The 72,089-nt window shown below is 32.0% G+C and overlaps 1 protein-coding gene across 1 annotated transcript; it reads right to left on the bottom strand.

Moving 5' to 3' along the window:
• Positions 1 to 36,019: 36,019 nt before the first annotated feature.
• On the bottom strand, positions 36,020 to 55,533 carry MS3_00007934 (uncharacterized protein; the record flags this gene model as incomplete). The annotated part of the gene is made up of 2 exons (XM_051216270.1): positions 36,020 to 36,225; positions 50,425 to 55,533. The coding sequence occupies 2 exons, from the start codon at positions 55,531 to 55,533 to the stop codon at positions 36,208 to 36,210; spliced, it is 5,127 nt and encodes a 1,708-aa protein (XP_051066847.1). The 3' UTR covers positions 36,020 to 36,207.
• Between the last annotated feature and the right edge of the window lie 16,556 nt (positions 55,534 to 72,089).

Genomic DNA, 72,089 nt, shown 5'->3' with positions numbered 1-72,089 from the left:
TATAACTATTGTTGTATGGATGAAGGTGGATGAGAAAGACAAGAGTCAAAGACAATAATACAGTTTTAAAAATATATCAAAAATTTGGAATAGTTCAATTAGACACGAAGTATTATTATTAAGTGTATAGTTAAGTAAACTTAATTACGCATGTTAATCCTCATGGAGGAGCATAGACCGCTCACCACCACTCTCCATTCAACCCTGTTCTGGGCAATCCTTTTCATATCTGCTTCTATTTCCCGACGTAATATGCCCTTTGGTCTTCCTCTTTTCAGCTTCCCTTCAGGATTCCAAGTTAGGGATTGGTTTGTGATGCAGTTTGATTTGTGTAATGTATGTCCTATACATTTCTATCGTCTTTTTCTAATTTCCTCTTCAGTTGGAAACTGGTTTGTTCTCTCCCACAGAAGGCGGTTGCTGATGGCATCCGGTAAACTGAAGAATCTTAATTTATATCCTGAAGGCGAAAACTGAATGATAATAATAATAGTGGTATTTATCATTATAATTATTCAGCTATATTGGTTGATGTAAATTTTTTTACTAACTTCTATTAAACACATACTTATAGAAGTTTATATATCAAAATCTAACGGCTTTACTATACTTACATACTCACGCCTGTTACTCCTGATGGAGCATAGGCCGCTGACCAGCATTTTCCAAACCACACTGTCCTGGGTCTTCCTCTGTAGTTCTATACAATTTTTGTTCATTCTTCTCATATCTGTCTCCATTTCCCGGCGTAATGTGTTGTTTGGTCTTCGTCTTCTCCTCTGGCCTTGAGGATCCCATGTGAGGGCTTGTCTTGTGTGACGCAGTTGGGTGCTTTAACGGCTTTAATATAATGGAGTATATATCTGTATCTATCTGATATAATTGAAGAGATGATTGTTTGTATATTTCTAAATGTTTCCTTTTAAGATAAACTAGAATCCAGAAGTAATAATGTCATACTTATGAGATGATCTGATAATGTAACTTATTTACAAAGTATACATTTATGTACTTGAGTTTGTGTCATATTGATATTAGGTGATTAAAAATAGTTAAAGAGAAATTCAGTAGTAGGTTAGTTAGTTAGCTAGTTAGTTGCCACTTATCACCAAAGTTCATCCTGCAAATTTCAAGGAAATCATTGTCCTTATAGGACTTGAACACAGGTCACTCAGTTTTACAGACTGAAACGCTACAGGTGATTTATTTGGACCGATATTGACTTATAGAAGGACCAAAATATTTAAACTAACCATCCACTGTATAGTAACCAGTAACATATATGTTCAGTCGTTTAGTGCTGGTAAGTTAATCGATTAGTTTGTAGTGTAACCAGGTAACAAAATATCTAAGTCAAATAGAGATTCCTGTCCATTAACTTCAACCACCTAATATCAGAATGCAGTACACGTAATATCATCTCATTTAACCTAGTGATCACTTTGAAGCTTAACCTATAACATTCAATCATCACTAAATAATTTGACGAACATACCATTGGTCACTACTCGGTGAATTACCAGTACCTGTATCGTAATATCCATGTAAAAGTTGATGATCTTAACCTACTTATTAAATTAGACTATAAAATGTGTGGTTCGAACCAAATACTCAGCTATATATGTATATATATTTCCTGGAGTTCTAATGAGAAGCAGTGACCCGTGGAGTTCAACCTGGTTTGTTGTGATATACTAACTCACTGATGACAATGGTGTGCGGTGGCTCGATTTCATGGATTAGTTGAAGTTAGACATTAACACCGTAGGATACCGGCTCAGTGGTCTGGAGGTTAAGCGCTCGCATGTGAGACTGATAGGTCCTGGGTTCGAATCTCGAGGGGAGCTGGATCGTGGATGCGCACTGCTGAGGAGCCCTATACTAGGACGAAACGGCCGCCCAGTGCTTTCAGGTTTTCGATGATGGTTTAGCTTCAATTGACTCATGATTCCAATCGTTTGAATTTTCTAAAATCTCCACAAAACCCCTTCTAATATATATTTAAAATTAAGTGAATGGCTTTTTAAGTTATAAATTTGCCTTAGAGCAAAATTGTCAGTAAATATGTCTACTACTTAATTCATGAGAATTAAATAATATTAAATACCAGTTGTGTCTAATTTAGTTGATTCTCTATTCAATGATGATCGTTGAGTTTGTGTTTATGTGTGCATAAGAGTAATAAAGTAAATAATAAACAAACAAGTGAACTTATTTACTTACTTCATTATTATTATTTTCTCTTGATTGTGATATTAGTAGGTTTAATATGAAATGATATGTTTTGTAATTCATATTAATTCACTCAAGGGAATTGTAGATTTCCATCCATGTATGTGTTTGAGTGAATGAGCATATCTGTACTCATCAAAAATTATTAGTATGGAAAGATACGTGGAAATACTCGAATGTTTATAGATTATATCACAAACTAGAAAACAATAAACAACTGTTTCATACTAGACGAGAAAAAGCAGTACACACCCATGATTCAATCCGGGATTGAATCTAGGGTTTAACATCTCATGGTAAGCGTCACTGAACTTCATTTTTGTATTCTAGAGGTTATGCTCTCATCACAAAACCTAAAAGTTGCGAATACGATCACCAAGGGAGTGAAGTCTTCTGATAATTCTCAAACTATGACAAAATAGCTGTCTAATGCTTTCTGGTTTCAAATAACATTCGAATGACGATCGGTCTGCGATGTAAACTAGTAAAACATTGAAAAATAATTCACCGAAGAATATTAGGATAAATACTGCTTTGATAACACTAATTTATTTTGGGGTTAGAGTTAGGGGGCACAGTTCATTCAATTTTGAACCTGTCAGTAGAATGTACCTTCATCTCTGTGATGGTATTCACATTCAGATTTCAATTTGGTAACTAATGATTGAAACGCTAACACATCACTTATCAGTCACTTACACTAGAATCACTTAGTGATCTACCTAGACGCTAATCATTGATGAATACATGATTATTGCTTAGTGGAGTCGCTTGTAATGTTATAAATACAACCAAATGAACACCAACTCAATAATCTTTTGTAAAATATGTATATTTATGATTTGATCTTTAGTGAAAAGAGTAGTGTGTATGCAATGTTCACAAGTTCATAACCAAAATGTAATAGCTATTTAAAACTTTATAGTTTTCAATACCTTTCCAGTTAATAATACAATAACAGACTATTGTTTTTTCTTTAATATTTAAAAATATATTTCCATGGAGAACCTGGAAGCACTGGATGGCCGTTTCGTCCTATTGTGGGAATTCTCAACAGTGCGCAGCCACGACCTCGCCCCCTGCGAGATTCGAACCCAGGACCTACTGGTTTCGCGTGCGAGCACTTAACCACTAAACCACTCAGCCGGTCGGCACCCAACGGTGTTAATGTCTAACTTCAAAAAATCCCCGAAATTGAGCCACCGTACACTATTGTCTTCAGTGAGTTACTATCTCACAACAGACCTGGTTGAACTCCACTGGTCACTACTTCTCACTAGAACTCCAGGATATACCTCGTGAAGCCAGTCACTAGTGAGCATCCAGGTTTTCCATGGTGGTCTAGCTTCAACTGACTCATGATCTTAACCATTGAAATTACTATAATATCCACAAAACCCATCCGATATAAATATATTTCCGTTTCCCATTATATATAAGAAAGACACATGTATATTAAATGTTCAACAAAACGTATGTTGATTATATAAATCATGAAATGATAAAACAATTTAGCATCTGTTTACAACTGGAAAAATAAAACGACAACTTAACACAAAGAGAAAAAAAACAATTGGACAAGTATATTTGTAATATCATACTATTGTAAACATTAAGAAGCATTTTAGTATAATTACAGTTATATAGATCATTATTTCTTAAGTAGAATGAAAATATCAAAGTCGAACAGTCAAAATACAAAAACATAAAACAGGTATCAACAGAATTATCAACATAAAAAAGAAGGAAACAGGAATCTTAATAATAATAATAAGAAGAAGAATAAATACACTAACGCGGTGGCGTTTGAAGCGAACAGTACTGGGTTCGAGTCTAAGAGTGAATATCAATTCCGAGATGCAGATACATCCAGCTGACGAGTCCAAAATAAGACGAAACGCTTTCCCTGTATTCCACTACTAGCCACTATCCATATTCGCTTATAATGCTTGTGAATTAAGACAATATCAAGACAATAAACACAGTATGCACATATGTCAATAACAGACTGATTAATTGCAATCCTAAACATTAATGGGAAGATTCAGGTAAACAATACCAAGTGAAATGTGAAAATATGATTAAAACCATGAAGTAGATGTAGGAGTGAATAAAATAATCAATAATATAAAAACTAATTAAAAACTGAAATCTTTTCTTTTTATCAGTATGGGGTTGTGGAGTATAAAAAGTTTGTGGTTGAGATCATGAACCGATTGATGTTAGACCACCACTGCAAACATGCAAGCAATGGATGACCGTTCCGTCCTATTGTAAGACTCCTCATCAGCGCGCATCTACGATCCCGCCTCGCAAGATTCAAACCCAGGGTCCTCGGTCTCGCACGCGAACGCTTAACCTTTATACCACTAAGCTGTCTGGCATCCAACAGTTTTAATGTCTAACTTCGACCAATCCACGAAAATGCACGATCATCTTCTATTGTACTGAGGTAGATAGCTGTCTCTACTCGACACAGATTGGCTCCACTGGCTACTGCTTCTCACTATAACTCCGAGAATTCTCTTATGAATCTAGTCACTAGTGTGTGCATATCCAAGAAGAAACTTTGTCATATGTCATAAATTTATATCAAAATAATAAATTCTTACATTTTATTCCATTCCATTGATTTTTTTCTTCAAACCTATTTATTCATAAACAGTCCTTTTCTCTTTCTATGTTTGATGTAATTGGATGAAAGTTGGATTACATATTGTTAATGTTAGTATTCATCTTATGTTACGCTTGTTATTGTTATTGTGGCCAATTGTTTTTGACAGTGTGATGAAGATGGTAGCTTATTTCTATTGTTTAAGTTTTGATTTCTCTAATATTCAAATAAATAAATAAATATGTTTATGTGTAAATTTTTGTTATACTACTGATTATCATTGTATGCATAATCTCATCAAATGCTTATAACAGTGATGTTATATCTATGTATATATCATGGTTGATTAGAAAAGGCTACCTCAGAATGGATTTAAATCAGTGATAAGATAATCTTTTTACATTTATTTATATGTCTGCATTTAGATGACTTACTTACTTGTATAACAAACATATAGTTGTATAGTTTTTATTCTAAAATGAAATAAATGTGAACTTTTCTATTTTTCTTTGTGTCTCTCTTTAAGAAATCATATTAAATACAAACTTGTTGCGAGTTATGTCATAGATTATCGTTGATAAATGTGACTAAGTAAATTAAAGAGTCATGAGCAATGTAGAACCTGGAATATATGTCCATCAGTTCAAACACAATATAACATCAGCATAGCCTGATGAAATTATCAATAAGAATTATAGATTAGTAAGAATAGTAATATTAGTCATAGAAAATACTCTGTATAGACAACATGACTGGAGAAGAAATAATGAACCATTGGAATAAAAACTCATGTTCTAAGAGATGATCAAGAGTGAACACAGCTACGCTATCGCAATCAATCGAAAACAATGTCAAGTAGTCTCTCCAACAACTAGTCACTATAAATACGTCGACAGAAACCAGTTAGTTTGCACGTAGAATAAGGTCCAGTCCAACAATTGATGACTCCATGAACTGGTGCAACGCTTTGGTTTGGAAAACACGTAAATAATGATACCATTGAGTTAAAAAAAACTTTATCGCTGGAAAATTCCCATTATATTAAAAAAAATTTTCGTTTCTGTGAACTTTGCACTTAAACACTCCAGGTGTAGAACAGTACAAGTTTACAAATAATTTTTTTACAAAAAGTTGACAAACTTCTCCATGTTTAAAATACCCTATTCACTAAAACAACATTAAAGAATCACCCAAGAATTACATCTCTGTTTAATTAAGATATATTAAACTTGACAACTCGGATATACCAGTGAATTTCATATCTCATAGTTCTTTACTCATTATTTTAAATTTACCAGACACATCAGTACAATTACTGTGAAAAATTCATCCAATGTTGTCATATAATCAATAATCAAGAACGTAGGGTAACACACAGTTTAGCTATTAGTAGTGAACTTTAATTTAAAATTTTCACATTCAATTATTACTAGTTGGAGAACTATTCAAAATCTAAATTAGTGTTTTAGTCGAATACTACGGTTTTTTTTTAGTAACTTGGACTGTTCTGTTGAATAAAATTGAGGCGAGATGTTTCTAGATTATAACAGATAGGTAAAATCTGAAATATTTTCATTTCTCAATAATCAAGCTATTCATGTATTAGTTAGTTGTCATACTTTATTCATTAGAAACTGTATAATCATACGCTTGAGTATTTATTAGGGTTTCAATAAATCTGTCACTAAACCAGTCATCAGTATGAGACAAATGATTATCTAAGTAGATAGTTTTTTAGCACCTAATTTATTCCATGTAAGTTTTGAATTACCCATATTCGATCATTTCGATCATGAGAATTGTGAATCTCACCAACTTTATAAGCCATAATATTCAGAATGTCTAGCTCTGTGTTTTATTTTTCTCATTTTGTGATTTTTTTTTATTGAGGTTGATTATATCCTGACTGACAAATCATTTGTGTGACCAATAAAATCTCTTAAAAGAACTATTTAAAGTAGTTATGATTCCAAAACTCTACAAATCAACTTAAAGATATACAACATGCTGCATAGTTTCTAACTTTCAACTAATCTAAGAGGAATATAAATCGTCGTGGGTATACAAAGTGTAATGTAGTCCAATGGGTCGGATAAAAAAAACATGCTTGTCTTAAGGATAACGATCTAAAATAAAATAATTATTAAACAGTTATGTAATGCACCCTATTTATCAACCAAATGAACAAAAAGTGTCAAATATGATACGATTTTCTTATCGGACAACCTCAGTAGTCTGTAGTTAGTAGCAATTATATCCACCATTTAATAAGTATGAATCAACATTGCTTCCGTAGTTACACTGAACACCAGTAACTAAATGTTAGTCTTTTTTATCATAAATATAACTGAAAACAATTACTCTACACATTCATATATGCAAATATATTAGGTACGACATTTTCTTAAACCTTAACTAATATCATGCATGAAAAGTTTATAGTTAGCCTATTTTGATTTTCAGGACTATAATTAATTACTCATTGTTTTTATAGGTGCATTCCGTGAAGATTATTCCAATATAGTTTTTTATCACAAGCATACTATAAACACTATGATTATTTTAAACAGTCGGGATCATGAGTCAACTGAAGCTAGACCACCATGGGAAACCTGGAAGCATTGAATGGCCGTTTCGTCCTACTGTGGGACTCCTCAGCAGTGCGCACCCACGACTCCGCCTCGCGGGATTCGTACCCAAGACCTATCAGTCTTGCGCCAGGCGCTTAACCAACTAGACCACTCAGGCGGTCGACATCTAACGGTGTTAATGTCTAACTTCAACTAATCCACGAAATTGAGCGACAAATCCATTGTTATTATTAATCCTGTGGATCAAGTTATATTGGCAGTTGTTCTAGGAATTTATACATTCAGGCTCGTGATCACCTCCCAATGTGATTAAGCAAAGATATAGTTAAAACGGTGAACAGCTCCATTTCAACAATATTATTGATCTATCACAAAATATGAATCTACTTACTGGAAATCAGTAGTATCAATATTTATCATAAAATAATCAACATGACATCATCATCATCATCGACATAATGGTGAAATCAGTAATAAACATACATTTTTATAACTACATTCGGAATTCCAGCTGGCTATAATTTACTTATTAAATTATATAATTCTATAAAAAAATGCTACAGATGTTAATTATGAAATTAGTGAATTTTTATTACTGAATATTCTGAGTATAATTTTATTTTATATTTTACAATTATGCAGAATATATATATACATCAGTATACATATACTATATATATGTTGTTATTCTTCAATTGTATCTTATTCTTCAGTATTACCTTTCCATAGATGCTTATATTGTTATTGTTATTATCGTTGTTGTTGTTGTTATCGTCGTTGTTGTTGTTGTTGTTGTTGTTGTTGGAAATATGGCGCTTAAATCGGCGTCATGAATTCATAACAATTTCGATTTGAAATTAAAAAGAAAACAAAAAAAGATGTATGAATCTAATTTAATTAATATACATGCATAGATACATAGATAATCTTTCTATGAGAAAATCGTCAAATTGAACAATGTAATAGTGATTACCTTATTTATCTACCAAATAATTAATATAACGCTATGAATATCTCATTATTATTATTAAATATGAATAGAAGTATCTTATAATTTATCATGTTAAATAGAAAACTTGAATAATGCATAAATCTCAATGGATATAACGATAAATTGATCGTTTGAGGTTTGTGGAAACCGTTGAACCTTACAGTTTACATGATTGATTGATCTTGATTAGTTAAATATTGAAAACCAAAAAGAATCGGATAGCTGTTTTATCCAAATACGAAACCAATCTAGATGTATAAAGGTTAAGTGTTAATCTCGAGGCTTGAAAGTTCTTGATTTGGTCATCGCTGGGATCGTCCATACTAACTACTGAGGAGTTATACTAGGATAAAATAGGCGTTTAGGTCCATCCTTAGTTTCCAACGATACCGCGATAGCTATCAATCTCTGATAAATACAAGTTAACAATCAAAATTAGTCTCTACAAACAGAACGGAATCTCAAATATCGTTTCTAGAATGTAGTTATATATTAATTAGTGTGCAACACAGGCTGAAATTTAAAACATAAACAATCGAAATCAGTTTCAGTGTTTTCTTTGTTAACATGTGTATTGACAACTAATTTCAGTATGTACAAAACTAAATTAATTTATGTCACAAATATAACATAAAAATTGATAAGAAAGAGGTTCAATTTTCAGTTTACTTTAGATAATTTACATAATGGTACAATTAATATATCATAGAAATTTAGTGTTACGTGTATATTTTAGTGAAACAGTAGTGTAGGGATTGAAGCATTCTGATTAACTTTCAGAGCTGAATCCCGCTTTCATCAACTCTTAGATGAGTAGTTAAGTAAGTATCAATTAACCCTCATACATGAAAAGTGCAACTGGAAAAGATAAATCCTTTACTTGATATATATATATATATATATATATATATAGTGACCAGTGGAGTTCAACCAGGTCTGTTGTGAGATAGTAACTCATTGATGACAATGGTGAATGTGTCGCTCAATTTGATGGATTAGTTGAAGTTAGACATTGACACCGATGGATGCCGATTGGCTGAGTGGTCTAGTGGTTAAGTGCTCGTGCGCGAAACCAGTAGGTCCTGGGTTCGAATCTCGCAGGGGGCGAGGTCGTGGCTGCGCACTGCTGAGGATTCCCACAATAGGACGGAACGGCCATTCAGTGCTTCCAGGTTCCCCATGTTGGTCTAGCTTCAACTGACTGATGATCTTAACCAATGATATATATATATATATATATATATGTAGAGAGAGAGAGAGAGGGAGAATGGGTGAAAACTGTTTGACAGCGCATTACAATGAAATCATTTAATTTACAGTACATTACATTACGATTTTTTCAACTGTGTAAAGTAATTTATACGAATATTCGTCAAGATTAGAACGAATAGTTTGTCAGAAGTAATTCTTTGAATTCTTAGTTGTAATGAATATGTATATAAAAGAAAGAACAACTATATTTAATGGAAATTCATTGCCCCCAAGTGGTTTGTTTACTTAAAGCCATATGTATATATGTATGCTGTGTTTATTCATCTCCTAAAATACATTCATTACCCTTTAATCCATTTATGGTCATTTATCAATTAACCATAGACAAACATACATTGAAAAGACAATATTTTAATTCTTATATAAAAGTGTATATTATAGAGGTGTATATATAAAGGTGTATATATAGAGTTTTCCAACTTTGAATTACTTAACATTCAAAGTATTATCAATGTTTATTCTATGAAAATGAAATATGAACTAAGCAATGAAATCAACTAGATTTCAATGTTTCACTAAGAAAAAAAAGTTCGATTTTTATTACTTAAGTAATTAGTTCATTGTTTTCTGCCACCCGCAGCCTCTTCCTTCTGTCACTCTCCCTCTCTCCCTTTCTCTCTCTCTATCTCTCTCTACCGCCAACTACATATGCATTCATTTTCATACTGATAACAATAATCAGATAAATAGTGTTCATTGTTTTGATATTTACCTTTTTTTGTTTTCAAAATGAAATCTATTTATTTATTTATTGATATGAAGGAAGTGATAAAAGAAAAACAAACAAAAGAAAAAAAATGATTTTTACACTAGGAATCATTATAAGGTAACCGGATTTTTGTTATTGTTGATAACTCGGTGTGATTTATATCAATACATGGCAATATTGTGTTATCTTGTGATGTTGTCACCTTTTTGTATTTACTAGTAAACATTCACTTAAATACTGCTGGTATATTTTCTCCACATTCTTCAGTTGACGTTGTCAAATAATAATAATAATAATAATAATAATAATAATAATGATAACAGGTAGTAATTTGTTCAAACCAGAAATGGAAGGGTCTGCAAAACTCAATTTTAATCTTTACAATAGAAAACAAAACAATTCATTAAGATGTGAAGTATCGATAACTGTGAATAGAAACAAAATTCATATTCAAGCAAAGGTGGATAGTGGTTAACAGTGGAAACCAGGACACGCGTTTCGTCCTATTTTTGGACTCATCAGCTGAATATACCTGCATCTTAGAGTTGATGTTCATTCCGGAACTCGAGCCACTACCTAACTTTACTTAAAAAGCTTGTAACTTAAGACTATATCGAGGCAATCCGCACAGGATGCACATATGCCAATAACAGACTGATCAATTGCAGTCCCAAATAACAATGGGAAGATAGAAGTAAAACAACACCAAGTGAATTTAAAATTCATATTCATTGTCTTTGAAAAGGTTATTGTAATTATTAACACTACATTTACATTAACTGATAAACTGTCTGTTATTATTATATACATTGGGCATTTAATTTTATTCATAAACCGAATTTTTTTAATATGTTGTTTTTGTTAAATTAACGGTTTATTTATTTTATAGAAATGTATATTTTTTTGAAAGGTCTATATTATCAGAATGCATGGTTATTACAGAACGATGGTAAATCAGTTGATGTGGCTGTGAATCTTCGTCGACTGAAATAGTTTGGCCACGTGTTACGTATGCTTGAACATCGATTACCACGACGCGCAACGCTGACTAGTGTTGAGGATGGTTGGAAGGAATTTAGGAGCGGCCAAACCGAAAAGCGGCATCAGTGCTTGAAGTCACTAACTTCTAGTCTTAGCCATGTTGGTAGATGCAGACTACTTGGTTGGAGTCCGCATGACTATCGTAACCAATGTTTGGAGACTCTGAGTGACATGGCTCAGAATCGATCACAATGGCATAGGTGTATACACTCTCTGTCTGCCCTTAAACTGTTAGATTAAAATCGCTTCATATCTTTATTTTTATGAACTAATTCTTTCTTCTTGTACTATGTCCATATATGCAATCTTTCTTTTATATATTACTACCACTGAATTAACTACTTCTATGAATCCGTTGTTCATCTTGTTGTGCTAATGAATGAGATGTGGCAATTTGGACCGATGCATATATGTACATGGTCCTACGTTGTAGCCGACTGACTGTCTAAATGGTTATGAATAAATTAAACAGTAACTAGAGTTATATATAACATGGTATTCTTCTTATATTTTAAAAAAGAAGACAAGCAATTACAGATTTATGACGGATATGTAAGAAATTCAACTACTGAATTTATTTTCACAACATAATTGAATAATAATAATAATCTACAATCTCATTTTTCACTCTATACAAGTGTATTCAGCATAGAAACTATAGTATAAGCTGAATGATTATCTTTTCAACAGAATTAAGTGATTAATTGAAAACATAGAAAATTTGTCTAATTTGTTAATCAATACTTTATGAAAATAATTTTCATTGAATATTGGATGACAACTGATATAGATTCAGAAGGGGTTTTGTGGAAATTTCAATAGTTGAAATCTCGCGGAGAGCGGGATCGTGGATGCGCACTGCTGAGGAGTCCCATACTAGGACGAAACGGCCGTCCAGTGCTTCCATGTCTTCTATGGTGGTCTAGCTTCAATTGACTCATGATTTCAACTATTGATATAGATTCATTCCTTGAATTCTTCTGACTAAGAAATTATCAACAGATGAGATGATAACTCCTTCAAAAGATGATAAAATGATCATCAACTCAGTGACCTATAAACTTATGATTACTGATTCTTATGTTTGATAAATAATTTCCTCATATTTTTTTCCTTATAAAAGTAGACTTGATCAGATCAAGGACTAGTTAAATTATCAAGAATAATTAAATGTTTGATTTGTTAGAATCTACTGTTACTTATAGGTGAGAAACTTCAATTCAAACTATTTGAACTTCAAGTTATTCAGGCTTCTTTACTTATATAAATATACAATGAAAATAAAACTTAAATGAGCTAGATTCATTTGTAAATTTCCAGGCGTTTCAGTGATAGATAAGTAAGTCAATAACAACAGTTGGTTATCATCATTTTATGTGGGAACGTAAATAGGATTGAAAATTTTGAACGACTACTGTGCAACTTAGATGATGAACACAAGCCTTCTCTTCTCTATATCTGAAGGGCATAGCCTCTAATTTTTTCTTAGCAGGAGGCTTAATGGTAGAGTTTGAAAAAAGGACAAATCATTCTTTTAGCCATTTCTACTGTTGGATAAAGTTTTAGCTTGGATATACAGATCTGTTATAATTTCAAACAAGTAGAATTTCGAATATCTTCTTCTGTTGCTGTTCTAGAGTTATTGCCGCTCCCAAGCCCGGATAAAGGAGGAGGGTTAGACATGAGGTCGGCAATCCCATTTCGTAGAAAATACCTCTAACCAGATTAAATAAATTAAACCATTTAAACTGTGACCTCCGAGTTGAAGGATGAATTATGATGCCTCATGATGAAAGCCGAGATTCTTCGGTGGTCAAAAGGCCGATGCCTTTTCTAACAATCAGTGCAACAACTATCTAGGATTTCGAGTAGGTAACAATCACTTTATTAGTAAATGATTAAATTAACCAAATATCTATGATCACGTACCGATACAAGTCCTATAATCATTGAATACCTGAAACGACAGGATAACTGTTTTGTTATCCTTCTCCTCACCAGTTCAAAAACAGCATTGGAACCAGGACCTTTGGATGCACATATAAAAGGTTAATCTCTGGACCACTGAGTTGGAACCCAGTAATATACAAGTCAAATTTCAATCAATTCATTACACAATCTATAAGTTACAAGCTTACTAATAAAGTGTGTAGAGTAATTTTTCTGTTGAGTATTCAATTTTACAGTACGAATTCTGTTTAGTTACATTGAGAAATGAATGATCTCATTTAATTTCATCTGTTAGCTATTTAAAATGAATCATCACTATAATTTACTGTATAAGTCAAGTGTTCCTACATAATTAGCAATCCCAGCCTAATGAAATGGTTTAACCAATTTGTTGTATAAAATGTTAGTTATTATTACTAATACTTCCTTGTTAATTTGTTATTACCCTTATGTTCAAAGAATGAGTATTGGGCAAAAAAAAGAGGGAAAATAAGTATAAAGATTGTGTTTACTTTTTCGAGCAATAAAACATAATTATATTGAGATGGTGGAGAAGTGATTTGTAGCTCAGGTGGATAATTTTAGTGAAATTTTGTTCTTCATCCAACTATCCAGCTCAGAGAACAAAACTCCACCAAAAACATAATTATATACTGAAAGATTAAAATTTCAGTATTATAATAATAGTCATGATTATGTTGACATGAATAAGGGTTATTTTTGATCTGATCGTGTGTTGCTAAGTGTGCTGAAGTTTTTGTTTTCACATTTTCATTACTTTCAATAAAATCATTATCAATGACTTTATTATTAAAAGCTGTTATTTTGTTATCTCAAATTACATGAATTCCTTTGTTTGTTCTTTTGTGTTTATAGTTTAATTGTAAAGAATACTGGTAGGAATAGAATAACATAAGTATATAGATGTACATTAGTGGTTTATTGAATTATAACAGAATTTCTATAGGCTAAGAGTTCTATTAATGAGGTTAGAACAAGTGAAGAAATATGTTGTTTTTTTTCTAAGTTAGATAGTTGAAGATATTCGGCAGAAAAGACTGAACTTAGATTTCATGCTAGTTGATACTGGTCAATAAGGTAATATTGATGGATTTGGTACTCCTTACTAGATTCCAATCCTGAACAAGTAGCTTCAAAGATTAAAATGAGCCATGTATTATTGTGAATAATAAATACACAGAAATATAAATAACTATTATACACACAAAGAATGTAAGTATAAAGATAGATAATCCTAGAGCGAATACTTTTATATGAGAAGAAGCTATTTCCATATCATTATGAATAAAAGAACTGTTATCATTGATATAGTGTTTCCTTCTATAATTGGGGAACTTTACCATATGATATTTTCTGATTTATTGATTAAAGAAAATCATTAAGAAATCTTATCTAGGCACTTTTCTCCTCCTACCCTAATCACTCATTCTTTTAATAAATAAAAACACTTAAAGTTATATCATTCAAGTCATATATACTTTAAGCAACCTATTTTATCTTCAAAATATTCAACTTCCAATGAAGACAAGAAGGTTAATCCATCAATAGATATAATAACGAAATTCGTTTGTCTAATCCTACTTAATTCCATAGAGTGATGCACTACAATGGTGATCACCGATAATATTGAGATGATATTTCTTTTTCGAACGAAAATTTACAATTATTTCCTTTATGTCCATCTATTCTATCTTATTTTTAACCACTTTCTTGCCAGTTCACCTACAGAGTACTAGTACTGACGTTTTGTCAAGATTTTAGGTTATATAATTTACAGTTACTTGTCTAAATAATTTATACAGTTAAATTGTGGGATAACTTTGACTATACTAAATCTATCTTTAATCTGTATGAAATGTTCTTTGGAGTATGTACTGAATTAAATTACAACTTTTAATTTGCTATTAGTTAATACAATCATAATATAATACAATCTAGTAATCAAGCGAAAATTCATACATGAAACTAATCAAAGTAAGTGAATTGAAGTCAGAACTTATAATAAAATGGCTACTGCCGGTCCCAAGCCCGGAGAAAGGAGGAGGGTTGGGCATGGGGTTAGCGTCCCCATCCCGTAGAAAACTAACTCGCTAAAAAAACGCTAACCAGAAAAAATTATTCAAACCTTTTAAACTCTGCCCTGGGAGTCAGAAGATCTTCATTTAGAAGAATTATGACGCCTCATGATGAAAGCCGAATCCCTTCGGAAGTTACGAGGCCGATGCCCCTTCTGACAACCAGAGCGACCATTTATTTAGGTACATGGAATGTTCGTACAGTGTGGGACACCGGAAGAGCCTTCCAGATTGCTGCAGAAATGAGAAGATACAACCTAGAGGTACTTGGGATCAGTGAAACACATTGGACACAAGTTGGACAACAACGACTAACTACAGGAGAGCTCCTGTTATACTCCGGCCATGAAGAAGAAAATGCACCACATACACAAGGAGTTGCATTGATGCTGTCCAAACAAGCGCAAAATGCACTTATAGGATGGGAATCTCATGGACCAAGGATCATCAAAGCCTCGTTTAAAACAAAGAAAGAGGGCATTTCAATGAACATCATCCAATGCTATGCGCCTACCAACGACTACAATGAAGACGCTAAAGATCAATTCTACAATAGGCTGCAGTCAATAGTCGAGAAGTGCCCAACAAAGGACCTGGCCATTCTGATGGGAGATTTCAACGCCAAGGTTAGAACGGACAACACTGGATATGAAGACATCATGGGACGACACGGACTGGGAGAAAGAAACGAAAATGGTGAGAGATTTGCAAATCTATGTGCCTTCAATAAGCTGGTCATAGGCGACACCATATTCCCACATAAACGCATACACAAAACCACATGGACTTCACCTGATCACTCTACACAAAACCAAATCGACCATATTTGCATCAACAAAATGTTCAGGAGGACTATAGAGGACGTGAGAACCAAGAGAGGAGCTGATATAGCATCAGATCATCACTTACTGGTCGCCAAGATGAAATTGAAACTCAAGAAGCACTGGACAACGGGGCAGACAGTATCACAAAAGTTCAATACGGCCTTTCTCCAGGATACTAACAAACTCAACAAATTCAAGATAGTCCTCAGCAACAAGTTCCAGGCCTTTCATGATCTACTCAATGGAGAAGGAACTACTGTGGAGAGCAACTGGAAGGGGATCAAAGAGGCAATCACTTCAACATGTCATGAGGTCCTGGGTCACAAGAAGCACCACCACAAGGAATGGATCACTGTTGGTACACTGGATAAGATTCAAGAAAGGAGGAACAAGAAGGCAGCGATCAATACCAGCCGAACAAGAGCAGAAAAAGCCAAGGCACAAGCTGAATACACGGAAATAAACAAACAAGTGAAGAGGAGCATCAGAACCGACAAACGTAAATATGTGGAAGATTTAGCAACGACGGCGGAAAAGGCTGCAAGAGAAGGAAACGTGAGACAATTGTATGACACGACAAAGAAACTCTCTGGAAATCGCCACAAACCAGAACGACCAGTGAAAAGCAAGGAAGGCAAGGTAATCACCAACATTGAAGAGCAACAAAACAGGTGGGTAGAACACTTCAAAGAACTGTTGAATCGACCAGCTCCACTGAACCCACCCAACATCGAAGCAGCACCCACGGACCTCCCAATCAATGTTGGCCCACCAACAATTGAAGAAATCAGCATGGCCATCAGACAAATCAAGAGTGGCAAAGCAGCAGGACCAGACAACATCCCAGCAGAGGCACTAAAAGCAGACGTGGCGGCAACTGCAAGGATACTCCACATTCTCTTCAATAAGATTTGGGATGAGGAACAAGTACCAACAGACTGGAAAGAAGGACTTCTGATCAAAATACCGAAGAAAGGCGATCTCAGCAAGTGTGATAACTACAGGGGCATCACTCTTCTCTCAATACCAGGAAAAGTCTTCAACAGGGTATTGTTAAACAGGATGAAGGACTGCGTAGACGCCCAAATTCGTGACCAACAGGCGGGATTTCGTAAGGATAGATCGTGTACAGACCAAATTGCAACTCTACGGATCATTGTGGAACAATCAATTGAATGGAATTCATCACTCTAAATCAACTTCATTGACTATGAGAAAGCATTTGATAGCGTGGACAGAACAACACTATGGAAACTTCTTCGACACTACGGCGTGCCTCAGAAGATAGTCAGTATCATAGGGAATTCTTATGATGGATTAAACTGCAAAATCATGCATGGAGGACAACTGAAAGACTCGTTCGAGGTAAAGACCGGTGTCAGGCAAGGTTGCTTACTCTCACCCTTTCTCTTTCTCCTGGTGATCGACTGGATCATGAAGACGTCAACGTCTGAAGGAAAGCGCGGGATACAATGGACATCTAAGATGCAGTTGGATGATCTAAACTTCTCAGACGATCTGGCCCTTCTATCCCAAACGCAACAACAGATGCAGGAGAAGACAAACAGTGGGGCAGCAGCCTCAGCAGCAATAGGTCTCAATATACACAAAGGGAAAAGCAGGATTCTCCGATACAACACAGAATGCACCAATCGAATCACAATTGACGGAGAAGATTTGGAAGATGTAAAAACCTTTACGTATTTGGGCAGCTTCATTGATGAACAGGGTGGGTCTGATGCAGATGTGAAGGCGCGGATCGGTAAAGCAAGAGCAGCATATTTACAACTGAGGAACATCTGGAACTCAAAGCAACTGTCAACCAACACCAAGGTCAGGATTTTCAATACAAATGTCAAGACAGTTCTACTGTATGGGGCAGAAACCTGGAGAACTACAAAAGCCATCATCCAGAAAATACAGGTGTTTATTAACAATAGTCTACGCAAAATACTTCAGATCCATTGGCCAGACACTATTAGCAACAACCTACTGTGGGAGAGAACAAACCACATTCCAGTGGAGGAAGAAATCAGGAAGAAGCGCTGGAAGTGGATAGGACACACATTGAGGAAAGCACCCAACTGCGTCACAAGGTGAACACATACTTAGAATCCTGAAGGTCAAAGGAGGAGAAGATGAAGACCAAAGAACACATTACACCGAGAAATGGAGATAGACATGAGAAAAATGAACAAGAATTGGATGGAACTAGAAAAGAAGGCCCAGGACAGAGTGGGTTGGAGAATGCTGGTCAGCGGCCTATGCTCCATTGGGAGTAACAGGCGTAAGTAAAGTAAGTAAGTAAGTAAGGTTGTATCTTGTCTACGAAAAATAATTTGGATCCGTTGGCCAGACACTATCAGCAACAATCTACTGTGGGAGAGAACAAACCACATTCCAGCGGAGGAAGAAATCAGGAAGAAGCACTGGAAGTGTATAGGACACACATTGAGAAAAGCACTCAACTGCGTCACAAGACCAGCCCTCACATAGAATCCTCGAGGCTAAAGGAGGAGAGGAAGACCAAATAACACATTAGGCCGGTAAATGGAGGTAGACATGAGAAAGATGAACAAGAATAGGATGGTACTAGAAAAGAAGGCCCAGGATAGAGTGGGTTGGAGAATGCTGGTCGGCGGCCTATGCTCCATTAGGAGTAACAGGCGTAAGTAAGTAAGTAAGTATCTAGGTTGTGATTACCCACTACTGGAATGCATCACGCTAAAATAATGAAGTTGTTCATTGCTTCATGGTTTTCAATGGTTGCCTGTTTAAAGTAAATCCATCATATCAACTATCTTCAGGATGAACAATTTTTGCTAACATTTAATCTTATTAGTCAAAATAATTATGGAAGTTTTCTCCCCTTTTTCCATCATTCTAGTTTAGTCAATAATGTACCCATGTTGGAAACCAAGAACAAATGAATGTATTCGTTTCCAACAATACAAGGTAGATAGAAATACACATGAAATATGAGATACAACAATAGAGAATAGTTATTTTTCTGTTAAATAAAAGTCACATTTAAAAAAAGTAACTAACGCAACAAGAACAACAACAACAACAAAACGATTCATTTTCTAAGGAATTCAACTGTTTTTCTAATCTCAATTTATGACATAATTAACTAGTTATATAAGAGGTCAGAAAGTTGGTTCATTTATTAACCAAATTTTATATATAAAATTATGAAGGAATATTTTTACATAATTTATTCTTCAAGGTAAATGCCTGGAATTAGTGAAGTAGTTTAGTTACCAGGACAATATGCATTATGTTTGTTGAAATCATAAGGAATATAAGTTGAACTGAGCATGTATTATTCTATTCAATAAATAAACAGATATATGTGTCCATTTATTTGGGACATTAAAGATTAGAATGTTAAAATACATTTAGTTATATTTTGTTTGCTTTTTGTTCTCTCAAAGATTTTGTTGCTTTGAAGCTTTCGAGTAAATTGCTTTGGTGTTTCCTAAAATGTTTGGTTATGACATTATTGTCAGTAAGAGTTACTGTTATCCCGTTGTCTATATTCAGTAATGAATGTTAGCCAGTCTTCTTTGGCATTGGATCGATATGGTCAGTTTGATAAACAAAAATTACTTAGAATAAATGGATTATGGCCATCAATCGAATTCAAGAAGAACGTTCTCTCATATTCCAAACTCATCAGTTGGATATTCCTGTGTCTAAGTGTTGGTGTTTAAATTGGGACTCAAACTTAACATCACTCGCTTCAAAAGTTCAGCGCATTCTCCAACTAATCATAATAATAATGCAAAAATCAGATTCGTTAAATAAGTAAGTAGATATTCAGTCAAAATACATCAGTGAATAACGTGTTGGTGTTTGAAGCATAAAGTACTGAATTGGAACCTCAATATACACATTAACAACTGGATGTGTGTACATCCAGCTGATAAGTCCAAAATAGGAACAAACCTACTGTTAACTATTATCCTTCAATTTCAAACATTTTTATAAGTGTGAAACATCCATTTTAGTTAAAAAGTTCAACAATTCTATCACTGAGAACTGTATTCATCTGTTGGTACGTGTATTTCCATTCAATCATTAGAAATAAGCACTGAATTACAATTTAAAGGTTACCTTTACAATTACGTAGAGCTACAACCGTTTCTGTGAAAAAAATTGAACTTTATTTATTTGTATTATCAGATAGGTATCAATAGAACACTGCAGCTTCTGATCAACCTTAAATGGCATTTTAATCAAATTCCTGTCATTGTAAACACTATTTTTTGCGTCAATCAAATCTGATTTGTATAACATACAAGGAAGTAGCATAACCACATAACAGACTGACTACATTAAATTGGTTTCTTTTTCTGGTTAGCTGTCTACGCAAAATACTTCGGATCCGTTGGCCAGACACTATTAGTAACAACCTACTGTGGGAGAGAACAAACCACATTCCAGTGGAGGAAGAAATCAGGAAGAAGCGCTGGAAGTGGATAGGACACACATTGAGGAAAGCACCCAACTGCGTCACAAGGTGAACACATACTTAGAATCCTGAAGGTCAAAGGAGGAGAAGATGAAGACCAAAGAACACATTACACCGAGAAATGGAGATAGACATGAGAAAAATGAACAAGAATTGGATGGAACTAGAAAAGAAGGCCCAGGACAGAGTGGGTTGGAGAATGGTGGTCGGCGGCCTATGATCCATCAATCAAATCAATCACACTAAACTGATTACAATTTCACTGAACATACATTTAAGTCACATTTGTAAAAGTTGTTTTTCTCATATCTCAACCCGTAATAAATTTTTATTATTCATTCTTGTTAAATTAAAATAAAAAAACTTCAATTTCTTATTCAGTTTACATTATAATTCAAAGCTAACCAATACCCACTTACTGATAGAATTGAGTTGAACAAAGAAATAATTTGCTTACATAACCAATATTCAAATCTTACCTGGATAAAAGATTTTAAAAAAAGATAAACTACTGGTTACTTGATGGATTAGATAAGGTATTATTCGGATATGAAGTATCTACTACGGGGATAATATTGAAATGAAACGGATCAATTGCAGTTCTAAATAACAATGAGAAGATACAAGTAAAACAACATCAAGTGAATTTAAACTTCATATGATTTCACAAACAGGTGGCTATCAGGACTCAATAGGTAAGTCGATAACACGATGGCGTTTGAAGTGAACGGTAATATAGTTCGAGTCTCAGAATGAACATCAACTCTGAGATGAAGATATATCTAGCTGACGAGTCCCAAATAGGACAAAACACGCATCCTGCATTCCACTGCTAGCCACTATCCATCTTTACTTAAATAAGTAATCAGTCATTAAAAAAACATTGATCATAAAATGACTAACAAGACTTCATTTCTATTTGTTATACTACTTACCTATTCTATTTTAGAATATTTAATGATGATTGAAAATTGAAAAAATTAAACTGTTTGAATAAACCGTTAAATACCAAGTTGATTTTGATTGGATAATTTAAATATTATTAAAATTTAACTTGAAATACAATTATGATTTATGTGTCTTAAAAGTTTTGAAATGTTAAATATGTTTTATTGAAGTAAATGTATATAAGATGGTTTATTTTAATTCAATGAAATATATAATAAAAGTAACATTTAAAGAAACTATTATATGTCTATTGTATGTAAATAAATATCACATTCGACAATAAATTTGAAGATAACAAAATAAACAAATAGAGTTTAATAGAAATTTTAGCTAAATCATGAATCAAAATCAGGAAACAATGAACAATTGTTTTGTGGAATTATAGTACTGTTTACTAATGTGCATGAATGATTCCATTGGGGAAGTTGAATTCAGCATTTGGATCACGAGTGTGAATGTTTAATTTTTAGACTAATAAGTCAGTCAGTATTCAATGATGTAAATGTCTAACTTTAATCTCATTAGTTATATTAAACGATTCTGTTTTCTGTGGTGAATTATTTACATCTTACAAGTTTGTATTCTATTGATCATGGTTTTATACTAGAACTTCAGGAATTGTATCATGAAACTAGTCAGTAAAGATTAAAATATTATGATTAGTGTTGTAGAATAAACAACATCAGTGAAAATTTCAATCATTTTTGATCATTCAAAAATATCTTGAAATATATTTCAATGAACTTTAGCTTCAAACTCAATAAGTTTTCAACTGTTTGTAAATCACATATTAATTTTTAATGGGTGAATCCTACATATATTCTTCTTGTGCTTTACAAAAGAATAGCCAAATAGGCAAATATATCAACATTTATAGTGTTTCTATTCACATCTTCTAGTAATCAGCGTTATTATAGATTGCAGAGATTTTACATAATCGTTTTAGTATGTTGTACGATGTACTATACAATTGACTCATGAATTCAACTATAAAATTACTAAAATCTCCACAAAATCTCCCTTTTGATAATAATTATCATGTGCTCACTAGTAACTAACTCCGCCTGGAGTCCCTCCGGGGGCTACTGCCGGTCCCAAGCCCGGATAAAGGAGGAGGGTTGGGCATGGGGTTAGCGACCTCATCCTGTAGAAAACTAACTCGCTAAAACAATGCTAACCAGAAAAAAATTATTCAAACCTTTTAAACTCTACCCTGGGAGTCAGAAGGTCTTCATTTAGAAGAACTATGACGCCGAGTTACGAGGCCGATGCCCCTTCTGACAACCAGAGCAACCATTTATTTAGGTACATGGAATGTTCGTACAATGTGAGACACCGAGGGAGCCTTCCAAGCTCACTAGTAACTGGCTTAAAAAGGTATTTCCTGAGGTTCTAGTGAGAAGCAGTGATCAGTGGAGATCAACTGAGTCTGTTGTGAGATAGTATTTCATTGGAAACAATGGTGAACAGTTGACCAATTTCATGAATTGGTTGAAGTTAGACATTAACACTGCTGGATGCCGGCTTACTGGTCTAGAGGTTAAGCGATCGTGCGCGGAATCGTGGATGTGCGCTGCTGAGGAGTCTCACAGTAGGACGAAACGGCCGTCCAGGTTTTCTATGGTGGTCTAGCTTCAAATGACTTACGAATTCAATTTTAAAAAATGCAAAAATCTCCACAAAACCCCCATCTGATTATATAATTATTTCATTCAAACAGATTGAAAATTGGAAAAACTTTTTGCTACAGCTGATCAATTTTTAAAATAAATAGCGAAAAAGTTTAAATAGCATTACAAAGCTAAATCTCTTGTCTTTTACAAATCACTATTCATCTTCATACCATATCAATTAAAAACAATTATGCGATCACATACCAATTGCCAATTACTGATTATTTTTTCTAATAAAACAAAATGGGGTTTAAAGGAGATTAATTTAATATCAGAAGGGGTTTTTGTGGATATTATAGTAATTTTAATAGTTGAGATCATGAATCGATTGAAGCTAGACCATCATAGAAAACCTGGAAGCACTGAACGGCCGTTCCGTCCTATTGTGGGACTTCTCAGCAATGAGCATCCATCATCCTACCTCGCGAGATTTGGACCCGGAACTTATCGGTCTCGTGCGCGAACATTTAACCTCTGAACTACTGAGCTAACCGACATTCAACAGTCCCAATGTCTAATTTAGTAATCGAAAGTGAAACTAATTAGAAATCTATTATGATTGTATGAATTATTTGTGAATTCATAGAATTGTTATTCTTTTTTTTGTTTTATTATACACGTCTCGAATTAGATTACATAATTCGTAACAATTATTACCTTGGAGGCTGTTTGTGTATAAATTAGAATTTCTATCATAAATAAATATGTATAGAAGGTATTACTTATGAAGTCACTCATTTCCAAGTGTATTTATATTTATGTATCAAAAAAAGAAACATACCTTCAAATTCGATTCTAGAAAGGATTGTTAGCTTCACGTACATACACATAAATATTATTTAATGTAAATAGTAATGAGAAATTTTAAGCAGGGTTCAATGTTCAATGTTTATGCGATTTTTTTAATTTGAACATAATACTATGATATATAAATAGAGATAGATAGTTGCCATGGTAAAATCTTGTAAATTTTCTACCCCAATTCATATTATTATTATTATTATTATTATTAGTCAATTGAACATTTAGTATGTAAATTAATTATTTTCTATATTAGCTAACTGTATTCGTGTGAATTAAACAAATAGAAATATGATATCATTACAAGGTTTTTTTATGATGTTTATACTTTGATAAATAATGTGTAAATTAAATTCATTTGGTGTTGTTTTACTTGTATCTTCTCATTATTATTTAGGACTGCAATTGATCAGTCTTCATGTTGGCATATATGCATCCTGTGCGGATTGCCTCGATATAGTCATAAGTTACAAGCTTTTTTAAGAAAAGATGGATAGTGGCTAGCAGTGGAATGCAGGATGCGTGTTTTGTCCTATTTGGGACTCGTCAGCTAGATGTATCTGCATCTCAGAGTTGATGTTCATTCTGAGACTCGAACTATATTACCGTTCACTTCAAACGCCATCGTGTTATCGACTTACCTATTGAGTCCTGATAGCCACCTGTTTGTGAAATCATATGAAGTTTAAATTCACTTGATGTTGTTTTACTTGTATCTTCTCATTGTTATTTAGGACTGCAATTGATCAGTCTTATGTTGGCATATATGCATCCTGTGCGGATTGCTTCAATATAGCCTTAAGTCACAAACTTGTGTAAATTGTAGAAAAGAAAACAGAAGAAAAAGAAATAGGCACAATTTAAATTCAATTGTTATAGAATATAAATTGTAATATAAGCATTAGTCCAAACATTTTTTTACGTAAGAGAAAGCAATCTGAAATGAAACACAATTATTATGATAGTTATTATAGAAATAAACAAATTCAAGTGAACTATGGCGTACTAGACAGCTGTGTTGTCATGATATGATACTTTTTAGAAGGATACATATATTTTAGAGAACCATACACTAATAACACTATACGTAACTGAACTTAAAACCTTCTACTACACTAAAATTTTATCGAATGCAACAATGTACTGTGTTCAACGCCACAATAATGAGTGGAACAGTTAAGGAACAAATTAACAATGATTTATGCTTTAGTTACTTGATTTGAAATGATGTTCCCTAAAGCTTTGGTGCAATGTGTTGAAAGTATGGAGTACACTAAGAACTCACCGATGATATTCACTATGAATCAAAAAGTGAATTGATCATTTGTTTGTAGAAAATTATCATAAACTGTTTCATGATATTTCATTAGATTCGAATAAATACGAATAAGATTTTTGTTAGAATCTAACGGACAATATTTTCTTTAATAATTGAATTCATGAGTCAGTTGAAGCTAGACCACCATGGAAAAAACTGTAAGCATTGGACAGCCGTTTCATCCGTTGCTCCCACGTTTTCTATGATGGTCTAGCTTCAATTGACTTATGAATTCAATTATTAAATTACTACAATCTCCATAAAACCCCTCTGTGGATATTTTCTTTCTTAACTTCTAAATTACTAAATGTTAATTTATTATTATTTTTAAATAAAGTCGACGAAAAAAAAATAAAATTTATCCAATGTCTCTGTCATCATACAAATATGCCGTAATTCGTTATTAATACGAGAAAGAGAGAGAAAGGGTTGGTACACGCAAAATGAAGTTTTTTTAACTTTTATTATCATTATCATAGCATTATTATTATTATTATTGTTGTTGTTGTTATTATTCTGAACATCAACACCAAGTTTGAGAAAATTTCTGACAGAATTTCCGGTTTCAAAAGAAGAAATATTCTATTGCGTGGTTGAATCACATTTACTTGATAGTGAATAGATTTTCCGGTAGGAAAACTTAATTAATGCATTTCTTTTTCCAATTTCTTTTTCAAATTAGCATCATACTACTTGTATATACATAATAACAAAGAATAGTCATATATATATATATCACTTATGAAAATGAGAGATAAACTCGTTAATGTTTGTTACTTAATCATTACTTGGATTTCAGTCTAGTTAAGGGAAAGGCAGAAAAAGCTTTGCCCCTTGCAACTTCAACTCTATTCATCTTACCACCATCCCACCACCACCACCCCCAACTCATTACGGTTGCCACTAGTTTTTTTTCTGTGCACGTTTGCTGCCTTTTTATGTTGACAAAATATTCACGTTTCTTTTATTTTGATATCATAGAAATAGTTTGATGAGGGAAAGAAAAAAATATATAGATATAGATATAATAGCGAATAAACTTGAAATGATTTATGACCGTTCAATAGAAAAATTAAAACTAGATAAATGATACTAATAATGATTATTAAAGAAAGAAAATTGGTTATTCATGAAAATATTCAATGTTCACTAGTGACGAACTTCTAGCAAAACTATTAAGTAAGATTCGATCTTATCAGATGTGACATGATAAATGTTACTGATGATATGGCTGATAGTTGAAGTATTTCATAAATTGATTGATGGAAACAAATGTTAGTTTCTCGCTTTCCCTGAAGACAATCCCCGGCCATTGTTGCTACCTTGACGTGGTGGTCGGGCTTGCCTATCGTGATGAAGCAACCGAGCTATACTGGCTGGAACAACCGTTCCTCAAGGTCCTACCATGTCAGACAGGTCGGTTGAAGAGCGGTAAGACTAAAAGCAACAAACTCAAGGTCCAAAGGCGAAGTCGTACTGCTGACTGTACAGAGGTGTGACAGCAATAAGGTGTTTCCTTCAGACAACCAGCATGACAGCGATGCTGCCTTCCCACAGGGAGGGGTGAGGTTAGAAAAGGTCGACCCTAAAAATGCACACCTCGCCTTATCCCAAGGATATCCGTCTCCAGCCGTAAGGTCTCAACAAGTGCGGAGCTAATACAAAAATTACCCATAAAAAGGTCGTGTGTGACCGACCTCAAGCAGTTGTCCCTTGGGCACTGCAGTCACGCTCCCAAGTTACTAAGACCACCTCTAATCCAATTTGCTTTTCAGGTACCTCCAGAACAACCCTTCCACTATGTGGGAAACCGGGAAGTGATAACCGCCCTCATACCTCTAACAGCACTCAAGACCACTGTATTCATAATCAACCTCCTGACTGAAGACAATCCTTGATGTACACTACAAGTGTTAGGTTAATTTACTAAACAACAATGTTCAAATGTAATATAAATATCATGTTAAATTCTATAATACTATTGAAATCAAGTGAATTTTGTAAACAAAAAAAAATAAGATCAGGTTTGCATAGTGGTATAAAGAATGCGTGTTGGTCTTGAACAAAACCTTCTGTATAATCACTAGGTAACACGTGTCTTGAAATTGATTTAAAAAAAAACTCGTTATTGAGGGAATATAATCATATGAAAATAGTACAGGGCAACAGTACAACTGCAGAAAACAATGTCATATTCAATTGCTAATATATTATCATCTTTCTGAGTATCAACAAAAATTGTTTGTTATTGAAAGCGACTGCCTGGAAAACATTAATCTAGATATTATTATTCTTGGAAATTATGGATGAATATTTGCTAACTTCAGTGAATTAACGCTAATTTATTAATTTAAACACACTTAACATGATACCATCTTATAAATAGTCACTCTTAAACAATGAATCTAATTGACGTAATTCAGTTAGGCCTGAGAACTAAAAAAACATACATATTGACGAATAAATCATTCCATTTACTGGAAAGATGATAGATCAAAGCGTGTGTAGCGGTAAATAAATCCCCAAAGTAAATAGCTCTGTAAGTCTTCGACATTAGATGCTGACCACATTATTTTTAATGGACTCACCTAGCTGAAGGCGCTCGGTCATGCATCCGCACCAGATCACGAGTGGGAGCGCCGTACTCAACAACCCCTGCAATCGCTAGCCAGGTTAGATCAGACGCTCCTCGATATATTGATAGCCTATCAAATATATCTTCGAGCCTCCTAACTTTTGCCTTTTGATTTTACTTTGTGGGTACGATTCATATCAGGTTTTACTGGTTAAAGCGTCGTCAAACTCCGAATACCTGTGGTATCTTCACGTGTTTTAAGAAAACAGGTATATATATATTCCATTGTCTGTAACCATTCATTTTTAGTAATCAGTGTTACACTACCCAGTACTTAATACTGTTTGGATTCTACCTATCAAGTTACAATACGGTCATCTGATATAAATTACTCGAAATCATCATATAATTTAAATGTAGCACAGCACGTTCCTTTTCGTTTGTCCTTCTGTTTGTTGGTTCCTCTTGGGTTCACTCCCTGGTTGAACTGTGAATATGCACTTCTAAAACGTCCCAAACAACTGGTTATTATTTTATCTTTTAGTACTGATCTAAATTTTTTCAAACTTACTTGGACCGTTAGGGATTTCTCAACAGCAACCACTCAAGATTATATCAGGTATTGGACCCAGAATATTCCTCTCTCTCACTGACGTTAAAACCACTGGGTCAGAGCCGAGTAGTAAAATTCCAGGTCCAATTAATTCAGAATATGGCGCGACGTTTTTCTAATGACGTAGGGGATGTCCCTAACATAAATAAGCTTTACTAGTTAAGATTACTTTTCCAAAGAGGAAAGCACCCAACTGCGTCACAAGGCGAATTCTCACATGGGATCCTCAAGGCCAAAGGAGAAGAGGAAGACCAAAGAACACATTACACCGAAAAATGCAGACAGACATGAGAAAAATGAACAAAAATTGGACAGAACTGTAAAGGAAGGCCCAGGACAGTGTGGGTTGGAGAACACTGGTCAGCCGCCTATGATCCATTGAGAGTAACAAGCGTAAGTAAGTAAATAAGTTAAGATTACTTATCAGAACTTCAAGAACATCTTAAATTTAGTCATTAGTGAGTTGAATATCATAGGTTGGTATTTTACTTCCCGGAACTATGGAATACTAATTAATTGGTTGCAGATTTCTAAAGTTCATGCATTCTGTTCAATTCAAAATTCTTTTCTTTAAATTAAACATCCTCTTGTAACTTATACTAAATAAGAAATTCCTTAATTTTGTTGAAATCACTAATCGATCGAAGCTAGACAATTACCGAAACTTGAAGTATTGAACGGTCATTTCATTCTAGTATGAAACTTTTCACCAATTTACATACACAAACTCTCAACCTGAAACCAAATCAAGAACCTTCAATCTAGCCTATAAATACTTAACCAAAGCCAGAGTCAAATAATGTGCAATAATCTTCAATTGTCCTGGATTCCAATCCAGGTCGCATGGTCAAGGATACATGCTAGTAAAGAGTCCCATACAAACGTTCTATAGTTTCAGATTTTCAACGATTATCTTAATGAAATCAAAAAACTCAACCATCTTCACAACACCCATACTGATAAATACTCAACTTGTTGTTAAATAAACATAATCATAATCATTATATATATTATAATAATTATTATTATTATTATTATTACTGAGATGGTGAAGATTTGCAGCTCAGGTGGATGATTTTGATGGAGTTTTGTTCTCTGAGCTGGATGATTTGGTTGTGAAGCTTTCATCGTTCTTCTGAACGACATCATCAGTCCCTAAAGTTTGTTGTTAAATAAACCTTTCTATAATGATAACACATTATATATATATATTCATAATAATAATATTATTATTACTAATTATTATTATTATTACTGTTATAAATGAATTTTAATTATAAGTTTATGACAACTGATAACAATTAAAATGTATCTATACAGGCCACATTCCATTTTATTCAAAGATTATACTATTTCAGATAATTATTAGAGATAAATATTAACTAGTCTTAACTAAATATATTTTAGCTAAGATATATATAATATTTTACTTATTTTATATCGAATAAAACTGTCCACCTCACATACTATTTCTCATTGTCAATATGTTGTTATTCAGTAGATTTTAATAATTTTGTTTCTCCCTTGAGTGTAAAAAAATAGGAAAAAAAGACCTCAATCATCTTGTCCCGCCTTCTTTTCTTTATACTAACATACTAATATATATATATATCTGTGTCCAGACAGAGAATTATATCATTTTTATGTATCACTGGTATTATTACTGTTATTATAACCATTATTATTATTGTTATTATAACTGTTTATCATCGATCAGGTGAGCGGTGAAAGAGATGGGGGTAGGGTGAGGTGAGCTGGGTAGGGGGGGAGACAAATTAAACAAGAGCAGTTTTCTGAGATTGTCGTTTAGTTTTGGTATCGATTAGAAAATTTTGAATATATATATATAATTTTTGTCTTTTTCTTGTTGTGTGTGGTAATCTATTCAAACGTGAAACATTACAGAGAATTATTGCTTAGCTCATGTCTTTCTTTTCTCAAGTATATGAGATGAGATCTAATAATTAAAAATAATGTTATTAATGATAATACTAACTGGTTGGTAGATAAATGGATAACTGTTTTAGATAGATAGGTATATATATATATATATATATATATATTTATTTATTTAATCCACCCCATCTGGGTGTTTACTTATTGTAGAGTTTAAGGAGAGAAGCAGAACGAAAGACAGAGAACTTAACTTAATGCTACACAAAACCTTTAATTAAGTACTGTCAAGTTTAATATGGTCTTAAGTAATCTTCTACAAGAAAAGATTGATACATTAGAATATATATGTGTTAGTAATTACTTTTCTAATATTACAAACGTTGGATAAGAATATTATGTAGGCATTCAGATTCATCAATGGCTAACATATATATATATATATATATATATATATATATATATATATATACACCGACGTATGTATATATACTAGTTCATAGTAGAAGGAAAATTAGTTAGTCGTTTTAAAGAGTACACAACAATTTTGGTTGTACGTTGATATTTAAAGAAATGATATAGGGGAATTAGGTTATAAATAAATTAGACTGGGCAGTGATGTGAATATTCATTTTACAAATCTTAATTAAATTCAAATAACTTTTATGGTCTATTCAATCGTAACTTATTAATTTAATGAATAAATAATCCAGTCAGTTAACAAACAGTAGATAAATAATTAACTGACTATATATATATATACAGTATTATAGTAGATTTTTAGAAATTATTCAATTTGTTGATTCAATAAAGAACTGACTTTCATTTAAACCATCACTGAAACTCAAGGACCATTGGACAATGGTCTTATCTTAGTACTTAATTAATCAGTAGTGTACAACCATGACCTCTCCCCATCAGTGATCAAACTAAGGGTTAGTCTCACCTCTATGTAGAACACTGAACTGCAAATGATCTCTTTGGTTGGTTTTATGCATGTAATTAAAAACTCTTCAATATAATGAGTTTTATGGGAAATGTATGTCTATAGAAGGATAGGAAGGATTGTAACACAAATATGGATTCGAGAATAAATTACAAATGAGTTTTATATAATGAACAATATTTGTGAAGACAATTTACATAGAATAATGAATATTATCTAAAGTATAGACATTCCATCTTGATTTTTCATTCGTTTGTATCTCCGACTCTTACATTGAATTGAATCCTGAAACTGTGAATTCTCTTACCGATATTTGAATGGTTAGTATCCAAATGCTTATAATACATAGCTTGGTCATAATAAATGATTAAAGATAATTGGTTGTAATTAGTTTATTGATTTTACATGTCAAGATTAATTATATACATAAGATTTGTGATATCTACGTCAAGCTGATCAATAATATAAGATGGATTTGTATTCACTGACCAATGGTCAATGACTACCTATAATCAAAAGTATTTCCAAACTATGTGATTAGACAGAAAGTCGGTGATTTACTGATCTTATCAAGATGTCTATTTTTAACAAACATTCCATGCATTCTGATCCATTAATAAATTTAAATAAAATGATTCACTTGCTAATAAAATTTACTGAAGAATGATTGTTAAAGCGAAATCAAGAAAAGTGCAAATAGATGGCATATAATGGGCTTAAGCAATAGCGTCCCGCTTGAACATCTAGGCTACCTTTCCCTGCCATCTAGATATTCCAACAAGTTATCTAATTTTGTTTGTCTTAATACATTATTATGGCTATTAATCGTATAATCTATTCAGGTGCGTTAGTGAAAAGTGTACTACATTTCGTTGTATGAGTTACAAAAAGCCCAATCAGAGATATCGTGGTTGCTGGCAATATGCAGCGAAAAGATATATAAACAGATATCGATTGACTGGACTGCTATCATCTAACTAGCGATCACTCAATATTTATCGTCAGAATCAACTAAGAAGTAAGAAACAGAAAATTATTGAAATACTTTGTTCTGAGAATTCTAGATCTTACCAAAAATATAATATTGAATAAAGATTATAATAATAATAATCTGATTAGTATAGGCTAGTGTTATCCTGTTGTTAATATTCGGGATTGAATTTTGACCAGTGTCTTATAGTAAAGATCTAATGTGAATGGACGTCTTCTATATAGACATTCTGAAACAAGTATTAAAACGCATCGATTGTATTTAGTAATGTTTCGTTCTAGTCACAATCAATATATGTTTTAAATAATATTTGATCTGTATTAAAAACGTAATTATAGTATTACGAAATAAGTGGTACCATGGTGTGTGCAACTGATGTCGACAGATATAAGTAGTATGTACCACCAGTCGAAATTGGAATGCCTGGAGGCAGAAGGTTGAGAAGATTGAAGAGAAGAGAACGAGTACCAAGAGTGATTGGTATGGAAACGAAGGAACAACAAAGTATGAGGCAATCGATGAATAGTTTGCAAATGAAGTATTTACTGTATGGTTCTCAGATTTTACCGAGATATTCTTTGATGTTTTATTAAAATACATTTGATTGTCCCCGCCTATGTTCTAGCTCACTACATTGCAATAAAAATTTGAAGAACAAAATCAGCTAATAATCCACTAAAAGTCAATGAACTCTGTAGTGGTTTATTAGCTCTCACCAACAATCTAATATGGCATAGACCCATATGAGCTTACGGTACATCATTTGGACATTCGTTCTATTATTCTGATGGACTGGTTGGATTTTGGGAAAGAATATAAACTAAGAGATTAAGATTAAATTATCTAAATAGTTATGTGTTTATCCAGAAAAAGTGATATTTTGGATAATAATACTTTCTGACTAATCTCTTTTTTTTAAAAATATGTCCACAAAATGCGATATAATACGTATCTGTGGTTCTTTAACTCTTGTGAAATAAGGAATATCAGTCTCGCGGGCGATCGCTCAACCTCCAGACCACTGAGCCGGCATCCAACAGTGTTAATGTTTAACTTCAACCAATCCACGAAATCGAGCCACCGTACACCATTGTCTTCAGTGAGTTAGTATATCACAACAGACTCGGTTGAACTCCACTGGTCACGGCTTCTCATTAGAACCCCGGGAAATACCTCTTGAAGTCAGTCATTAGTGAGCTGATGATTATTACCAGAAGGGGGGTTTTGTGGAGGTCTTAGTAATTTCAATAGTTGAAATCATGAGTCACTTGAAGCTAGACCGCCATGGAAAACCTGGAAACACTGGACGATAGTTTCATTCTAGAATATTACTCCTCAGCAATGCGCATCGACTATCCTGCCCCGCGAGATTCGAACCAAAGGCGTATCAGTCTCGCGCGTATTTGTAGCAGAAAATGAGTTACAAGTTTTAACTAAGCTTATACATCGTATAAAATTACTCCAGGAATTTAAGTTTCCGTACAATTTTTGGTGACAGATTTTTATTCGAAACAATTTACAATCTCATTGGCTAATAGGGTCACTTTTCGTATAGTTCCAGATTAGTAGCTTGATTTGGTTTTATTTATTGTACTTTATACATAACCCAGGAACCAAAGCCCTAAAGGTGACCATTTAAACTTAAAACCATCAAATAGGCGTCCAATGATACATATTTTGAATTACGCTAACATGCGATATAGCTGACCAGTATTTAATGGCAGTGTCTTACGCTCAACATAGTTGTAAATAATTGTTCACCGCTTGTCAATAGAACCATAGGTATTCCTCTTCGAAGTTACAGACTAGTGAGCACGTGAATATTATTATTATTACTATTACTATCATTATTCTTATTAGTAGTAGTAATAATAATAGCAGTATAAATCGTCAAAGTAGTATTTGTCACAGTAAAACTTGCTTGCGTTGCGATTACATACGATAATATTCCATTAAAATAAACAAAGCCGTTCAATTTTTTATATTAGGTGGATTGCTGCTAGTAGTGAGTCTAGGATGGGTGTTTCTTTCAATTTGACACTCCTCATCTGAATGTACTCGGACCTAGTACTTTTCGATCCCACTGAGCTACTTTGTCCAGATAGTTACTAATATATTCAACAAACATTCGAGCTCTTACTAATAATAATATAAATCCGTCAAAGTATTACAAATAAATATCACATAAGTTTAAATCAGATTAATTAATTATTTATTTTAAATACATACATGGATAGATAAAAAGGAGGAATAAATGTAACTACTATAAAGAAAAACGCTAACATAGATTATTACACTTGTTATGTATAACCACGAAGATAGGATAGGATAGTGTGAGAAAGATTGAGTGAGAGGAAAAAGCCTGAAACTAAAACAGTTCAACTGTTCAAGTCGAAATATTGTCAATTTCGAATACACTACGGACACACACACACGCACACATTTTATCTAACCTCTACACGCATAAACATTGGAATGTGTATAAATATGTATAAAGAGATTGACACATGATTTGTATACAATATTTCTAAAAGAAAAACAAAAAACAGTTTAGATCCATAAATCTATTTCTGAGTAGTACTAATAAGTAGTAGTAGTAGTCGTAGTAGTAGTCGTAGTCGTAGTAGTAGTCGTAGTAGTAGTCGTAGTAGTAGTAGTAGTAGTAGTAGTAGTAGTAGTACTAATAGTAGTATTAATGGAGATTTTGTTTTTTGAATAAATATATATAAGGTTATATTACTGAATGTATTTTCATTCATTACTTGTAATATATCTATATACCCATATATTGTTTGTCTGTGCATTTCCAAGTGTCTGGATGTGTTTACGCAATATATAGATAAATATATGTTAATTACATCATAGATATAAACAGATGAATCAAGTAATCAGAGTCCATATAACATGTACATTTTATCAGTGTATGTATAAATGAAATGAGTGATATTAAATATAAAATAGAATTATCATGAATATATATATATTAATTAGACTAGTAATATATAAAGAGATGGATAGATGGAGAAATAAATAACATATTAATTAACAAGCGTAGTTTGGCGCCAACCAATTTAAATTAAGAATTGTATTCCGTAAACAAGCAAATAAACAAACAAACGAACAAACAAAATACACCATGGAACAATGACAATAATAATAACAAAGAAAGTCAATAGTGTTTAATAAACATGTTTGGTTTTGTTTTGGTTCTTTTTTATATTTGAAAATGTACTACTGTACTACTACGTATATGTACGTGTGTAAAACGGAGTCTCTGTAAAATTGTACATGTTTTTATTATTATTATTATTATTAACTATCTGCATAATAGGTAAACCCCATTGTAAATCCAATGTAATATGAATGTAACTGAGATTTTTTTTTTAAATCAACATATTTTGTATATGTGTAATTAATACATTCCATCGAATCCAATAAGATCTTGATTCGTTGTTTAATATTGAAATGAATAGTTCTTGTAAATCAATCAAGTGGAAAATGGATAGACATTTCTTTTTTTGTGGATCACGACAGTGTAAATTAGATAATGTAGAAGTAGAGAGAGGGAGAGATTATTATGTTATTTGTTGAATAAAAAAATTTTCAAATTGAATTCATTTGTTTTTATTTGTAAATTCTTCATTGACACCGGTTATGAATTAGTTTCAAGCTGGAATAAAACAAATGAAGAAATAATGAAATAATAATCATGAAATAAAATAATTAATATAGTGAAGGAGAAGGACTACTGACTTAAATCAGTAAGACAGTCAGTGAAAACTAGGAAGCATTGAACAATTGTTTCGTACTACTATCGGTTTGAGTCAGTGACATTGAAAAATGGTTGCTCACTATGATGAATTGATTAAAATTTGAATAGAAATATTAGGTGCTCACCTTGTGTTTCTATTGGTCAATCACTAGTCATGAGGCTCTAAGTTCCAGAGTTCACTCTTCGGTGTAGCTGTGTATGTTCACTGATGAAGAGTCACAAATGTGAACAAAACAGCTCTCTAATACCCTGTAATTATACTTTAATTGAAATTAGTCTATGGAAAATCTAACTTATAAACTGAACTGACCTACAATGAACCTCTTCACCTGAAATGACAATTATTTCGTCAGTTAAGTATGATGTTGTAAACAGAGTTGTGTTTAAGTATTATCCACTAATCTACTATGATTTAATATATCTCTACTTGTTCAGAGATGGTATAAAAATACGCTTAAAATTAACGGCTAACAAGTTGGGTATTTGTTGAGTCGGCTTTCGGAGAACTTCAACGGAGCCTTTAGAGGCCCAGAGGGAGCCGAAGAGTCCTAGCCAACCAGAGCACGATGGAGCATTCTAGAATTCCAACGTGGCTTGCTACTACTGGTCAGTAGCATAAAATGTCGTTAACGGATTGGCCGAAATATGGTGGTGATTTAACAAACGTTAACATCTATAAGTACCTATGGTTTCTGTACAAAAACGAACGTTGGAGCAAAGTGTCTCTCTTATACTTTGCGTCTTCTTTCTGGTGTTCAGGTTGCTGTATAGTTCTAGCGTGAGGGTTATCAGAATAGCTTAGGAACGAATGTAGCGTCCAATCAGCAAGACCTAACAGTATTGTTCAAGATCTTTATAAGTTTAGTATAATCAGTTACATATAAAGAGAAACATAATTAAAAGTTTGAAGAAAACGAAGGATTTCCTATTTTAAATAATAGGTGAAAATGAATAATGATTCTTGAAAGTTTAGATTTAACCACAAAATACCTTATCAATTAGATAGCGAACATAATTATTCTAATATTAAACATCAATCTAAATGACTGTAGATAATTGTAATACTGAAGGCTATTCATTAACATTAATTTTTTACTACAGTAATTATCCAAAAACAAAAATATACAGTATCTCAAACTTTAGTAACAGTGTTTGGATTTAGAAATTAGTTATACATATATATAATAAAACAAAACATATGTACTGAACAAATAATGGTAATCTGAACTTCGTTATGCAAAGGGTTTAAAGTAAAAGGTTATGGGTTCATGCCTCAGTGTGAACATCAACATAGATACAAGTATATCTTACTGGTAAGTCTTCGAATAGGAATAAATATATGACCCAGTTAACATTGTTAACTATGGTCGATATATTCTAAAAAAATTTCATGTTTAATAAATATACTACTTATTGAAATAAGTGCTTTAATGAGAGGTTTATTTAATTGAAATATTGACTTATAAAATTGAGATTTAATCAGTGGATTCTAACCTACATAGATGGTTAGTCTGTTGTTAATATTCATTGGTAAATAGTCTAAAAATTTTCAACGAGGACATCTACAAGAAGCAAGATAATATAAACTTCATAATTCAATGAGGAATTTAACATATACTGTAATGAATAAATCATAACAGAATCCAAATGAGATTGGATGGTGGTTGGAGATAGTCGACAGGAAACCCTGGACCCGGGTTTCCTGCTACTTGGCACTCGTCGGCAAGGTGTACCTGGTGTACCGCAGTGTCGAGTCACCTAGACTGGTGGCCACATTGCAACATGGTCGATAGCATTCGATCTGCACTAAGAAGGACTTGACACACATGACATTGATCACCAACCAGTGATCAATCACTTGTGAGAATGCAAATGAACACAGTCAGTGCTTACTTCGAGCTGAAGTGAACTCTTTTTTTAAATTAGTTTACAACTGTTAAATATTAATATTTGTCTTAGTGGAGTTTCAAAATGCCTGAAATGAAATAGTCTTCATCAATGAGATTGGATGATTGTAGACTGTGTCACTATAACAACCTTTATTGAGTTAGCCTTAAAATTAAATTAGACGCTGCTTATGTCGTTCAAAATCGAAAAGGAAATTCATGGATTTAAAAAAAAAAAATAATAATTCAACTTAAAGAATACAATTTCACTAAAGTGCTAATATAAATATGCTTCATTACATTCCATCATGATTTATTAACAGTACATCTTGGGAAAAATGACCTCAATATTATAATCAATCACAAAGATTTTTCTGAAAACTGTGATATTGACTGAGAGTGGAATTCAAGATGTAAATTTCATTCTATTTGGAACTTATCAGTTTGACATATCTGTATCGTAGTGTTCATGATAGAACATGAACTCGAACCCAATACCTTTTGTTTCAAATGTCGATATTATTCATTTAGACTTTCTAAGTGAACATCAACACTATAGTACAGATAAAGCTCATTAATATGTTCTGAATTTTATTGTTAATCACATTACTTAACTCTTTTTAAGAAACTATATCTATTTAAGCTACAAATCTTCATTTTACAAAATAAAATATTTAACGACTATTTCTCAGTAACAATTTTAATTATCAATATTATTTGTTTATAATATTGAGAGTAACTATTTTTTCAAAGAAAAGAAAAAAACGAAAAGAAAAGAAACCTCATCCATAATGTAACAATTTACTCATTAATCTCAAAAATGAAAAAAATGAAAAAAATAACTGAAATGAAAAATAGTTATTTATTTATTTATTTATTTATTTTAGCTGACAAACCTTCTTTTTTCTTTATTCATCAACCAACCTCATCATCACATATAATACACTAGTTCCATATATAAATTTTATTATTTGTTAATTTCATTGATATGGAATTGTGTTTTTCTTTTCTTCCTTTTTCTTTTCTTTTTTAATTTTTTTTTTAATTTGATGGTGTAAACAAGCAGTTACAGTGAGAAATCGTTTATACAGTTTTTTTCTTTTTTTTTAGAAAAAAATAATAATTATTTATCTCATATTATTTTGCGTGATTGTAGGATATAAATCAATATTAGAGTAAGTTCTCATATATATACTATTTATTCATGATAAACCAATTGTTTATAACCTGTCAACTAAGAGAATTCCCATTATTTAATTAATAGATTAGGTAGAAAAGAAATAGATAACTTACATTAATGAGTATTATCATAGAGGGAATTAGTGATCTAGTGGTTAAACGCTCGCACACGAAATTGATAGATCCTCTATTCGAATCTCACGAGGTAGGATCGTGGATGAGCACTGCTGAGGAGTCCCATACCAGGACGAAACAGTCGTTCAGTGCTTCAAGGTTTTTCATGGTGGTCTAGCTTCAACTGACTTATGATCTCAACTATTGAAATTGCTAATGATATTTACAAATACTTTTTTAATATGAATTAGTGAATTGTAAATGAAGAGGTTTTATGTAGACTATATTTAATTTGTAAGCAATATACGTCATGTAGAGCATTAATTGAGAACTATGAAATACTAGATAACTGTTTCTTCTTGATATAGTATTACTAGTTATTATGTGTCTAAAACTCTATAGGAGTTAAACTTAGGACTTTCATCTATTACGGTGAACCCTTAAGCATTGTTTTTTGAGGTGTAAAACAACAGTTATGATACATTTCATACATATCCGGTTCGTTAACCGGATACTATCAGCGACAGCCTATTGTGGGAAAGAATAAATCAGCTTCAAACTGAGGAGGAAATTAAGAAAAGACATTAGAAATGAATAGGACACATATTGAATAAAAGTCATCAAACTACATCACAAAACATATGCTAACTTGGAATCTTGAAGGGAAACAGAAAAGAGGAAGGCTGAAGAATACACTGCGTCAAGAATTGGAAGCAGATATGAAAAAGGATGAATGACAACTGTAAAGAACTGGAAAGGATTACCCAGGACAGGATTGGCTAGTGAGTACTGATGGGCAGCCTACGCTCCTAGATGAAGGGTAACACTTATAAGTAAGTAAGTAAGTAAGTAAGTAAGTAATACGCAACATATCTTACTCTATCCATCTTTTTTTAATTAGAATAATTATTTGGGTTTGATATTTATTTACAAAAACAAGGTACATTTTTATAAGGAGAATCAATTCGATATATTGATTTAATAACAGAAATAATTTTCTATAGTACTAATTCGGAGACACAAAATTTGTGATTTTTATTTAGATTAAATTTCATAGACTGATAATGTATGTTATGTGTGAAGTACTTTAAAATGTCTGGAATTAATCATGATTTACATTTTAAACAAATACATATATCCATCTATAAACGTTTGTTTTGAAATTTACTAAATTCTTATTATGCTTATAGGTAGATTTATCTATTTTAATCATGGATTGATTAATGCCATCATCAAGAGAACTGAGTACTGAACAATTCTTTCTAACTTAGGCTTTGATTATCAGTATAGAGGTTGTGGAGATTATTAAGTTTTTGATTGAGATCATGAACCGATTGATGTTAGACCACCTTTGGAAACTTAGGCTTTGATTTCTGATCAATGTGTACCAATAACTCAATCAAAGATTACTCTTAGAAATGTTAAGTTCTACGGTATTAGTGTATCTTTTAAATCACTTATTTGAAATCCAATAAAGTATACATTTTAACTTCAATGGGAGATACAATCAAAATAGAGAAGTAAACAATGACAGGTTGATGGTTAACAAGAACTGATCAACATCAAGGTCTACAGGACAAGCTGTGAGTCATATGTAGAGAAATTTGAACACTACACTTCTACCTGAGGTTTATGCTGATGATGTCGTTCAGAAGAACGATGAAAGCTCCACGACCAAAACAATCCAGGTCAGAGAACAAAAACCCATCAAAATTTAACTTCATTTAACTGGGATCTACATGAAGTGAACAGTTATCAATGTATATAATGAAACATACTTATGAAGTATATATTAGGTTAGAGATTATTCACAGAAATCTTAATGACGTGTAGTTCATTTTCTCACTAATTTACAATGTGTTTCTGAAGATGGGCTTAGTCAGAGGAATTTATTTTACCCCCCCCCCCAAAAAAAAGATAAATTATATAATCCGTAAGTGTTGTTATGAAACTCATAGAACTTCCTAGTTGTTTCCTACATATTTATGTAAATCGATATGTAAGTAATAATCTAAGGGAATTTAAACAGTTCTTATATTTATCTCTATCCTTTGTTTGAATCTTAATATTCAGAATAATACTTGAATCGAATACAACTTCACTTCTTTATATCATTGACGGGGAAAACACTACATTCACCTAAACTAGATTGAATACTGTATTGTTTCTTTAATCTAAGTAATATTAATTATTCCAAAGAAACTAATGTTGTGTAATCATGTAAAACTGTATTTACAACTGTATTTAACAGCTCATTAAATAAGTAACAGTTCTAGATCATTCTTAGAAAAGATTTGGATTTTACCATTATTTGTCATAAACAGGATAATTCAAATCATATCTAATAATGATGTGAATATAATGTTCATTGTTCAAATTGAGTGGCTGTTTAAACTCAGTAGCTCAGTTGATAAGTTGTTAAGTGTTTAAAATCGCAGGTACTTGATTAGACTCTCAATGTAAGCATCAACAATGGGATTAAAGTACATCTAGTTGACAAGTTACATAGGATACAAAATATGTATCCTTAATTCCAGTGGTAACTACAATTTACCTATCGAGTAAACAACAATTCTATTTAAAAATAAGTTAGATGATTAACTATCGCTTAACTGATAACATTCTAACTACTATATGAAGCTAAAATCAACTAGAAATTAGAATTCTTCTTGCATTTCCACAATAGCTAAATAGAAAATGAATTTGAAAGTATCCCAGATGATTTTTCCATGAATGATTTATTGAATCTGTTTACTTTTCCAAACTATTCAACTTTAATATTCACAGTCTTTCATGCATATATAACACTTTTTGAGATCACATATGTAGAAACATAATGAATTTATATTTATAGAACAGATAGATTGTAACTGATACTCGAATCCAAGATGCATCTTTCGTGCTATTTGGTACTCGTCACTTGGATGTTGTTGCATCCTAGTATGGTTGCGTATACTTAAATTCGAACTATGTATTTTTCACTTCAAATGCCACAATGCTCTATCCATTGAGTTCAGATAGCTACTAGCTTGTTTAATGTGTATAATGTTTAGTTCATTATTAATAAAGGTATAAATTATCCCGTTCTTTATATTCAAGATTACATTTTAATTACTCTGTATTAGCCTATATGTATTGTTATCAGTTGACTAGATTCATTAACTTGAAAAATCTCCAGAAACACCGCTGATAAATTCTGTTCAACTTAAGCTGAATAGTATTTATTTAAAAAATGAAGTTATATTGATCTATTCTACAAGTCCCATAGGTGTCATTTTAATTACAACTTATATTACTCAACCGTATACATACATTTTATATAAAGCTACTACTAAGAAAAATAGATATAACACAAATACCTATTTGTTCCTCTGCAGAGAGAAATACAGTTTCCAGGGAAATTTTGATAATATCAATAATTGATAATATAATATATATAACTATCTAAATTAATAATATTATGGCTTACTGAAAGTGTCTCTCTCTTTCTCCCTATTATATATATATGGAGAAAGTTGATCTTCAGTCAATAAACTGTACATATAATTATTAGAAAAAAATTGAACTGTTCAGTTATTGACTGGAATTTTATCAATCTTTGTTGATATATAGAAATATAGTGCTACTCGCCTAGAATCAAACTCTTTCTAACAATATCATACCTGTTGAACAAGATCATAACAATCTGAAGTTAATAGTTCAATAAATAATCCTTAGCGTATCTCAAACAAAAGGTATTGAGTTAAATTCCTGTAATAGAACATCAACATTGGACAATATATATATACATCTAACTGATGAGTTTTAAATAAGACAAAACCCTTATCTTTGAATTACTTATAAACCTATAATCAATCTATTCTGTTAGGCTGTGTAGTTGTAACTAAAAGGAAATCATAATTATGTAGTGACGGGGACTCTGTTTTCTTTGCATTCAAACGCATTATTATTATTATTATTATTATCTGATTAATAAATATCAATAATAAATAAATATGAGAAAAATTAAATATGTAAAGATCTGTTATTATTAATCGAATGTATATAATGTAACACCACCACTGAAAACCTGGAGGCACTGGACGGCCGTTTCGTCCTATCGTGCGACTCCTCAGCAGTGCTTATTTTGTGATTACGCTCGCCGGATTCAAACCCAGGGTTTTCGGTCTCGTACTTGAACGCTTAACCTCCAGACCACTGAGCTGGCATCCAACAGAGTTAATGTCTATACTCAACCAAACCACGCAACCATCCTCCATTGTACCGAGGTGGATACCCGTCTCTACCCGACATGGATTAGCTCCACTGATCAAGGCTTCTCACTAGAACTCCGAGAACTCCCTCACGAATCTAGTCACTAGTGAGTACATGGTAATTATCAGTATGGGTTTGAATCCCGCGGGCGGTATCGTGGATGCGCACTGCTGAGAAGTCACACAATAGGATGAAACGGTCGTCCAGTGCTTCTAGGTTTGCAATGATAATCTAAAATCAATCAGTTCATGATCTCAATCAAAAACTTTATAATCTCCATAACCCCATACTGATATACAGTGTAAGTCATTAATTTCTTAAACATTATGATTAGTTTTCAAATCATGTTTTCTAGTATGCTAATCAGTGAAAAGGGGCCAAATCTTTTTGTTGATGTGAATTTCAAGCGAAGTTAACTAGATTTGCATAATTTATTGTTATATAACATAAATTCCATAAAACCGATATGATGCTTACTATTGGAAAAATTAATTTATCGTAGATTATTTCTAAGCATAGATAGATTCCTATACATATAAATGGTCTGGTTTATATGATTTGCTTTTAAGAATAAAACATTTTATCATATCTAGCCTATAAAGGCTAGAATACTCTTTTTCTAGTTTTAAATTTAACCCAAAAAACATCTAGAAAACATGTCCATTTAGTTCTACAGAAATATCTGCTAACTAAACTTGAAGTATGTTAGAAAGACAAACCAAAGAACTAGTCAGTAACTTCATTTTGTATTGTTTGTTCAGATCTTCCCACTGATGTCTAGAATTGCAACTGATCCATCTCTTATTGACATATGTGCATCCTGTGAGGATTGCTTCGATATTGCCTTAAGTTACAAGCATTATAAGCTTGTATGGATAGTGACTAGCAGTGGAATCCGGGACACGCGTTTCGTCAATAACAGTGAATTTTCAGTTTACTGACTCATTGGTGTGTATTTTAAAAATTTAATTGTAAACATCATTTGACCTGACTGTGAACGAAAAACTAAATGTAGTTTTATCACAAACCATCTCATCAATTTCAGGCTGCTGGACACCACTTAAGGGATTGTTTTAGAATTCTGTACAAGTCAAACTAAACAATTTCAAATTAGTTCAAGATTTATCAATCCAGAAATTCAAGTAAACATAAGTTATTCAAAAGAAATACGCAACATTTATTGACTTAACATGGTTATAAAAGGTAATACTAACAATTTAGCTGCAATAATATAACTTAGTTTGTATTCATTTCCCTCATTTACTAACCACATTTTGTATTATATGATATCCTACTGTAAATAATGGTCACTGATAGACGATTTCTGGAACGTGAGTCGCCTACAAATGTACTGTTATGAAAATGAATTTGGTTGTGGCTGTCATTGGAAGTGAGGACTCTAGTTTCATTCTATTTAAGACTCGTCGGTCGGATGTCCCTCCAGCTCAGTGTTGATATTCATAATAGGACTTAAACCCAATGCCTTTCACTTTAAATTCTCAACGTGTTATCTACTGAAACATTCGGTTCAGATAGCCACTAGCTTGTGCAGTAAGGAGCGAACATCTTCAATGTGATTTAGACACATCCAGTTAATAAATTCCCAATAAAATGAAATACGTATACTGAATTCTAATGATAGCCACTATACAATTTTATTTAAAAGTGCTTGTGACTGATAGTAATACTGTGTGTATCCGAAAAAGCTGTCCATATACCTCAAGAGACTGATTGGTAGCAAACATTAACATCAACAATGAGAAGTTTAAAACCCTAATAACTTAATTGAATTTTCTTCTGTTAATAAACAACTAACTAAACTACATCTTTCATGTCTAGTTCTTTTGTTTCTTGAGAGTAGTTCACCAACACTTTTTATTACAACAGCAAAGTAATCAACCATATTGTTCAATTATTTCCTCACTATATATTTGTGAATAGATTTTGTCAAGTTTATTCATTTTAAAATAGAGTGATTCTTCAATGAAAGATTAAAGTCAGAAAGGGGGATTTTATAGATATTATAGTAATTTTTTAATAGTTGAATTCATGAGTCAATTGAAGCTAGACCATGATTGAAAACCTGGAATCACTGGACGGTTGTTTCATCTTAGTATGGGTTCATATATGAAGTCTTTTGATGAATTAAATCTAAACATTAGTAAATATTTCATTTACGTTAAGGACAGAAAAACTCTCACTCACAGTAAATAAACTAAGGGAAGAAAAAAGTATATTCAATACCTTTTTTTAGTATATTAAACTACAGTGAGTTGAAATTTTCATTGGATTATGTAATTCTATACTAATTAAATAATTCAGTGAATAGTCTATATAAGTTTATTCGCTTATTTACATCATAATATTAGTTTACTGAGAGTATATATTGGTATATTTGTATTGGAGCTAACAGTAGAACCCAGGATAGACATTTAATCCTAATGGGGACTCGTTAGTTGGATGTATATTCATCCCAGTATGTTGTTGTTATTGTTGTTCACACTCGCTCATTCATACATTCGCTCAATTACTAATAGCGACTAACTTGTCAATGGATACGATGTTTATTCAAAAGACTTTAAATTATCGCGTTATTTATATGTCCAAGAGTGAATTTCGAACTGTCGTTGGTAGAATACGGTCTACAAAATTAAATTTGATTATATTAAACAACTCTTTTAATAAATCATCAAATCCTTGAGCTCAGTAACAGGCAATTAATTCATTTAAATTATGTTTATTATCTTAATATTCACTTCAGTTATTGAATAATATGATGTCAGTCAGTTAGTCAGCAACAATTTAGAACTTCGTACGTACGTACGTAAATCAGTTCAAGTTGCCATACCACATTAGCAAAGAGATACAAATATCGATTCGAATCCTATAGTGGTAGAGGTAGTAAGAGTATAGGCAGTAATCGGAGAGATTAGGGTTTGAAGATGTTGTCCAAGGAGTATAATCTAGTGAAACAAACTTGGAAACAGAAAAAAAAGGACGTAAAGAATTCAGAAGATTAGAATTTGGAAGAATATAAGGAATGGATGCATCTGCGTTATTGCAAACGGTTTAGAGCTATGTCATTCAAGGTCTCTAACCATCGGTTGCTATCGTCTCGCGGATCACAACCAGGTAGTCCACACCTACCAACATGGCTCAGTCCACTTGTCAGCGACTTCATAGATTTATGTCATGTTTTGGTCTGGCCGCCCCTACCTTTCTTCCAACCTAATCCTACACACGGCGGTTGGGCATATGTGACACATATCCCAGCCATCTCAACTGATGAAGATTCACTACTTTAATTAATATGATGTATTTTGCTGGAAAATGTCTTTAACCTAAAATAATTGAACTTAATCTACTAACCAATTAAAAAGTTGTGTACATAACTTTAAGTCATGTTTTGTGTATCAAACCAAGTAACTGTAACAGGGATGCTTGAAAAGCATTAAGTAATTTGGCGTTTGAAGTTTCAGTATATTTGTTGAAATCTCATAAGAACTACTAGAACATTGTTCTATTGACAGCAGACTACTCATTAATTCAGTTGTTGTGTTTTTTTTTGTTAAACCAATAACGACTTTATTACATCGACTAATGTTATTCATTATGAAACATAATGAAAACTTAAGTTTCAGTCGGGAATTCGCATAGTGTTTGAACAATTTCATTAATTGAGTTGAATCAGCTTGATAGCTAAACTTCAAATGTCAAAAGAGTACTGTCTAATTTTTAAGGTTATTCCTATCTTTTTAAATAATAACTAATGTCAGAAGGGGTTTTGTGGAGATTTTAGAAATTTCAATAGTTGAAGTCAAGAGTCAATTGAAGCTCGCGCACGAGACTGATGAGTCCTGGATTCGATGCGCTCTTTTGAGGAGTCCCATACTAGGACGAACTGGCCGTCCAGTGCTTCCAGGTTTTCCATAGTGATCTAGCTTCAATTGACTCATGATTTCAACTAGTAATAACTGATGATCAAAATAAAAGATTTATAACTATTTATTAGCTATTGAGTAGTAATATGTGAATATTAGGACTTTCATAATCACATTCTTTGCGTGTTTAACGCTGTCGATTAAAATACTGACAAGAGTCTTTAATTGTCTATTGTGGATATTCAGTATAACAATGGATCCGTCTTTTCGTCTATACGTGCATTCTAAGAGAGTCGCTTCAACGTAGTTATGTCACAATTTATTAGTATATTTGATAGGTGATTGACAGCGGAATCCAGGAGACGAGTTTCGTTTTATTTATGACATTTCAACTAAATGAACCTAAAGAAGATTTATTCAATATTCAAAACAGCGTTCTTAAGTATATCGACGTATCTGTCAAGACAAACATGAATCCATCTATAATCTAAACAAAATCTAATCAAATTCACTTAAATATTTACTATTAAAATAGAATTATCTCCATCTTCATTCACTATTCATGTATCTAAACAGCCTCATCTTCATAAAAGAGAATCAATGAAAGATAATCATAGAAATTTATTAATAGTATCGATTTATATCACTTTCTCTTCTTTTCTTTTCCCGGTTTTCTTTTCTTTCGAATTTATCTTTATTAACACTTTATACCGATTTTATAATCGATTTGTAATACAACTGAAATATAACAAGTTATAAAACTCATTGTACTGTCAATAGTATTAAATTTGTTTTAAGGGAAAAACCATGGAGAGCATTTTTATGGTTATTGTTTATTTATTTATTTATTTATTACCCTTTTATACAATCGATTTTATTGATATTTCACTCAATCAATATTTACAGTAACAATATCATAGTGAACAATATATTCAAAGGAAAATTCATTTATAGTTAACTAGAGAGAGAAGGAGAACTATATTTATTTTCATTGTTCTTTCATTATAGAAAGTATAAGATATGTGCTTTATGAATTTGTAATGTATCCTATTCTTAATGTTCAACCGTTCAGTGCATTCAGATTTTCAATAATGATCTAATATCAATCAATTCATGATCATAATCAAAAACTTAATAATCTCAATAATCTCATACTGTTATATGCAATATCTAGTGAGAATTATACTCTTCTGTTAGGCAGTAACACATTAAATGAAAATGAAAATGTTCAATAATATTTCCTTGTTGAACATTAAACAATGTGCTTTTTACAACTTATCTTAATCATAAAGTAGAGAATTTTCTTTCTTTTTTTCCCAATAATTTAGGTTGCTAGTATGATTCAGATGTATTCACCGCTTATTAGTTGATGAAGGATTATGGATTTATATTGTCTAGGAGTCATATACTAGAATGAAATGGCTGTTTAGTGATTCCACGTTCCTAATAATGGTCTAATTTAGATCGGTTTATGATTTCAATAAGACTAGAAAATTATGTAGGCTAGAGAGAGGTTTCATGGATATTATAGTAATTTAATTGTTGAATTCATGAGCTAATTGAAGCTACATCACCATACTAGGATGAAACGGCCGTCCAGTGCTTTCAGGTTCTCGCTAATGGTCTTATTTAGATCAGTTCATTAGTTTTATAAGACTAGAAACTTATGTAATTAGTAAGTGGATATAAATAATCACTTAATTGTTAATCTGTTGTGAGATAGGAACTCACTGAAGGCAATAGTGTACGGCGGCGCAACTTCGTGGATTGGTTGAAGTTAGACATTAACACCATTGGATACCTGCCAGCTCAGTGGTCTAGTTGGTTAAGCGCCTGGCGCGAGACTGATAGGTTCTGGGTTCGAATCTCGAGGGGTGCGGGATCGTGGATGCACGCTGTTGAAGAGTCTCATACTAGGACGAAACGGCCGTCCAGTGCTTCCAGGTTTTCCATGATGGTCTAGCTTCAATTGACTCATGATTTCAACCAGTGAAATTTCTAAAAATCTCCACAAAACCCATTCTGATAATTATTATGTTTTACTTTTCATTCAAAGCACAAATACAAACAAACTTCGACTGATGTCTAGAATTATGTGATTATTCTATTTTACATATAGTCAGTAAATAAGTTGTAGGTCGGAGAATGCTGGTCAGTGGCCTATACTCCATTGGATGGGGCGGGAAGGCAATAGGCGTAAGTAAAAGTAAAGTAAGTAAATCAGTTCTTTTCACTAATTAGTTAAACCAAAGAAACATTTAAATTCACACGATACTAGTTCATTTTTGTGACTAACAAATGCCTTTGTTTTAGGTGAATAGATTTATATTTAATAATGTAGCTTTTAAACTTTATATTATCTAAATTATGTTTACATATAATTTGTATTTATCACAGTAAGTATTTAAATTGGTAATATGAGGTTTCAATCCTCAGTCATCACTTCCTAGGTTCAATTCTCTTTGTAAATATTCTATTTTAAGTAGTCTATAATACGTCTACTACCTTTGTGTGAAACTTATATTTAAAGACTTAACAGAAACTCAATAATTTAAAGGCTAATAACTCATCGTAAAGTTTGAATATCTTAGGTTCGATCTGTGGTGAGTTCATGAATGACCACTTTTAAAGAGTTCCTTTACTCAGTTGTCTAGGAATCCTTGAATTTCACCAATCATCTAATTTAAATCAGTTCGTCATGTAAAACCAATAATACTTTACATATGAATAAAATGATTATATCCCTTATTTAAAAAAAGGGGATAATGGATTATAATACTTACGGGAAATGCATTTATATCACAAATTAATGAATCTTCTTTAATAGTTTGACAAATTTGTTTATTTTGTATTTGATGTTTAATAAATTTCGATTGGATAGATGATGTATTATTTAAATTATCATTTTTATTAGAGTATGATCCTTTCATAGAATTTCTTCTGAGATCACTATTTCTAGACGAAGATCGTAAATATTTTTTATGGGAAATACAAAGTTTGAAAGAATTATTCGAATCATGTTTGAATTCATCTTCCTGTTCTTCTTTTTTCTCATTCTCATTCTCATCATCTTCGATATGTGGATCATTATCATAATCATTATCACCACAGTTTTGATCCTCCTCTCCTTTTTCGTCTTCTACTCCCTCGATATATTTCTCTTCAAAATTATATTCTTCAGTTGGTTTAATTTTAGATGGTGAAATGGGAGAATTTATGGATGACAAAGAAGAATTATCTTCGGAACCAGATAATGATAATTGATTTACTATATCACTTGGCACTGGACTTTGTTCTCTAACAGCTGGGCATGATTTTTTATGATAATAATATGATGCACCCCAACGATAACGTTTTGAACAGCCAGGACAACAATATTTTCCTTCAGTACTATGTTTACCTTCTACATGTTGTTTAAGTGATAAACGAGAACTAAATTCTTTACCACAATGATAACATGATTTTGGTGAATTAACTAATGTTGATATTGTTGTAGATATAGAATTGATATTCTCTGGACTATTATTAGAATTATTTGATTGAGAATGATAATCTAATCGATCATGATCAATCACATCAATTGTAGGACTTGAAGATATTTGAAATGATGATGTTTGTGAAGGAGAATTTAAATGATTTTTTGGAATTTGACATGGTGAATCTTGTAATTCAGGACATTGATTATCAGTCATACTTGAAGTATTCGTTAAAACATTAACCATTGTTGTTATGAATGAATTATTTGAAGAGTTTATAGTTATTTGTCTATCTGATAATAGATTATTTTCAATTTGATATAATGAATTTAATGGGCTTCTATTTGGTTCATTTGGGGATTCCTTTAAATCAATATTATTTTTATGTAATTGATCCGTTTCATGATTGTTCTTTGAAGAATTCAATTGATCTATTTGAACAAAAGTACTAATTTCATTATAATTCGTTTTTTCATTGATTTTTTCTTCATGTTTTAATGATTCTTGTTGAATGTTTGTTTCATTCAATGAATTACAATTATCATTTGAAGTTATTAAATTGTTAACTATTGAATTTTTACATTTTCCTGGTTGTTCATGATGAGTATCATCATTCTGTACATCATCTTGAGGATGAAATTTATTTGAAATAACTGTAGTATCAAATGGAAAAAGTGATGATGTTTGTTTATACGATGTCATCATTGGCGGTGATGGTGATGATAATGATGATGACGGAGATGATAACAATGTTGTTACTGTTGTGGTTGTTGGTAGAACTGGGAATTCAGATTGACTTAAAGTACTTGAAAATGACTGTAGTACTAAATTTTTTAAAAAATTACAATTAGATATATGAGATATATAACTCGATATTTCATTAAAGCGCACTCCACATACACATAATAGATTATTTAATATATTGACTTGTGAATTGGAGGCATCTATAGCATGATTATTCTTTGTTGGCGAAGATAAACTTGACATTGGTGATGATGATGATGCCGTAGTAGTTAGTTTTGAAGCAATTGATGACAAAACACTATTAAATGGAAAATTTAACTCTGGCTGGAAAGAAGAAGGTTCAGGCAAATAGTTACAATCAATTGATTCATTTGAGTTTGGCACTAATAACGGTGGTACAAAATGTGATGATTGAAAAATTGATTGAGTTGTAAATGGTGGCAATAAATTTGAACGATTGATTGATGAAAATGATGACAATGACTGATTAAATAAATTGGAACCGAACTGAAGTCGTGTAGATGATGAAGATGTCGGTAAAGACGGGAGTGATATTGAAGGTGATGGTGTATTCATTGGATGATGATAAGGTGATACCATCGTCAACGAAGTTGCCGTTGTTGTAGCTGTTGAAGATGACGTGAAAGAATTAGTAAATCCTAAAGGAGGCGGTGGTATATTTGAAAATGGTGGGATTTGAAAATGCATACTCATTGCTGCTGCCGCTGCAGCAGCAGCTGCTAACGCGGTAAAATTATTTAAATGTGGTGGTGGCATTAAAGTTGCATCATCGTCATGATTATTATTATTACTGTTATTATGAAATATATTTGAATTGTTAGACAATTCCATTAAACTTGCTGATGAATTTGAATTAAATGGAGGTAAACACAAAGAATGTCCATATGATGAAAGTGTTTCACTCCCATTTAGATTACCGTTGGGATTTCTTAATGATGTTAAACTATTATGGAATGTATCATTCATTTGTGAATTTATTGAACGTAAACTTGTAAGTGAATCTGATGTAATTGGGAAATTTTTTCTAATATCTGAATAATTAAGATTATGATGATGATGGTGATGATTACGTTTCATTGAACTATTATTACTATTATGTTGATTATTATGAGTAGTATTTGTTGACATTGTTACAGTTATTGTAGTATTATTTATATCATTATTTGTACATGCAGTTGATGTTGTAGGTCGTTTTTTACATGTACGCTGATGATGATAAAATACTGGTGGCCAACGATATTTTTTAGCACAATAACGACATGTATATTTTGGTGGATAATGTATATGCATATGTTGATCTAGTAATGCTTTTGATTTGAACGCTTTAATACAATGACAACATTTAAATGGTCTTGACAAATCTGTTATATTTTCAATAGATGTTGTTGTTGATGATGATGGTGGTGGTAAGTTATTCATTGAATTATTCTGCTGAGATTGATGTGATTGTCGATGATGTTGGTCGTGATGATGATCAGTTGTTAATTCTTCCATACGACCATGATAAAGAGGTGCTGGATGACTATTAATATGTTGATTTGTATTGAATTCACTCATATGTAGTGAATTTACAGATGTAGTACAATTGTAGGTATCGTTATTACTAAGATTTAATTCAATCATTGGAGAATCTATTGAACTATCCAATGATAATGTTGTTGATGAAGATTTGGTTGTATCATTGTAGTATGATTTACCAAGAGATTGTAGATTTGATAAGAAATGTGAATAGGAATTTTGTGAATTTATACCATGTGAAGAGTATGGTGAACATAAATTGACATTTTTATGATGATAAGTTTTATTATTACTGTCATTATTATCAGAAAGAGTTGAATTACATGGAAAACGACTTGACGACGAAAAGTGATTATTATTATTATTATTAGTAGTAGTATTAGTAGTAGTCAAGTAATTATGAAATGTTGATGATCCACATGAGGATTTTAATAAATCATTGAAATTTTTCTCAAAATCAAATGTTGAATTATTAATTAATCCATTCAATAATGGGGATACACATGTACCATGATTATACTGTTGTGATTGGTTAATTGTCGAAGGTGTTTGTGTATTTTTTATATGTAAATTTAAAGAATTCATATTATTACTATTACTATGATTAATGATATCAGTAATATTAGTAGCAGTTGTATTAGTAGTATTACTTTCATTAGTTATGGTGCTTCCAATAATATTGCCAATATTTCCAGTAAACGATATAAATTTTGGACATTCAGTTAAGTGATTAATTAATTCACCAGTATGTTGAAAACCAGTTTGATGGCATGCATTACATACTAATTTTTTATCTAACATAGAAACATCATTATATTGATCATTGCTAGAACGTATTCTTGATGGAGATGATGTTGGCGATGATGATGACGAATGATTTCTTGGAAGATGATGCATTTGTTTTAAATGATTATAACGTTGACGATGGCTATTTTGATATTGTTGTTGTTGGGATTGATAATGACGGTGATCTTTTTCGTGATCCTGATTATTTTTTATTGAATAATAATTAGGAGTATCACTGGATGACATCATACTATCGGTATTCGTTGATGTTATCATTGTTTTCAACGATGATGATGTATCAGTAGTGATGATAGTATTAGTATTAGTAATAGTAGTAGGTGAAGAGAATCGATCAAAACAATCGGATGAATTTAAACAATTATCAAATAATTGATGCTTTAAATAATATATTAGTTGATCATATGATTCATTACATTTAGAGCATGTAAATTGGCCAGTGTTATCATGTTCCAATTCAAAATGTTTACACAGAACTGATATATCTGTACTTGTGAAAGAACATTGTGGGCAACTGACATGCGACGATACGTGTCTATTATTAGTAGTATTATTATTACTATTATTATAATAATTATTTAAGGATGATATTATTGATGGTGACGATGTGGAGGATACGCATGAAGAGGGTATTTCATTTGAACGAAATGATAAGTCTAATGCTGATTGGAATAAACTTGAATTCCCTTTGTTATTTGCATTGTTTTTAACTAAAACATTATTGTCATTATTATTATTATTATTGCGAACGCTGTTCATTGAAAAATTATTTAAATTTGCTGATTGAAAACATTTATTCCATTCGGACGACATAACCATTGCTGTATTCTTAGCTATAACTTCAGCGAAATTTGATGCAGTCATCATAAATTCATGACATTGACATGCATGCTCCATAAATTCACTTGAATCTAACATTGTTCGACCACATGGACATGTAAATTGATTAGGTGAAAAAGATTTGTTATCAATATTATTATTATTCGTTTGATTTGAATCAAAACGTGCACGTTTCAACGAATTCATAGAACTAAGTATCGATGATGATGATGGTGATAATGATGATGAAGAAGATGACGATGATGATGATTTAGGTGAATTGTTCATGGTTGTCGTTGTAACAGTTGTAGACATTGGTTTAGATGTAGTTATCTTTAATGGTGAAGACATTGATATTGTTAATGATACTGATGGGGATGAACATGATAATGAAGTTTCACATGAAAATTTCTGTAAACTATCATATTTATCGTTATCTTCATGAGATAATAATTCACTACTTATTTTATTCAATCTTTGAGTAGTATTGAACTGAGTATTTTCATTCATGTTTCCTCCTTTTTTAAAAATAATAACTGTCTTAATTATCAATTATCTTTCTATAGAATGAACAGAATATTTATTTATTTATGTAATAATCATTTAATTAATAGAATCCAATCATTAATCATAAATTGTATAGATTGTATAACCAATCACTGATTATTTCTACAAAGGAGTAAACAATGGTTGATCCTCACAGTATGTAATATATCTGTATATATATGTAATGAATTCAAAAGAATCTTGTTCGATTACAGTTATTATTCTGGAGGGGTGGAATAACGAATTGTCGATTATATTATAATAATATGTACACCGAATACATTAGAATACATATTTATATATTTTATATATCTATCTATCTATATATTATATAAATGCTTGAAATATCATGACAATAAATTCGGTCTTCTCTACACTAAAGAAATGATCTCTCTACCCTCACCTCTATAATTCTTGTCCTATCTAATTTAATACTATATCTATATGTGTACACTGAATAAACAAACCTGTCTTGATATCACCACCCACCCACCCACTACAATTTCTCTCTGGGTTTTTTTCTCTTTCTGTTCCATCATACAGAGAAGTCGATGTAATAGTAATAATAATAATAATAATAATACATAAATTGTCTACCCTTGACATGTATGAAAAATGACTATACTGCATGTCCACAATGAATAGTTGTATACCTAAATGGGTTTAAGTATATTTTCACGTATGTATAAAAATGTATGTATATTTATATAGAAATATAGATATTACTTAATTTACCGTGTTTTATATGAAGTTTAAGTGTACATAACATTTATATTGCGATCGGCTAGACACATAATGACCTTATTATTACTTTGAAGCTACATTTAATGTCTTAAATTTTTAACTCTATAACTATTCAGACCCCTCTATCCCTTGAGATAGTAAATGCATTAGTAGTTGTTATAGTACTAGTAAGTATATGTATGTATGTGCACAGATACATATATTCATTGTGTAAGACTAGACATATTCTTAAGAATGACGAGTAATTTTGCGATTCAGTTGAAAACAGTGGGAAGTGTTTTTATAGTCACTAATAAAATATGTACATACTTAACAAGATAAGCCATACATACCTACATAGTTAGGCATACAAATTCAAAAGGATTGAAGATATAATCTGTATTATAATGATTACTGTTACTATTTGTGGAAAAGTATTAGGAAAAATTCTTGATACATTTTTAAAGTCGGTATTTATGTTATGAATGTGTACATTCTTATGGAAAAAAGTATTTTGGTTGGTTAAATTGTAAATAATGATGCGTTACTAGGAGTACACAAATGGAATGATATTTTTTTTTTTTTAAAGAAATGATTATTCCAATAGTTGAAATCATGAATCAATTGAAGCTAGATCACCATGGGAAGTCTGGAAGCACTGGACGGCCGTTTCGTCCTAGTATGGGACTCCTCAGCAGTATGCATTCACGATCCCACTCCCAGCGATGTTCGAACTCAGGACCTATCAGTCCCGCGCGCGAGTGCTTAATCATAACACCACTGAGCTGGCATCCAACGGTGTTGATGTCTAACTTCAACCAATTCACGAAATTGCGCCACCGTACACCATTATCATCAGTGAGTTGATATCTCATAAAAGACCAGGTTGAACTCCACTGGTCGCGGCTTCTAGGTTTTCCATGGTGATCTAGCTTCAATTGACTCATGATTTCAACTATTGAATTTATTAAAATCTCCACAAAACCCCTTCTGAAAATAATTATTCACTTGGTATTATTTTGCTTGGATCTTCCCATTGAGGTTTAAGACGGTAATTGATCAGTCTGTTATTGGCAAATGAGTCCCAGAGTGAACATCAACTCTGTGATGCAGGTACATCCAGCTGACGAGTCCCAAATAGGACGAAACACGCGTCCTGGACTCCACTGTTAGCTACTATCCACCTTTGCTTAGAAATAATCATTATTGTCAGAATGAGGGTTTGTGGAAATTGTAGTAATTTAATGGCGGGATTCATAAGTTGATTTAAGCTAGACCACCTTGGAAAACTTGGAAGTACTGAACGACCGTTTCGTGAATGCTCACAGGTGAGAAGTCCCACAGTAGAACGAAGCGGTCGTTTAGTGCTTCCAGGTTTTCCAAGGCTGTTTAGCCTAAGTCGACTCATGAATCCAACCATTAAATAATTATTAAACAAAAAAAACCCGTTATATAATTAATCCAATACTACTATCGAATTAATGAATAAACTCAAAAAACAGAGACACTTTGTAAAAATCTATTTGATGGAATTTTTCAGATATTATTATCATCAACGTTATTTTGAAATATGGTATTACAATCATGAATAAAAGAGTTTAAATCACTAATTGAGCATTATTGAAACCCTTGGAGCACTGAGTGGCTGTTACGCCCTAGTAAGGGACTCATCAATACTGTGCACTCACGACTACACTGGGAATCGAACCTAGGACTTTCGTTTTCACACTCAAACGTCTAATCACAAGATCGATTTACCGACATCCAATGATGTAAATGTCCAACTTTAATTAACTCATGATTTATATCATGAAAATTACATGATTTCCACAGAACTCCACTATATCAATGAAATAGTTCACTACAAATATCTATGTAGAATAGTTTTGTCTGTAAAATAATCATATTATATAAAATAATGCAGGAAAATATGCCTAAATTCCAATTAGGTACCTTGAAGCTGCTTTGTGAAATTATTAAAATAACCCATAATGAGGAATCTATCAAATAGTATTAGGGCTGTGATATTAAAACTACCGTAGATTTTCTTTCTACCCATATGAAAAACTTTGAGGGTTTGAAAAATAAATTGCATAACTATTAGCTAGTTTAAGTATTATCGAAATATTTGCTCAATATGTTTTGGTACACACTTTATTTGCCCAAATATATGAAGACATAACATACTGACGAACAAATTACTTATGGATAAAACCATGTTCAAACTTGAATCCAAACTACAGATAGTGTGAATAACTAGGGCCCGTTGTTATTGTAAGAGTAATCACTGCATAACCTATTGGCTTTTGTATTCATCTTAATAATGATGAATTACATCATTTTTAAAACTACTAATATTATTGGGTGACTACAAAGTGGATAATCTGTGAAGAACTGTACATCGATATGGGGATGAGTACGAATAATAAATTTATTCATATTGATAGATATGTGACTAATAGTGGATCCCAGTGATGTATCTACATCTCAGTATAGATATTCACAATAAAATGTATACCGAATACCTGTTGTTTCTAATGTCAACTACTGTCGTTAATATCAAATCTATACTGATAGTTTTAACAGGATTTTAATGAATATTAATCGATGGATGTGATGATTCCTTCTGAGATTAGTCAGATAGAAATTTATAAAAGATTTTCTTAGTACGTGACTGTATTTTGGATGATTTTCCGTGATTGTGTCAATTTTTAAATCTAAAAATCTAAAGTATACTAAGAGATATCCATTTTTATAAACAGATTTCACTAAAACCAATGGTAAAATTAGTTGAGGCTAGAAATTTGAACCATTTGGTACCGGCTTAATGGTCTAAAGGTTTAGTATTTACAATGAGATCGACTAGGTAGTCTTATACTAGGACGAAAAAGCTATTCAGTGCTTACTGGTTTTCAATGGTTATCTAAGATGCATATTCTATGTAAGACATAAAAAGCTTACCATCACATTGATTTTTCACATGAGCCAACATTAACTGTAGATTTGTAGAGAAGTAAGAAACATTAAGATAACCGTTTATTCCAGGTTCTTAATTATTACAATCCTGGACTATTAAGTATTGTAACGAAAACTTATTTATTACTATTGGAAAGAGCTCACTTCTTTCTTATGAAACAATCATCAGTCAGTTAATTATGCTTAAGAGTTTATCTGTTTGTCTTCTTCCATGAATAGATGAAGTAGTTATATGAAAATTTTTGTACTCATCAATGTAAGGTTGAATATAAACATTGTTGGCTACATGAACTCCATGAATATTTGTCTTCTTATTGTTAATATTTACAAGGAAACACAATTAAATATCACAAATGGGTTAAGTGTTCCCACAGTATATCACAGATGAATTTCATATAAATTCAAGTAAACATTTCTCATATTCTGCTGTAACAAGAATTTATTGAAATTGTATGTTCAACGCTTTGAATATTTCAACAGCTGACAAACTGTAGTCTGAAATCCAGTTAGAAAGTTTACTTTATCAGAGTTTTCTCTTTTTAGTTTTCGCTTTTAAACAATCTATGTAAATCTGTTAAGAATTTAGTGACCATTATCAATCATTACTTATATTCTTTGTAAGTACAACTCAATTGCTGTATTTTTTTGCGAATTATCAGCACTAAAATCCTGTGGGTCAGAGAACTGTGAAGTATTCTCTTACAAAAGAAGATCCCCAGAGGCCAAACCCTGAGTTTCTCCTTAATAAAAAATACTCTTAGAACCAAAATGATTACAGAAGTTATATAAGATCAAATTAGTGGAATCAAATGTTTATGAACCGAATCGACCCCTCTTAACAAGCGACTACCTATATCTAACTTTGTGATCAGTAGTGATAACCGCTCCATCCATTGTCTGCAGGAAGCTTGCTTGGATTATCGTATTAACCATTTGAAAATGTCACCATAACAGCCACATACTTATAAGTAACCTAGAGTCTAGTAGTTTCTAGTAAATCATAAGAACATTTCTACTGGTTTTTCTCAGTTTAATTGTGTAAATAATTCTAATGTTTAGTTAATTTTCTGCTTCTGATTGATTGGTTTGTATATTATGTAATATTATGTCTGTGTATGTATTGGAAAACTTACTGTAATTAATTTCGTCTCATCTGTTAGTATCTTTTTATTTCGCATTAGTGTCATTGCTAATTATTACTGATTGCTTACATTGTTTGGTGTAAGCGCATCATGTGTGCTTACTAAGGTGATGGCCAACATTTACTTTTGTCTTAACCTCTTCTAGATTCTTTCATACACGTTTCTAGTACATTCTCCAGGGACAAAACGTACCTCTATATAACGCGTAAACTTAACAACGACTGACTACTTTATATCACCTAATTAGAAAAGAGAAATATAAACGGAAGTTTTCAAGTTACTTGACAGACTATTAAAGGAAATGTTAAGATTCCACAACGCTGGAGGTTAAGGGTAACCGACTGTCTACATAATTTTCATGACAACTGGAACTTATTTTCAGGGTGTATTTATAGTTTCATTTGAAACGATGATCGGGGTGGAAATCCAAACCCGTTTCATTCACTGTCACAGTTCACAACGTTACCGTTGAGGAACTTAGGTCACGACTGATATCTTGTATGATTGAGATATTTACACCAATTTATCACTAAAAGGTAAATACTATCATGTTTGTGTAACCCTTATTGTCGACCATATCCTACCGACCAAGTTACCTTCATGGCTGTTGGATGACGTTGAGTAAACTAAATTCAAAACCCACGGAAACCATTAGGCCTCTCAATATTCAAGCTTCATCTTATTAATGAATACCAGCTAGAATAAAACTTTGGTTCAGAGTATTCTGTTGATTGTGACCCACAACTTAACATTGAAGCGTAGTGGATGTAATGTCGACTCACATAAACTACTGACAACTTTCTTATTCCATCGATTGAAATCGGTGAATACTTAAGGCTAGACAAATATGACATTAATTACTACTCAGTTGTTAAGTAACATATAAAGTATGTTAATTGAAATTTCTCTTAGTTTCCACTTTTAGTTGAGTCGAAATAAAAATAAAAACTTTGATTAGTATACTTTCATTGTTAATGAGAGAATATGCGACATATCCATTTCAATAAAATAATGTATATACAATAACGTGATATGCTTTGTTTGTTTAAAATGGTCCGTTTTTTCTCTATTTTGCAGATCTACACACAATAACTTGTTTCTGTGCTTTTATCTGGGCAATAGAATAAATCGTGAGATTATAATTACATAAGTCTGTAACTATATTATGTTAATACATTTCAAAGTTAATTCTAAATGTTTTTGTGTGATCTATAAGAGACAAATTCAATACAGAGATACTTCTTTTGAGGATATTATTGAAAACAAAGGTACTAGACAGCGGTTTTATCTTAACGTGAGACTCACTAGCAGTGTACATCTATGGCTCCGTCAAAGGCCAAACAAATGAATTTCAAGTCTCGATACGGAATCTTAATTTGTAGACTACATAGTTAGAATCCATAAATTCACATTTGCAACTTCAATCAGTTCACGATATAGTATAGCAATCATCATCTACCATTGGTAACAACTATTTCACTAGTAATATGACTGAACTCCACTAGAACCTAAGGAACTCATCTCAAAACAAGTTACTAGAAGGCAACCGAGTTTCAATGGAATTCTAACGTCTCCCAGTCTATGATAAATAATTTTACTCAAAAAAAGAATGCAAATATTATTCAATTACATTTTAGTATTAACATATAATTCAATAGTGAATTCATTTTCATTTCGATCGTTTATTCTCTGTATATTATGTAACATAGATTGATATCAATCAAGTGACCTAGACAATTAACCAATAATTAACAAGTTATTTAACAGTGACCTTTATTAACCAATTAAATTTTAGTTATATGTTACAAAGTCGATTATAATAACTGTGATGAATAAAATAAAAAGTGAATACTTGTTGAGATGAATGGAGAAGATTTGTAGCTCAGGTGGATGATTTTGATGGAATTTTGTTCTCTGAGCGACATCATGTCGTTCAGAAGAACAATGAAAGCTCCACGACCAAACCATCCAACTCAGAGAACAAAACTCCATCAAAAGTGAATACTTGTTATAATCTATCATGTTTTTTAAATTCTTATTGCAAAATTATAAAGTTTAATGATTGATATGAATAGAACCGGTTAAAAGTATCATAGTAAGTCCTATATTAGGGCGAGACGGCCGTTCATTGCTTCAAAGCTTTCCATGGTGATCTAGCTTCAATTGACTCATGATCTCAACTATTGAAATTACTACAATCTCTACAAAACTCCTTCTGATACTGATCAAAATTTATTTTTTTCTTGATGAAGAAACAAAATTCTGTAACTCAAGAGGACGCTTTTAACAGAATTCTATTCTTCAAGTTGAATAATAAAACCTAAATTAACCAAGAATTGAAATTCACTTTGATGACGTTGTCTAGAAAGACAATGAAAGTATTAAGTAACTACAATAAGTACCATGATACCAATGACTATCAGTCTTAGCGACATATTTCATTTTCATTTCGAATTAATATTCAATACTCAATGCTCAATTGAAGTTAGATCAAAATGATATCAAATAAAGCAATTATTATTCTAATAGTTAAGATCATGAGTCATTTGAAGCTAAACAACCATAGAAAACCTGGAAGCACTAGACATTCGTTCCAAATTAAATATATTTCAGTCATTAAATATCATCGGAACTGAATAGTAATTTTTTTCGTATAAAAGTATATTCTATTTGAGCTTCAATAGTGATTTTGATCATACGTTTCTTTCAGAGCTTATATTTCATCATATTTAATACTATCAACTTGTTCAATCAATCAGAAGTAAATTGAATGTTTCTTCTAAGTTATCAGCGATAAGACTGTTTATCCAAATTTATACGTCTTTATTTAACTCGCTTAACTTGAAATATTTCATGTATCATAGTTTAATGGTTTAATTTAACTTTGTAATATAGTACGATTTCATAAACTAACTATCCAATCTTCCTGTTATAAACCAAATCGGGTTGAGTACACTTGTAACCGCTGAACAATTGGTTAATTAATTTAATGGTTTCATCAATGGCTCACGACATTATTTTGACTAACAACAAAATGTTAATAATGAATGGTGATGTATTGGAACGATCTGATGATAGTTTTTTTGACCATCCTAGGGATTATTAGATAAGAGGAAGATATTTTCACAATTGATTGATCACTGGGTGGTGATCAATGTCATGCGCGTCTAGTCCTTATTAGTGAAGATCGAATGCTATCGACCATGTTGCAACATGGTCCTGGTCCAACGCGGGTCCAGGGTTTCCTGTCGACTACCTCCAACCACCATCTAATCTCAATATATAGTGCCCGCAATGTCGAGTCACCTAGACTGGTGGCCACATTGCAACATAATCGATAGCATTCGATCTGCACTAATAAGGACTAGACAAGCATGACATTGATCACCACCCAGTGATCAATCAATTGTGATTACATCTCAGTCCTACAGGAGGTTAGTCACGGCTCGGATAGCTCAGTGGTAACGTCTCTGACTGTGAAGCTGGGTGACACGAGATCGAATCCGCCAGGGAGCACCAGTTCCCTCAAGATTACAGGTACACCTTGCTGACGAGTGCCAAGTAGCACGAAACCTGGGTCCAGGGTTTCCTGTCGACTACCTCCAACTACCATCTAATCTCAGGAAGATATTTTGTCCTAGTTCTGAACTCAGCAACAGGGATTATAATTACCTTCTAATGGAATAGATTTTCACAATCCAATTATTTAAATAGTCATAATAATAATAACAATATAGACAGTGGTGCAATGTTTTACTAAAAGTCCTAGTGTGAGAAAATGTCATCTGTATAAATAAATATGTTTAAAGTGAGACAGTAACTAACAGATACTAATGAATCATTGTCATATTATGTCACGAAATGGCTGAAATTAAAAATTCACATGTATAGTATTGTCTTTATTAGAGCCGTAAAATTTCGATTTAATCCCCAATTATACCATTCATACTAATGTGTATGATTAATTAATTAGAAATGAAAGGTCAACTTCATGCTTCCCAGTTTTTAAGTGTTCACCAGCTAACATCCTTTTGGGATGAACACTATCCTTTAATAGTTACTTGGTTGTTCTAATTTTAAATAAACAATAATATCAAATAGAATAAATATGTGTAGATGTTATTCAGCTGGGTTGTCGTTGAAAACGGGAGAACACATAACAGTTGCTTTTTCATAACTTAGAATCTCTCATCAGCATGGACCTATGACTCCGTCGATAATCGGACTGTAAACCTTTAGGTCTCATGACTAACCCTTAATCACTAGAAACACCAAGTCATAGCTCAGTGGAACAATTTACGGCCTTGAAGAATATTTAATTTAGCAAAACTATGACCCAATGCTATAGATGATAACTGTTTCATTCCTGACATGTCTGAATTCAGTGGTTCTAAAGATTAAGCATATATATCACGAGAACTAAAGGTTCTGGGTTCGATCATTAGCGGATTCATGGGTATGAATTGATAAGAAATCTCACTGACTAAAAATAGAAATGTGTACCGTTGTATATTAAGAGCTTGCCACATTATATGCAAGTCATGAACCATAAGAGAAGTTGTGGGTTCACATTGTTGAGGTGTCCCATACCTCAGCAAAGAGTAATTCTTGAAAAATACAATCTATAAACGCACTAATGTATACAAAACCCCTTCAACTAAACTTTAATGAATATCTATTAAGACTAATATTTATATATGTTAATTAACAATTATGTTTAAACAGTAAACCATTCGAACGTGATATTATTGGTTTTAATTATTTCGATAAATGCATACTTACAAATCATCATAATTATATTGTCAATGTAACATAAAGATGACTAACAGTAAATATTTGTTTATTACAAATATTTAGTAACGATTATTCTAATAATACTTTTCACATCTATACGTAGAGATACATCGATATTGTTTCTTCTCTTTATTTATTTCTCTCCTTCTCTCTCTCCCTCTACTCCTTCGCCCAGTTATTACTGTGGCCAAAAGTTTACACTGTCTTTTCAATGCTGGTGCTGTTGTTAGTTGTGTTTTTTGATGTTGTTGTTGTCTCAGTCAAATGTTTTCTATACACGACCTAATTTGAAGACCACTTAAACAAAACAAGACAGAATAAAAAAAACGATTTTCATTTGAATCTTTTTTTTAAAGAGAAATATGACAAGTTAATCATTGTAAAATAAATAAAATGAATAATGAATTAGTGGTTGATATTATGACAGATCTTCTAATGAGGTTGAATAATTACAATTACAGTCCTTAAATACAATAATAATAATAATCATCTACAAAAAAAGACATTCCACAACACTAGAGACAATATGTAGATGAACGAGGTGATAGGTGCACAGGTAGACGAAGATGATGAAGAAGGAGGAGGAGGAGGAGGGGTGACCAAGATGTGGTTAGTACTAACAATAGTGTTGGTAGGCTGTAGATTAATGACTGTATATTCTAAAATCGAATTCAGACACTAACAATACTACTATTATTAATATGTTAATTACTAACATATACATGCTGACAGATTATTAATGATTAATTCCTTTTTCTTTTTTAAAAAAAAATTATGTTATCGTTGGTGGGAAAATAATCTATGTGAATACATGTAATTCTATTTCATTGTTTAATTGGAATTATACTTACATTTTAATCATTCTAATTAACACTTGTTTAATTGGTTTCCATTGAATAATGATAAATGTTAATCTGTGACAAACAAACACAAATTTGTTAGGATTGAATTATTAAATTGTTATTTGTTTTATTATATTTCGAAAATATAATTAAAATAGTTAAAATCTCTTAGATCTTTTTATCTATCTGGGTATGATGAAGAATGTAAAAACTGTGACCTATGGAATTCAACCAGGTTTGTTGTGAGATAATAATAATTCACTGATGACAATGGTAAATGTGTTGCATAATTTCGTGGATTGGTTGAAGTTAGATATGAACACAATTGGATACTGGCAGTATCAGTGGTGTAGAGCTTAAGTGTTGGCGCGCGACCTCGACAGGTTCTGGATTCGAATCTAGTGGGGTGGGATCATGGATGCTCACTGTTGAAGAGTTCCATATTAGAAGGAAGCGGTCGTCCAATTCTTTCAGGTTTTCTATGATGGTCTAGCTTCAAATGATTCATAAATCCAACCATAAAATTACTAAAATATCCACGAAGCCCCTCAGCCTGACAAAAAATTGTTAAGATTGATTATTAAATTATTACTTGTTTCATTGTTTAGAAAATATAATTAAAATTCTGTAGTATAAGTTAAAATCTCTTAGATCTTATTATCGGTCTGAGTGTGATAGAAATGTGGTTATTCTATTCAATTTTCAAATGGAGTGTAGTTCATGTAAAAACCACTATTCATGGACACATTGTTGAGGTATATATCTAATTATGAATAATTCAATGTTATTTGATCTGAACTTTCTGACAAGATAATGATGATCATGGGTTTGAGATCACCAGATGTTCCTTTTTTTTCAAGAATAATAGATTTATTGGACTACAAGAGTAAATTCAAAAGGTGTTAACTATTTACTGAACAGCTGATTATTCTATATTTGAGTTAAATCATCGAAAACGGACTCTATTAGCATCAAAACATAAAACACATTCAAATAAATAACTGTAGGATAAGCTAAGAGACAATTAATGGTAAGATTATCGCAAGTACTATGTCATTAAAAAGTGCTATTAGAATAACAGTCGAAATTAAGAGAATATTTGACTAATCATATTTATTACTAGATCATCAAATATGATGAATAATTGGTTATCTTGAAGGGATCTGATATTTCCATATTAAGATAATACAACACTTAACTGGGTATGATTTTCTCTTTTGTTTTAATTACACAATGGACATGCTTGATAAAATGCATAGAAATAAATTCAATGTTAAAATTGATGCTACAAATGCTATAGGATGTAGTACATTATAGATTGATACATTTAATGTGGTTTTAAAAGTCATTTATTCAAAGTTTGTTTTCCTCATGGAGTAATATCAATAAAAACTGTTCATAATTGGAGGGCTTCTTTAGTTATCTTGAGTTTCCAAAAACAGTATGAACCTAAAATTCCATACGACATTAAAACTTAAAAGAGCATGGTTAATTCTGACAGTTTCTGAAATAAAATAGTCGTCATTTCTGAGAATGAATAATCATTGTGCTATGTCGGGAATAACTCGAAATCGGGAGTCTGTGTCACTGAGGTCCAATCTGATGGTCTAATGGGTAAATACTGATCGCAACACCTGAAAGTTTTGAATTCGATTCCTGAGTGGGGAGTTATGAGCTCACACTTTTGAAAGGTTCCATGCTAAAAACAACTTTCCTATGCTTCCTGCTTACTAGCAATATCTTAGCTGTGATCCATACCACATACAAATAAAATATGTTAAATATTTTTCAATTTAGTGTTGTTGCCAAGTCAGTTAATACAGTACTTAAAATAAAGATTGTGCTCGTATAATAATAATATAATATATAAAGGTAAAACTTTGCAGTACATTTACATATGTGTGCTTTCATAGTTATGTGTAATATTGAATTGACTAATCACTCAATCACGTAATTTAATACTTAATAGTACTCTTAAAAACAGTCTATTACAAATGACTCACGTAAATTAGCTGAATATTGTTTGCATTATATTCTGCTTTGTTTAATTTTATCAGGTCACTTTACGAATTGTTGGCATTGATCATATATGTACTACATTTGATTGTTGACAATAATACAATTTAGTCAACAGAATTTAATCAACTATATAGATTAGACAATGATAATATTGGTTACTAAATAATAACTGTATAGAACATATTATAGACCTGTAATGTTTTGAATAACTCAATGGTTACTTCTTTCATTAGAAGAGTTGATTAAGATCTTTATTAAGATCTTAGATTTACTTTACCGACAATTTCCAATTAGTATTATTTAAAATGTCCTAGTGATTATCTTCAATTACCTAGCAACTCATAAGTCAATGTTTTAATGACTATTGTGAAGTAAAATAACCCATCTCAGTTTAAATGTAATTATGAAAGTGACAGATTTTTGTCAAGTTATCACTTGTTATTATTGTTACAGATTGTTTAAAATAAATTCGTAAACATTTGGATGGAATTAGTTGAATCTATTCATTTAATCAATGTATGAAAAATTAATACATTCGTAAATTCTTATCTCTCTCTTTAAATATGAAATATCTTTTTAGGAAGTGTTTATGTCTATATTCACTGTCAGTATAGTGGTTGTGGAGATTATTAAGTTTTGAATTGAGATCATGGATCGATTGATGTCAGACCACCACTGAAAACCTGGAAGCACTGGACGGCCGTTTCATCCTATTGTGAGTTTAGAGGTTAGGCATTAACACCGTTGGATTCCGGCTCAATGGTTTAGTAGATTAAGCGTTCACGCGCGAAACTGAAGGCCCTGGGTTCGAACCCTGCGGGCGGGGTCCTGGATGCGCACGGAACGGCTGTCCAGTGCTTTCAGGTTTTCAATGGTGGTCTAACATCAATCGGTTCACGATCTCAGTTATATTCATTGTTACTATATAAAGTGATGTTAACCATATTGATTATTTCATCAGTATTGAAATTTTTCAGTCACAATGAATCAGTAACAGACTTAACCTAAGCATAGATAAAAATATAGTTTATTTCACTTTTGAAAAACATGTTTCAGTCGTCATTTACTTACAATGTTCATGCCTATCAATGGGTTTGTCAATCATTTATGTATTTGTTCAGTGTTACTTTAATGCAATCGAGCGTGACCTGTGGGTGCAGGTGATGTATATACAGTTCCAGCAGTTAATGACAAATGCCTTCGAATCATTCCTTTCAGTGTAATGCTATTGATGTTATGTATATCATTTTTGGTAGGTACCGTAATTCAGGCAATGAAGCTATATTACTTAATCGACTCATATAAATTGTCAAAAAATCTATCTTGCAACAAGTGGTCAACGAAGAGTAGATTCCTATTTGGCTCATTAGAATTCTGACATAAGGATAATCTGCATTTACAAGGAAACATTCCTGAAGATTTCTGTAGTAAAATAAAATAAATATCTAATGCCTTTTGTATCTGACATCAACTTACTTTGAAAATAAATGCTTAAAACATGGTAAGCAGTACATATATATTGAATTTAAGAACATAGGCATACAAACATTTTATACTATATTGTGCTGTATTTTAGTGTACTTTACCATATTATATTATACCATAGTACATTGTATAGCTTCGGAAACAGAAACTTTAATATTCATACTTCGTGTTTTCAACAACTTTCCATGACTAAATAATTTATTTTAACAATCAACTAACTACCAGTATGGGGTTATGGAGATTGTTAAGTTTTTGATAGAAATCATAAACTGATCAATGTTAGAACACCATGGGACTACTCATCAGTGCACATCCGCAATCCTATACGTGGGATTCGAACCCAGGACTTTCGGTCTCGCTCAGTGTTTTATATGTTAAGGGTACGCGCGTGAGACCGAATGCCTCAGGTTCGAGTCCCGCGCGGCGGATCGTAGATATGCATTGTTCACAAATCCCATACTAGAACGGAACAGTCGTCCAGTGTTTTCAGATTTTCAATGGTGATCTATGACATTGATCACTTCATGATCTGAATAAAAAAAATCAACTCACTAAAGAAACAAAATCTATTCAAATTTCAATTCTATTTTAATGATTAAGATCATCAGTCAGTTGAAGCTAGGCCACCATGGAAAACCTGGAAACACTGGACGGCCGTCTCGTCCTATTGTGGGACTCCTCTCAAGGGGCGAGGTCATGGATGCCCACTGCTGAGGAGTCTCACAGTAGGACGAAACGGCCGTCCAGCGCTTCCAGGTTTTCCATGGTGGTCTAGCTTCAACTGACTCATGATCTCAACTATTGAAATTACTATAATATCCACAAAACCCATCTGATATTAATTCTATTTTAACATGTCATCCATTATTTTCAAAATATTTAATCCATTAAGAATGAAGAATTCGTTTGTTTGTTTGTTTTCTTTCTAATGTATTGCATAAATCATTCTTCATTGATGGACCACTTTACTTACTTCCATTTATCAACACTTCAAAATCCACTTGTTATTATTCATTTATAAATCTTTTCTAATGTTCATTTTAATGCATAATGTACATCTGTTCTGTTTTCAATAAAGTGTATTTTTAATACTAATAATAATAAGAAGAAGAATAAGAAGGAGAAGAAGAAGAAGAACACATTAATATCGTCTATTTATTCATAAAGATTGACGGAGAAGAAATTATACAATCATACTAAAACTATTATTATTGTGGTCATTATTATTATTATTATTTGTATAACAATAATAATACGATTATGTAACAGATTGCATAAGTGTATTCAATCAAAGAGACATTTACTGTTATTTATACGAGGAAATTTATTTAAATATAAATACACCCCTCTTATTTTATAGAGGGTTATATATATTCATTTATTATGCATACTTTTTTTGGATGTGTTGTGATGCGTATTTAATGTATATATATGTGTGTGTGGGGGGGCGTATATGTGTACAGTTTTGCTTGGTCATCTAATTTTGGTAAACCTCAATATTTGACTACATAAAGTGAATATGTAATTTTGGAATTGGTTATATGACCACCTGGATAGAATGTTCTAATCTAGTCCCCTTTCAATCTCATGTTGTCTTCTTTCATATCCCTATATATATCTATCTATATATACTTATACAAATGACATAAGAATTGCTTAAGTATAATAATTACATTTCAAAGATACATTCATTATATTAACATATTAAAACATTGAAATAATATAACTGTCATAAATTTTGTTTTTCTTTTAAAATGATTCTAGGAAAAGTATACTTGTATTTTACATTTATAAATGAAGCGCCTTTTTTTCATAAGGGTCACGTGACATACATAATGCTTGTTTATTTCAATTGATCATTAAGAAAGATGAATGTTAGGTAGTTAATTTTGGTTAAAAGGAAACTATGATTTGATTTTGATAGAAAACATATATATATTATACATATGACAAAGAATAATTTGAAAGATTGTGTTCTATGTATGTAATTGAAATGGAGTGATTTACATGAACATTGAATTTAATAAGGTTTGTTTAAGTGAATAAGAAAGAATTATTTGAATATTTAATGAAAATCTTATGATAGAATATGATCATTATTGAGGTTGTGAAGATGAGAAACTACATCTTCTCATTGCATTATCGAAGATGATTAAGTTTTAGATTGAGATCATGAATCGATTGTTAGAATTGATCATATTAGGATCATAGATATGCACTGTTCAAAAGTTCCATATTAGGATGAATTGACTATCCAGTGATTTTAGGTTTTTAATGATTATCTAACATGAATTGATTCATGATTTCAATCAAAAAATGATTCTTTTTTCAATTTAATTTTAAAATGTAGCAATTTTATTGAAAAAAGTTTAGTAGATTGTTATAAATTGTGGGTTTGGGCCCCCTATCACTGTATAACGTAATGATAGGGCCAATTAGAGGACAGTGAATTATCGACCGGACTAATGACGCATAAAACCTGTACGAGCAGTCTAGAGTCCTTAGCGATCCTGTTTCTCGCCTAGTCCTGTCTGTTAAG

The sequence above is a fragment of the Schistosoma haematobium genome, chromosome 4, assembly GCF_000699445.3.
Source record: "Schistosoma haematobium chromosome 4, whole genome shotgun sequence".
NCBI lineage: Eukaryota > Metazoa > Platyhelminthes > Trematoda > Strigeidida > Schistosomatidae > Schistosoma > Schistosoma haematobium.
The sequence above is the reverse complement of the archived record's forward strand: the minus strand, read 5'-3'. Positions and strand labels throughout refer to the sequence as shown.